Source organism: Gossypium raimondii, chromosome 11 (assembly GCF_025698545.1).
Source record: "Gossypium raimondii isolate GPD5lz chromosome 11, ASM2569854v1, whole genome shotgun sequence".
Lineage (NCBI taxonomy): Eukaryota > Viridiplantae > Streptophyta > Magnoliopsida > Malvales > Malvaceae > Gossypium > Gossypium raimondii.
Window position 1 is genome coordinate 51,534,371 of NC_068575.1, and position 60,948 is coordinate 51,595,318.

The following is a 60,948-nucleotide window of genomic DNA, read 5'->3' on the forward strand; positions in this document are numbered from 1 at the left end:
CAACAAAAAAAACCCTTCCAATACATAAAAGTCTCTATCTTGGATACATCATACATACAATGGAGTAAGGGTTGAATTAACAAAAAAACCCACTTGGTAAATAGAGCAGATATAATTGAGATGAAAATGAAGTTTACTTGGACAAATAAAATTAGTAAGAAATTTCAAAGATAAAGAGTACCCCAGTGGGATAGCTAAGAGGAATATTCAAAGCTGTCAGGGGAAAATGTGTCTCTATTTATTTATTAGTTTGTTATTTATTCTGTGAAATGCCTCCCATATGCTCAGAAAAGGCATAGCGGTGTTGTATTTTAAACTAAAAAATTGTGGATTGGGGCTAAATGGATTTAGGGAATGCTGAATCAATCATGGAGAGATAGGGCTTCTGATTCCTCCATGGGGTTTTGTAGTTGGACCACTTTTTAACTTTGAAGACAGCAAAATGCTGTGCCCATCCCACATGTACATTACTTTTTTTTATATACACATACATATATTTATATTGTAGCACATTTGGCCTTCAAACTTTGCTGTTTTCTATTTCTATTTCCGGAATTTTCCCTGATATCTTATACAGTTTCATTCTTCAAAACTTTGCATAATCAATTTCTTTTGTCTAAAGTATGACTTGAACATTTTCCTAATAAGGTTGGATGATATGGAAGGTTTCCTTTTTGTTTTCTTCTATCAAGTGAACACTAGGTAAGGTCTTGTTCATGTTAAAATGCTTTTGTGTTTAGTATATATTTTTGCTTCAAAATGAAGATTTCCTGCCGTTCGTAAAGCAATTAGAGAACATCGTCTCAATAAAATAATTATTTTAAAGAAGTAATTCCTCACTTGGATGCCAAGATGAGCAAGAGTCATCCATCCCCAACAACAGTCAAAGTCTCGCAATTATCAAATCAGATAGCCACGTTGTCTTCTTATAACAAGCACATGACTAATCATCATTGCCTTCAAAATCAGTATAGGTTCTGAAATTGCAGCAAAATTTTACTTCACAAACCAACATGCACATGCCTTTTAACGTCTACATTCGCCTTTCATCTCAACTGATGAATTTCTCAAATCCCCAATTCAAGTCGATTATTTATTTCCCACCAAACTAGTAATTAAAATGCGAGGTTATGTTTGGATTCAAAAGCAAAAACAATTTTAAAGAGCAACCTATTATCTAAATAAAGATTCTATTTAACTTGATTACTACAACGTAAAATAAAATAAACTACACTGTAGGTCATCTTAAAATAGCATCATTCTTATTTTGGGCACTTTAATTTTTTGTTGTTAATTTAGTCATTCTAATTAAGATAATTGTTCGAATTGATCACTGACATTAAAAATTTCGTTAATCTATTAACGATTGAGGTGACTTTTTTTAATTTTTGGTTAAAGTTAAGGACCCCTTTATAATTAATTATTTTTTTTGTCTATTTATAACATTGAGATTTCAATGTTGACATTATCAATATTTGAATCATCTTTAAGAAGAGAGAATCCGACGAGCCATGACCATGAGTCCACCTTTTAGCATAACATTGCCGGCCGTCCTACCATCACCAACTACCATCATGTTGTAAATAAATCAAAAAAAGAAGTCTTAATTGTAGTTGAAAGTAATTAGTAATTCATTAATTGATTAATAGAATTTTGAACCATCGTAACAAATTCTAACCACCGTCTTTATTAAAATGATTAAAATAAGTAATGGGTATAAATTAAAAAAAGAAGAGGCAAGAGACGGGGTTGGGTCGTGTCATGTGCCTAAAACAACACAAATAGATGCTTCACGTAACGGTCTTTTAGGTTATCTGGGGTTAAATAATTTTGTTTCCATTTCGCTTGGAAATTAGCGTAGCTCAGTTGCCCAGAAAAAAAGGTTCCCCCACTTTCACATGCTTTCCTCTCTCAAAACTGCAATCTGAATGAATTCATTGAATTGAGCTCATTGAAGCACAAAATTATTATTATTATTATTATTTAACGCTGATGTTGTTACCGCTCAATACTAACAACCTACTTGCTATGCTAACATAATCCCCATTCTTTTGAAAATTCTATTTTATCACATAAAGCTCCTTCATTTCAATTGTTTTAAAGAAATCAAAATCGACTCTGTACGTAAAGTTAATTATTTTATATAAAAAATTGGGGGGTAGGGTTTAGGTAAATTAGATGTACTAAAATAGTGTAGTCTCCGGTTTTGTGGAATAAATCGGAGAATTAAATTGTCTTAGGCACAGCAGCCTATGAATAATTAGTATTCAACTTCCTCATTCATTAACAATATTTTATTATTTGAGTACGATTTATGAACCCACCCAACCATACTTCTAAATTGCTCATCCACCTTTTCAGCTCCATTTTAATAAATCTCCTGCTTTTTTCTTTTTTCTTTTTACTTACATAATTAAGGAGAAATGCCAAGGCCGATTGTAAACAAATAACACCTCACTATCTTTTTCATTATCTCTCTTCATTGATTTACCAACTTACATATTACAGATATGTTATTTTTAAATCACGATTAGGGATGACAACAAAATTTGAATATGAAAAGCTTTTAGTTGATCCGATCTGATTTGTTAGGGTTGAAATTATTTTTAAAAAATTGGGTTTTTAAATCCCAACTAGGGATGGCAAGAAAAATTGAATATGAAGGGTTTTAACCCGATCCCCATCTGTTAAGATTAGATTTTTTCTTGAAAAATCATGTGATATCCCGAAAAATTACTACAGTAAGAAAGTAAGATATTATCCTCGATATTGTAAAATAATGAAATAAAATGAAAAAAAAAAAATTTTGAGTTATGTCAACATTGGGAAGTATATTATGACATATTAATTCAAGAAATGACTAAATCGCAAAAATGAGAAATTCTTTGTAGCCCAAGAGTAAATACTCAAAATTTGAGGGGTTAAAGTGTAAATATAAAAAATTTGAAGGACCAATAGTGCAAATATTTTAAGGGTAGAATGATCTAGAAACTAAGGAAAATGGATGAATTAGGACCAAATTAAATAAGTGAAAAAAGTATGAGGGGTTAAATCAAATTTTACCAAAATAAGTGTTGAGTCAATGGAGGAATTTTGAAGAATCACGAGGGGCAAAATGGTCATTTAGCAAGGAAGATAATTTTGAAGAGATGATGTTGGTGATATTTTAAATTAATTAAATAAATAAATATTAGTTTATTAATATTTTGATTTGATTTTTAAATATATTTTATTATTATTTTATTTAGTATCTAAGGAAAGAAAGATGAAGAATTCTCTTCATCTTTCCATGCTACTAACGTGAAAAGAGAAAAGAAAGAAAGAAAATTTTTTTTCTTTACAATTTGATCCTTTCACAAAAAATCCACCATTTTCACCAAGAATTTCAAGAAATTTTCATAATCACCAAGAAAGAAAAGTGATAAGGAGACTATGGAGAACAAGAAAATCATCTTGGATTCAAGAAAATGGAAGTTGGAGGAGAGAGAAAATAAAGTTAAATATTGAAATCAATGGGATAAAATCAATATTCTGTAGATACTCGTGAAAAAGGAAAAATAGCGGAATACCCCCTGAACTCCTGCAATTATTACAATCAAATTCAGGTAAGTTCGTATGGTTAAACTTTCATGTTTATTTATTAAAATGATGAATGGTACTATGTATTTATTCATATCTATTGTTGAAAATAAAATTATTGTTAAATTATGAAATTGAATTGAATGCTCAAAATTAGTGGAACGCGGGATTGAGTACAATTGTTCTATGGCAAAGGATGAATTGACAGTATATGCAATGGATGAATTGACAGCAAATGTACCCAAGTAAACCGAGGTTCAACATTTGTTGCGAACTATTGTGTTTACTTTTCGTTTAGCTCTCACGAGCTTCTGTTAACTCATATGAGTTTCCGTTCAACCCTTATAGGTTTCCGTTTAGCTCTCACGAGCTTCTGTTAACTCATATGAGTTTCCATTCAACCCTTATACGTTTCCGTTTAGCTCTCATGAGCTTCTGCTCAGCCTTCGGGCTTCTGAAAATAATGTACTCATATCCATAAGTCATTCTCCGAATGGTAAGTTATCGAGAGTTGTCTTGGATGATATATGTAAATGAAGAAACAGTAAAAGATGATATGTATCATGAAATGTGTATATATATATCAATATATTGATATGTTGATACATGAAAATAATGTAAGTTAATACGAGTAATAAATTCAAGTGTGACATGTTGAGATAATAATGTTATTGATGTTGAAATTATATTAAATATGTTCAAGTATGCCAACAAGTGTTGTTGGTTGACGCTTAGGCAAGTGCCAAATTTTTGGTTGAATGGTAATATATTTAATTACAAGATGCATTGAAATGGTAAGTGCTCAAATGAAAATATACCTGTGCTCATGAAAGAGTGGTAAGGTTTAAGTTATGCAATTTTTTTTATGAAATGAGTTATCATGTGATTAACTCGAAAGAGGTCTATGTTTAAATGTATTAGCTTGTAGCTATGGTTGAATGATATGCTTATAACTGGTATGTTATGCATATGGAATGAGTGTGAAAAGTAAAGAAACGTGAATGAGAATAAAGAAATTTTGGAAGAGTTAAAGTTGTTTAAAATCCTACTATGCTAGGAATTATATGTATAAGTGATACTGTGTAATGACCCAAAATTCACAAGCATCAAAAAAGTACATTATCGGGCCTCTGTCTTAGTAAATTGAGTTCGAAAATAATTATTAGAAATATTTATTAGACTAGTTGTGTGTTTAATTAGGTTTTAGATAGGTGAATTTAGCCTAATTAAGAGTAATTAGTAAAAGGATTAAATTACAATAAAAGTGAAAGTTTAATTATAGATTAAAATAAAATAAGAGGGACTAAATAGGTAAATAAGCCAATAGCTAAAGTTTAGGCGGCAATAGATGGAAAAATCTTAGATTTTTATGTTTTATATATATTATTTTATTATATAACATATTATATTATATTATATTATATTGTTTTATATTATATAAATTAAATAGATGACAAATGTATGGTAAAAGATTAAGACAAGTGTAATAGTAATAATTACATAGGTACACTTGTAATAAAAATAAATATATGCTTAAATAATAAGTAAATATTTTTTAAATATATTATTATTAATATTATTAGTTAAAATAAAAGAAATAAAGTAAAAGAAACAAAGAAGAAAAGAAACAGAGAAAGAGACGAAAAACAGGGGAAGAAAAAGGGAAAGAAAATAAAAAGGGGAAATTGAGATTTTAAAGCTTCAAGTTAATTGGTAAGCTAAATTTAGCCATTTTCTCTTCATTTTGATGTTTTAGAAGCTTTAAAACAAAGTTTTGTTGAAGTTAAGTGGAGGTTATGGAAGTTCATAGGTTTTTGAACATGATTCATTTTGAACAAGTTGTTAAATTAGGGGTTTAGTTGATAGAATTTCTAGTTAGAATAGATAAAAGAATGATTTGTAAACTAAGTTGTAAGTTTTACATAGTTGGGATTAAGTTATAAAAGCCTTAAATTAGGGTTTATGTTGAATAAATGATGGAATTGAGGGTTTATTTGATAGAGTTTCTAGTTAGAGTTGATAAAAGGATTAAATTGTGAACTAAACTATAAGTTTTGAATTGTAGGGATTAAATTGAGGAAAATTCGAAATTAGTGAAAATGCTAAAAATTAGTAGATAAATTTCAGTTTAGAAGAAATTTGAATAGAAATAGAGTGTGAATTAAGTTAGAAAAATAAGTAAGCTTAGTTAGAATTAAATTGGGAATAAGTAGGAATTGAATAAAGATTTAATTATTATTATTATTATTATTATTATTATTTTTAATGATTGTAATTAATAGTGAAAATAATTATTATTTTCGTAGCTAACAAGGAAAACGAGGCATCGGCATCTAAAGGAAAAGAAAAGATCGTTGAGGAGTAAACGAGTATTCCGGGTTTGTATTACTATAACTTAATCTATTTAATAAATGCTATATTGAAATTGTATTCATGAGACATTTAAAGGAAGGTAAGTATTAACATTTGAAATTAAGTAAGAATATGTGTGAATATTGAATTATATGTGAATTGAAATAATAGATGTTTTGTATTGATTGAATATTTGAAATTGTTGTGGAAATGAATTCGAAATTGGAAAAGTAAAATAATACCCTATTAACTTATCGGACTAGGTTGGATACAAATGGCATGCCATAGGATTTGTGATGTGATGAGGAGATTTGTAGTTCGGCCGAGAAGATGACTATGTTATTATATGCTTCGGTTTATCCGAAGAGGCATTAAATGCCTTATTGGTGTGTTAGGGAGGATATGATACATTGGTGTGTTATGGAGGATTTAAATAATTCCGGGTGTGTTTAGGTCGGATAATCTGGTGTGTTTGGGTGGAATTCGCGTATCCGTCAGAGTCCGAGCCTTGTTAATAGGGTAAATAATTGAAATGGAAATTTGAAAATGAGATTAGTTGATTTGACACTATTGAAAAATACGAGAAAGAATGTATGATATAAATTATGAATTGATTTAGTATGTAAATATTTAAATGTATAAATTTAAGATTTATGGAATGATATATGAATATTTATATTTAGTTTAAAGTGATTTTTAAAGACTATGGTCAATATTTGAAAATTTATTATTATTAAATAGTTTAATTTATAGTAATACCACTGAGTATAAAATACTCAGCGTACGGTTGTTTCTGTGCGCATGTTGAAAAGGGGTTAGAGTATCGGTTCAGCATCCAGGACAATCCCGACTCCGACATAAAGATTTTGGTGATGTTTTCTTCCTTTAAGAGAAAGTGGCATGTACATAGGATTTATATTAGTTATTTTGGCATGTTATATAGTTTTGTTGTAAAGTAAGATATTATGTGTTTTGATGATTATATTAGAAAAATGGTATAAGTTTTTTTTTATAGCATTGGTATCAAATTGAAATGGCTTAGTTAGTTTTATGTGTTAATTAGAAATGATAATAGGATTTTTATTAATTAAGTTGTTATGTCAATATGTCAAGTAGGATTAAGTATATAAATGCCTTGGTTGAAATACTGGGATTGGGTTGATTATGTTTGAAATTTTGCAGGGGGTTTAATGTAAAAATAAGTCGAAATGCTGCCGAAACTTTTGTAAAAAAAAAAGAGAAAAGATGAAAAAAAAAGAGAGAGAATGAATGAAATCAATTAGTAAGATTTATATGACTTATGAGTTATTTTAATAGGTTGGTCATTTGTTAAGAATTATGTGTAAATTGTTTGATATGTCTTGTAATGCCTCGTAACCCTGTTCCAACGATGGTTTGGGGTTAGGGGGTGTTACAATTATTGGTATCAGAGCTATCGGGTTTAGTCGATTCTCGAACTAAATCGGGCTCGAAATTGAGTTTAGATGTACATGCCACTATCGAGTCAAACTGAGTCGGGATTTTTGGATGCTGACCTATTTGTTTGTTTCTGTTTTATAGATTAAAGATGTCTGATGAAAGAGTAAATATAACTGATGAAGAAATGTATCCTGGAGATAGAGAATTAGATGAAACAGAGTCAATAGCACCTAGTGTAAACCCTGGAAGAAATCAACCTTTAAATGAAGAAAGAGATAGAGATAACTCACATTTGTTAAGAATTATTACCGATGCTCTACAAAGAGTAGCTGGGACTGTTCCTGCTACAACTCCTGTATCAACTCAAAGACGGGCCCCGATAAAAGAGTTAAGAAAATATGGTGCTTCAGAGTTTATGGGTCTAACAGGAGTTGATCCATCTGCAGCAGAGAATTGGATGGAATCAACTAAACGAGTGCTGCAACAATTAGAATGTACCCCCCGAGAATGTTTAATCTGTGCCGTTTCATTACTTCAGGGTGAGGCTTATCTGTGGTGGGAATCTGTAATCCGACACTTGCCAGCAGAACAGGTAACATGAGAATTATTTCAGAAGGAATTTCAGAAGAAGTATGTTGGAGAGCTATATATTGAAGATAAAAAGCAGGAATTTCTAATGTTGAAGCAAGGTAACTTATCAGTAGTGGATTATGAAAGAGAATTTTCTCGATTGAGCCGATATGCTACTGAGTTCATTCCAACAGAAGCTGATAGCTGCAAGAGATTTCTACGAGGATTGAGAGATGAAATCAAAGTACAGCTGGTGTCACAGCGAATTACAGAATTTGTGGATTTGATTGAGAGAGCTAAGATGGTAGAGCAGGTTTTGGGTTTGGATAAAAAGCCTGAGATAGCTAGATCGACTGGGAAACAAGCTGGCATTACTATTTCAAATCCTTTACCGAAAAGATCCCGAGAATTTAGAGACAGTTGGAAGTCAAGTTTCAGATCAGATAGAGGTGATAAAAATCGAGGTAAACAGACTGCTGTTTCTATCGGTAGTGTAAAAGGACATTCACGAAATATTGATATCCCCGACTGTGAACACTGTAGAAAGAAGCACTTGGGTGAATGTTGGAGGATAACTCGACGGTGTTTTCGATGCGGGTCCACGGATCATTTCATTCGAGATTGTCAAAAAAATGAAGGTGCTATACCGCAGATCTCGAGATCGAGATCTCATGCTAGAGGCGGAGGTCGTAGAGGTAGTTCGGTTTCAAGGGGAGGAAGTATTAGGAGGAGCAGTGATATTGCTACCCAGCAGTCTGAAGCTAAAGTACCCGCCAGAGCTTACGTGGTCAAAACTCGGGAAGAAGGTGATGCTCACGATGTTGTGACAAGTATATTTTTATTGCATTCTGAACCTGTTTATGCTTTAATTGACCCAGGGTCGTCACATTCATATATTAATTCAAAACTGGTTGAATTGGAAAAGTTAAAATCTGAAATGTCTAGAGTTTTAATAGAAGTGTCTAGCCCTTTGGGACAAACTGTGTCTGTAGATAGAGTATGCCGGAGATGCCCGTTGATGATACATGGTAAAACGTTTTCTGTTGACTTGTTGATTATGCCTTTTGGTGACTTTGATGTAATATTGGGTATGGATTGGTTATCCGAATATGGGGTAATTTTGGATTGTTACAAAAAGAGGTTCAGTATTCAGACAGAGGATGGAGACAGAATTGAGGTGAATGGCATCCGTACCAGTGGCACGGCACGTATTATTTCAGCGATGAAAGCTAATAAATTACTTCAGCAGGGTTGTTCGGCGTATTTGGCATATGTTATTAATTCTGATTCAGTTGGAAGTCAGTGTAGTCAGATCAGAACCGTATGTGAGTTTCCAGATGTATTCCCTGAAGAACTACCGGGTTTACCACCTGACAGAGAAGTTGAATTTGCTATAGAAGTGTATCCGGGTACAGCACCGATCTCTATACCTCCGTACTGAATGTCGCCCACTGAATTAAAAGAGTTGAAGGTGCAACTACAGGACTTACTAGATCGTGGATTTATTAGACCGAGCATTTCACCTTGGGGAGCTCCAGTGTTATTTGTTAAAAAGAAAGATGGATCAATGCGGCTTTGTATTGATTATCGGCAGTTGAACAAAGTGACGATCAAGAATCGATATCCGTTGCCCCGTATAGATGATTTATTTGATCAGCTAAAAGGAGCTTCAGTATTTTCGAAGATTGATTTGAGGTCCGGGTATTATCAGTTGAAAGTAAAAGAAAGTGATGTGCCGAAGACAGCTTTTCGTACTCGATATGGTCATTATGAATTTTTGGTGATGCCGTTTGGGTTGACTAATGCTCCAGCTGCTTTCATGGATTTGATGAACCGTATTTTTCAGTCGTATTTAGATCAGTTCGTGGTGGTTTTCATTGATGATAAATTGGTTTATTCGAAGACTGAAGTAGAACATGATCAGCATCTCAGAACTGTGTTACAAATTCTGCGTGAAAAACAGTTGTATGGAAAGCTCAGCAAATGTGAATTCTGGTTATCAGAGGTGGTATTTTTAGGACATGTAGTATCGGCAGATGGAATCAGAGTTGATCCGAAGAAGATTGAAGCAATTGTTCAATGGAAGGCACCAAAGAATGTATCTGAGGTACGTAGTTTTCTTGGTTTGGCTGGGTATTACAGAAGATTTGTAAATGGATTTTCAAAGATAGCTTTGTCGATGACCAAGTTACTACAGAAGAATGTTCCTTTTATCTGGGATGATCTGTGTCAGAGAAGTTTTTAGACATTGAAACAAATGTTGACAGAGGCACCAGTTCTAACATTACCAGAGTCGGGAAAAGATTTCATAGTGTACAGTGATGCTTCATTGAATGGTCTGGGTTGTGTACTAATACAGGATGGAATGGTAATAGCTTATGCATCTCGACAGTTGAAGCCACATGAACGCAATTATCCGACACACGATTTGGAGCTAGCAGCTGTAATTTTTGCATTGAAGATTTGGAGACATTACTTGTATGGTGAGAAATGTTATATTTACACTGATCATAAAAGTCTCAAATATCTTCTGTCACAAAAGGAGTTGAATCTGAGACAGAGACGATGGATAGAACTTCTGAAAGATTATGATTGTGTTATAGATTATCATCCAGGAAAGGCAAATATGGTAGCAGATGCATTGAGTAGAAAAGCAGCAGTTGAATTACGGGTAATGTTTGCTCGGCTTAGTATTAATGATGATGGAAGTTTGTTAGCCGAGTTAAGAGTCAAGCCAGTAATGTTTGAACAAATCAGAGCAGCACAGCTAGAAGATGGAAAATTGATGAAGAGAAGAGAAATGGTACAGCTTGGTACGGTGGAAAATTTTAGTATTGACGAGCATGATTGTTTGAGATTTCGGAATCGAATTTGTGTTCCAGCTACTTCTGAGATTAAAGAGTTGATTCTTCGAGAAGCACATAATAGTATTTTTGCTTTGCACCCAGGTGGAACGAAGATGTATCGTGACCTACGAGAACTGTATTGGTGGCCAGGGATGAAGAAAGATGTAGTCGAGTATGTAGTCATCTAGTGCTTCTAGGTTAAGAATTTGTAGTCATCTAGTGCTTCTAGGTTAAAAATTCCGACCCGTCCTACCCGTTGCTATCCCTACTCAAGACGTAAATTTTGTAGTCATCTAGTGCTTCTAGGTTAAGAATTTGTTAACTCGGACTTAGGATGCGATTTTTTTTTGGTACCAATTAGTTAATTATTACAGTTTTTCCCTGATTTTGATTTACTTGTTTAATTAGGGTGAATGCTTTGTTTTGTAGGCAGGCCGAAGTAATTGAAAAGCCCACTGAGAACGAACAAAATCAATACATTAGCATGGACCGGGATTGGAATATGGGAGGAGTGGAAATGGATAACAACGAACAAAATGTGAGATCTTTAGAATTTATAAATGGCTAAATTTTATCATAAGTCCCTATCTTTTTTATAATTTTGAAATTTAGTTTTACTTTTTAAATTCAGGTCCAACTATTAACACAACTACAATTATTTTTTAAAATACAGGTTCATCATGACAATTCGTACTTACATCACTACCAAATAGATATCGTTTTTATTTGAAAATATCACATCAACAATTTAAAAAAATTTTAACATAAATTTTAAAAGTTATGTCAAAGTGTTTGGACTTTGACATAAATTTTAAAAGGGTAAATCTTCAAATTAGGCCATAAGAGCTTAACCTTTAAAATTTATCAAATAAGGGCTTGACCTTACAAAAGTTCTCACATAAAGGCTTTTCACGCACTTCAGTCCAATTTATAGAAAAAAAACTAAGTAAATGTTGATGTTGTAATAGGCCATTTCAGCCCGGGCCAAAATAAATAAACCTAAAAAAATAATAAATACAATAAACAGTCCATTTTTACAAATAACCCAAATCCAAATGACCCAATACCATTCGGCCCAATAGCACTAGCCCAAATTAGCCAAACATAGAAACCCTAAGTGGTTAGCAGCAAACCGGCGCCGCATGCCCCACGTCGCAGCAACCGCCCACGTTCAATAGCCTCTGTGCACGCTGCGCACGTCTTCTCGCTAGTGGTACCTGCAACAAGCCACGAACAGCTGGGAGGGCAATAGGATAATAGGAAAATATGGTTTGTTTTTTTCTGGGGGGATCGCATATAAAAACGGATCCATTTTCAAGATTTTTTTTGGAGGGCAGATTGAAACAAAAAAGAGAGAAAGAAATCAAGTGTAAACCGAAGTACACTTGGAGTAGGGATGAATGCGGCTAGGGGTGAGCAAAACTCGATTCGACTCGAAAAAATCGAAAAAAATTTCAAATTTCGAGTTAAACAAATCGAGTTATTCGAATCAACTCAATTTTTTTTTCGAATTTCGAGTTCGAATCGAGTTGAGTTTTCGAATTCGAATAACTCGAATAATTCGAATAATTCGAATATCAAACTATAATATTTTACATTTTTACCCCAAACTCCCAAACATTTTTACTTTTCCCTCAAAACTTTTACTCCTTCCCACTTTCCCCCCAAAACTTTTACTCCCCTCCCCTCCTAACCCCCTAATCTACCCAAAATCCATTTCTCACCAAAATTTTACTCTCCCATTTATTTTTTCTCAAAATTTTACTCTCAAAAACCCTCAAAACCTTTTATTTTCCCCCAAAAATTTTACTCCCTCCCACTTTTCCCCTAAAACTTTTATTCCCTTCCCATCTCACCTCCCATCTATCCCAAACCCTCCCCCATCCAAATTTTTTTTTAATATTTTCCCTCTAAAATTTTACTCCCCCTATTTACTTTCCCTCAAACTTTTATTCCCAAAACTTTTTATTTTTCCCTTAAACTTTTACTTATCACCCTTTACTCTCAAATAAAAAATCAAAATTATCCAAAAAAAATCACTAAACATAAATAGTAGTAATTTTATTTATATCTACTGCTTATATTATTAAATTAAATTTCACATTTTGTATTATTTATATTATTGAATTGTTTAATCATATTGAATATTTATATTAAAATTGAATTATTAATTTTGCCATAAAATATTTGTGTTAAAATTTTATATTGGTATCAATTTCACATTTTATTTTTAAAATAACTTTTATTAAAAATCATATTTTTACATTTAATATATTTTTAATTCTAAAATACATAGTGACAAGAATCAAGACAATTGAAACAACTAAGCAAGCAAACAAGCTAACCAATATATAAAAATTAATAAATAAATTATAAAGTGATGAAAGTTAATAAAAAATTTGATTAAGGTGGACAAATTTTATTACGATGGATGACAATGGTTACAATGACCCAAAATTATTTTTTAAAATTTAACTCGAACAAATATATTCGATTCGATTCAAATTCCATCTCACTCGACCCGATTCGAGAAAACTTCAAATAAAGTTAGGATGATAAAATGAGATTCGAAAACTCAATTAACTCGAAAATTTTCGATTTGATTTGATTCGATTCGATCGAATGCTCACCCCTAAATGCAGCTGCTGTTGTTACAAATGGAGTAGGGATTTTATGGGTTTTAGGCATTCATGGGTTATTTACTTTTTTAATCCTTTCATGTTTTCCATCATTTCAAAACTATTGTTTTTTTTTGTTTTCAAATTTTTCCATGACATATTAAATCTGTTTTATTTTAATCCAATGCTGTACAGTGTTTTGGAAGGACGAGATTAATTTCCCTTTTGGCCCTTCATGTTATGCGCATTTTGCAAATTTGTTCTTTGTTTTAATTTGTTTTCGTTTTTTTTTTCAATTTTGTTTTGATTTTAACTTGATCCTTTGTATTTGTTTTACTAATTAAGTTTAATATTAGTTTGTTATTATAATAATTATTATTACTGTTATTATTACTAGTAGTATTAGTATTATTATTATGGTATTTGTATATTTACCCTTTTTTTGTATACAATATTTTATTCTATACGTTATTTGTTTCAAGTTTATTTTAAAATATAATATAATACTATTTTATATATGTATATATATAATTTATATTAAATTATGTTCAGTTTATATAAATATTATTGATTTCATATTATAATAATCATTAACTGTAAGTTTTCTTTTATATATATACATATTATAAAAATTATTTTCATTTATATAGTTTATATTAAGTTATTTTCATTATATATACATACATTTTTTTGTTTGTTTTGTGTTTTATAATTTTAAAATGTATATATACATTTTATAATACATATACACATGCGCATATATTTTCATATTTTATAGTTCTAAATACATGCATACATTCTTATAATATGTATATGCGTACACTTCTTTTTTTTATTTGTTTTAAATTATTATAAATATTTTTATATATATTTCATTTTTATATACATATTATACATATATATACGTATTTTAATATATGCATATACATATTTTCAAATTTTACTTATATATATCATACTTATATATATACATTTATTTTGTAAATACATATACATATATAATTCATATTAAAGTATTTGTTTCATGTTGTATATTAACATTCTATCACATTTTTAAGGAAAATATATTTGGTTTCTTCAAAGCATTAAAACCTTTTTTTTTTGTTTTTTGTTCAAAGACTTTTAATATAATGCAGTATTCGGTATTTAGGATCTTCGAGAGGATTGAGTCCTAACGTATTGGGTTTCAATTTTCCTAGTTGAACCTAAATAATCAAGAATATTCTTTTTTTTTTAAAACACATAAACAAAAAATCATTTTCGGGAATTCAACATGTTATGTCCTAACGCATTGGGTATGACATATTGCTTTATCGAGATGAAGATTTTCCTAAAAAAAAGACAATATTCAATGTTTGGGATTCTGAGAAATTGTACCCTAACGTATTGGGTCTCGATTTCTTCGTTTGACTTAAACAATTGAATATCCTTTTAAATTTTATCACTTGAGTTTTTTGGACAAGCTCATTCTTGAGGATATGAAATATCATGCCCTAACGCATTGGGTGTGACATTTTCTTTTCTCTGAATGAGAGGGTTTTAACATGCAATTTGATTTATACAAGTTTTTAAATACAAGAATCGTATTTTAAAATCTTTTTTAAATTTTTGACACTAAGACATTAAACAATCGATTCGGTACCAATTTTGGGCATTACGAGGGTGCTAACCCTTCCTCGTGCGTAATCGACTCCCGAACCTGTTTTTTCAAATTTTGCAGACCAAAATCGTTTTGAATGTGACCTGATCACATCTCAATAAAGGATCAGTGGCGACTCCAATTTTCGTTTTTCAAAGTCGGCAACTAAACTGTTTGTTTTATCAAAAAAATAGTTTCGACAGCTTGACAACTCCGCTGGGGACCTATTAGAGAGTCAAGCTGTAAAATTGATTGTTTTCTGTATTATTGTCAAAAATTGAAAATTTGATTTAAAAAATTACGATCCTCTTATTGCATTTCTTTGTGGTATGATTATTGTAAATTAAGTTTTATAACTTCACATCATATTGCATAAAGACTGTTTAGTCTTACCCTTCTAAGTGGGAGTGTGAAGCTAGTCCTTCGTGAGATTTTCACCTCTGTATAGGAGAGTGGATCGCTTTCGGGATACATCTGTACCTATACCTCCGTGAGATCTACATCTCCATATAGTCATAGGGAAATGTATTCCCTTGAACCGAACTTGGTCCATATGAGCCTATAATGGGTGAGGATCGAGGAATCTACTGGTTCAGGTACCTGTGCTCTAGAAGCCAAACAACATATATTGAACCTTAGGAACTCACCCTAGGTTGAATTACTCCTAACCTTAGTAGATACCTAATTAGGAGTTTTTACTATTTCTTGATTGTATTGTATTTAATTGATACTAACTTTTTTGTGTTTTACTCTGATTGCATGGCATTACAATTACATGGCATTTCATTATAAAAAGGCGTTGGTTCGTATTCAGTTGTTAGATAGAAAGCTTATTATGGAAAAAGGGTTTCTTGATAGAGTGGAGGATAATGTGACTGTCCGAACTTGGACTGAGATGACACAGCGCGAAAAAGGCCATAGTTTGGCTGAAGGATACGTATCAAAATTATGGGACTTCACCCGTGTTAGCGTAACCCAGAACAACTTGCAGGAGTCGAAAGAGATTTGGGATCAGTGAAATAATGAGGTTAGACAGTTATTCTATTTAAATTATGTGGATTTGCCTTATTTACTTGATATGAAGATAGAAAAGCGTCTGTTTCGAGCTCTTGCCCAGTTTTAGAACCCGGCCTACAGTTGCTTCACATTTGAGAATGTTGATTTGGTGCCTATAATAGAAGAATACATAGCTTTACTTCAGTGTTCGAAGATTCTAGTGGACAAAGTCTACTCGAAAGCTGTAAATGCACCAACTTTTTTGAAGAGGTTGATGAATATAACAGGGATGAGTGAGCAGTGGGTTACAGCTCGGATTAAGCAAAAGGGGGATAGCAAGTGCATTCCTTGGAAAAATTTAAAGGACCTTATTTTAGCGCACCCAGATGCGAGGAAGAAGGTAGATGTATTTGCTTTAAGTATATATGGTTTGGTTGTGTTCCTTAAGGCTTTGGGACATGTTGACGAGGCGGTCACTGACTTATTTAGTCGACTTGATAAGAGAGTTTACACCAGTCCCAGCACTTTTGGCAGAAACCTTCAGGTCACTGAGTGCATGCCAGAGAGCGGGAGAGGGTAGATTCATATTGGGTCTTCTCTGAAAGTTATTCACCATTGAAGGAGATATTGGCTACACCAAGGAGGGATGATATATCGAAAGAGAAATGGATGGTAATTTTTTAGAATTTACAAGAGGAGGATATCGAATGGAGAGCTCCGTGGTTGCTTCCAGATGAGATCCTATATCGGTGTGGGGATTTTGACTGGGTTCCTTTGCTTGGAATTTGGTGAGCTGTTGGTTATGCCCCATTGCTAGTGCTAAGGCAATACAGGGCAAGGCAGTTTTTACTCGCAACTCAAGGACTGACCGAGTGTGAATTCTCGTATAGGGGTGATGGTTACAAAAAGAGAGTTCGTGAGATGGTCAGTGTATAGAGTTATACTCGCCGAATGAAGAGATTTACTGTGGGTCTGATGATAACTCCCGAGTATAGTGAATGGTGGGTTAAGAGGATCAACGATAACATCCCTAGGCCAAGTCAGGAAAATACTCAGTTGATAGAGGAGCATTTGCGTGTTGTCCTTTCTGAGCTGGAAATCATAAAATAGGACTTTGAAAGAAGAAATGTAAAATTAGAGAAGAAAATAGAGCAAATGGAGGAAGAAAAGGTGAATTTGAGTCTGGATGTAGATGTTCAGAAGCTCGAGGCTGATAAACTAAGGAAGGGGAAGAATAAGGTCGAAGAAGAACTAGATAGCTTGAAGACGGATTACAAGAAGCTGCGTATGTCAATGATAACTGCCGGGCTTGAAAAAACTTCAGAGCAGTGGAGTGAAGAAATTCGAGAAGAAAGAAATAAGTCAGACTGGTGGGAAAGAAAATTTCAAGAGGTTCAAGCACGAAATGAAGCATTAGAAAAGAGCTTGTCAGAGAGCCAAAAGGAAAAAGGCGAACTAAAAGACAGAGTGGCTGAGTTGGAAGGGTCTCTTCGTCAATATAAAAGTCGAAATTCTGTAGTAGAGCTAAAGGCAAGTCTAAGCAAGATTGAAGAGATGAAGAGTAAAATAGAAGGTTTAGAAGCAGCATTGCGAAATTGTGAGGTTCGGATTGAGCATCTAGAGGCAAATGAGAGTAGTCAGAATGAGCAACTTCATTAATTTCAAAATTAAGTTAGAAACGTGGATCATGTTATGGGAGAAGCTGTGGTTCAGATTCGAGAGGTAGCAGATCACCTACAAACATTTGCAGTATAGGCCGACACGTTGAGCGTGAAGTATGAATTAGAGTCAGACCGGAGACAAGAGTTGGCCTCGTTACTTAAGAAGATTAAGGTCTTAAGTATTAGGGCAAAGCCTTATTTGTAGCCCATTCTATGTAAAGAGATTTATTTTCTAATAAAGTTTTCTAAAAGTAATTGAAATTAGAATTGACGCCTTTTTGCATTCATTTTCATACATCGCATCATATGTATTAAAAACTATTAAAGGGTTCTAATTAAACAAAATAGTTCCTCAGTTAACCTGGAAGCTCACCAGCCAACCCAACACCGTTACGGAACACGAGCGAAATCAAAAAGTATGGATCAAAGATTAGAAAAGCTTGAACAGTTCTAAAAAAAATGCAGGATCAACTTTAGCAGCAAATGCAGGATCAACTTCAGCAGCAAATGCAGGAGCAGCTCGGGAAGATCCAGCAGAGTATGATGGACAAAATGATGGAATCTCAAGGGAGCATGATGACATAGTTAACGCGACTTTTGACTGAAGGAAAGGATAAAGGAAAGAGCCCTATGGCTAATGTCGAAGAGGAAGGTGATGATGGACCCCTGTATCCTCCAGGCTTTACTCCCCCACATGCGCAGCCCCAAGCGGAAGTATACCCGCGCAAATATTCTGTTACAATTAGGCCTCAACAGGTTCAGACCGATCTTCGAGGTCAATAAATTACCACCGAATCAAGCTCTAGCCCTGGGAATAATCCTGTCAATTCTGTTATCCTCGATTTCGATGAGGCGGTTGAAAAGGAAAAAGTGAAAGAAGAATTGCTAAAGCAATTTGAGGAATGGTGGAAGTGGGTTGAAGAGAAGTTCAAGGCAAGGGAAAGCACTGAGAGATACGGTAGGATTGATGCTAAGGATTTGAGTTTGGTTCCAGATTTCGTACTCCCTTACAAGTTCAAGATGTCAGAGTTCGAGAAGTATAATGGGACCAGTTGCCCTGAAGCCCACATCACCATGTTTTGTACGCGAATGATTGGATATGTCAATAATGACCAACTTTTGATACACTGCTTCTGGGATAGCCTCATAGGGGCAGCATCTAAATGGTATAATCAATTGAGCCGTGCTAGGATTAGTTCTTGGAGGGATTTGAAACAGGCTTTTATGAAGCAGTACAATCATGTGGCAGAAATGGTACCTGATAGAATTACCTTGCAAAATATAGAGAAGAAGTTGAATGAAGGTTTCAGACAGTACGCTCAGAGATGGAGGGAGGTGGCAGTTCAGGTCCAACCACCGCTCCTTGAAAGAGAAATGACGATGCTCTTTAGAAATACGCTGAAGGCCCCATTTATCACACATATGTTGGGAAGCGTCCTAAAAATTATTTTTGACATAGTCGTGAGTGGTGAGATTATTGAAAGTGCTATAAGGAGCGGGAAGATTGATATTGGAGAGAATAACAAAAGGCAAGCCTCAAAGGAAAAAGAAAGTGAAGTGAACAATGTGAATACATACAACAAATTGATTACGATGAATCAGCCCAGAAAGGTAGTGGCTAATCAACAGGGTTCATCAAAACAGGAATCTGATACGAGGCCAAGTACTAAGAGGCCTCAGTTCACACTAATTCCAATGTCATATAAGGAGTTGTATTAGAATTTATTCAATGCACATGTTGTTGCCCCTTTTTACTTGACCCTTTACAGCCTCCGTATCCCAAATGGTATGACGCGAATGCACAATTCGTTTACCATGCAGGAATTACAGAGAATTCCATAGAACATTGTACAGCTTTTTAAAAGCTTGTTGAAAAGCTCATCAGTATGGGCGTTGTCAAGGTAGATGATGCATCTAGTACAGGAAATTTGTTACCCAATCACACTGATAGTGGGGTAAACATGATGAGTGAAAATATGGGGAGAAGGGTCAAGGAGAGCATTGCTAAGTTAAAAATTCCTTTGAGGTGGGTTTGGAAAGAAATGGTGGGAAGAGGGTTAATCGTCTCGGATTCAGAGAGAGGTGGTGAGACCCAAAGTTATTGTGAGTTCCATCAGGAGGTGGGACACAAAATTCAGAGATGTGAAGAATTCAGAGCTCTGGTCCAGAGCATGATGGATAATAGAGAAATTGAGTTTTTCGAAGAAGTGGAGGAAAAAGGAAGTATGTGCTCATCGGAGTCAATGACGAGGATTTCAAAGGTTAATCATCCTGTGATTATCATCTCGCGCTCTAAGGTTAACGAGGCTAGGGCACAGGTGACATCGAAGATTGTAATTTAGAAGCTGACAAAATATTCGTATAAGGATAGTAAAAAGGTCTCCTGGAATTATGAGTGCAATATAATAATCTCGGGGAAGGAAGCTTTGGTTAGTGTTGCAAAAGAAATCCAAGTGATAAGTTTTTATACGCGTAGTGAGAAGTACTGCGATTAGATAAATGCTCAAGCAAAGTTGGCGGAAGGAAATTTTTTACTGTAGAGCAAAAGAAAGAGAAGATAGTTGAATCTAGGCCATCGATTAATGAGCCAGTAAAAGAGGAAGAAGCCATTGAATTCTTGAAATTTTTGAAACATAATGAGTATAGTGTCGTAAAGCAGCTGCATAAGCAACCAGCTCGTATATCTGTGTTAGCTTTGTTCATGAATTCGGAGGTGCATAGAAATGTGATGATGAAGGTGTTGAACGAAATGTATGTGGCTAATGATATTTCTGTCAACAAATTGGATCGGTTGGTTAACAATATAAGCGCTGATAATTTTATCTACTTCAATGATGACGAAATACCATCTGGAGGTATGGGGTCTACTAAAGCGCTGCACATTACTACTCGGTGCAAAAGATACATGCTGCCAGGAGTTTTGATTGATAATGGATCCGCATTAAATGTAATGCCCTTATCTACTCTCAATAGGCTACCTGTGGATAGCTCACATATGAAAACGTGTCAAAATGTAGTAAGGACGTTCGATGGAACAGAAAGGAAAGTTATGGGAAGAATTGAGATACCATTGCTGATTGGCTTAAATACTTATGAAGTGGATTTCATTGTAATGGATATCAAGCCTTTCTATAACTATTTGTTGGGGAGACCTCGGATACACTCGGCAGGGGCTGTGCCTTCATCGCTGCATTAGAAGTTAAAGTTAGTGTCAGAGGGACGGTTGGTGACAATAAATGTCGAGGAGGGTATTATCGCGTCAATAACCAGTAATGCACCATACTTGGAGACTGATGATGAGGCGGTGGAATGTTCTTTCCGATCTCTAGAGTTCGTGAATGCAACATTTATTGCTGAGGGGAATAGAATCCCTGTGTTAAAGATATCTAAGACCACAAAAATGGGTCTCCAATTAATAGTGGGAAGAGGAGCTGTATCGGGAAAAAGATTGCGAAGACATCTGCAAGCAGGAGTTGAGGCACCAGTGATGAAAGATAAGTTTGATCGTTTTGGTCTAGGCTATAAACCAGACATAAAACAAAGGAGAAGGGAAATAGAAAAAAGACGTGAAAAGAGAAGGGCACGCCTAAGTGGAGATGAAGTTAAGTGGGAGCCTATGGTTTTTCCTCACATATCCCAGTCCTTTGTATCAGGGGGTTCATTTATCCTGAACAAAGAATGCTTAAAGAGGAAGGTCTTGAAGAAAAGTTGGGAGAGGTTCACATAAATTCCATAGACACAATTAAGAGAAAGACATTGCTAGAGATTCGCCCTTATAAACCTGGAAGTGAGCTGAACAATTGGACTACGGAAGAGATTCCTGTAGTTTTTAGAGCTTGTTCAGAGTAAATGTTCAGAACATCCTTGTTGTTTTTGACTTAAAAAATAGGAATTTCTTTATGGAATATGCACATGTTGAACTTTATGATTCTAATAAATACACTTTTCGTATTCATTTTTGAGCCAGTAGTCTTTTTATTCTTTTTCGAGTAATTATTCTTTTATTCTTTTTCCACATCATTCTTTTATTCATTCATAATCATATTTGTTCATAAATTCATACATTCTTTGTATACTCTTTGGCACCTACCATAGGTCCCCGGATATTAATGATATGAATGACGCTGTTTCAGACTCAGAATCCCCTTTTGAGCAAGACATGTGTTTAGAAGGATCACATGATTTTAAAGATGGCGTAGACTGTGGTGTATCTCCGGACTTATTGAGAATGATAGAACAAGAGGATAAGCAAATCCTACATCACAAGGTATCATTGGAGATTGTGAGCTTGGATGAGGGAAATTAGGTAAAGATCGGAACTGGCATTACCGCCAGGACAAGGCAAAACCTCATCGAATTACTCCATAAATTCAAAGATGTCTTTGCATGGTCATACCAGGATATGCCCGGGTTAAGCACTGATATTGTGGTACACTGTCTTCCAATAAAAGACGATTGCAAGCCAGTTCAGTAGAAGGTGAGAAGAATGAGGCTCGATATTGTGCTAAAGATGAATGAAGAAGTCAAAAAGCAATTTAATGCTGGGTTCTTACAAGAAGTCAAATATTCAGAATGGGTAGCCAACGTTGTTCCTGTCCTTAAAAAAGATGGGAAGGTGCGAATGGGTGTGGATTACAGGGATTTGAATTGGGCTAGTCCAAAAGATAATTTTCTGTTACCTCACATTGATACTTTGGTGGATAATATGGCAGGCTATTCACTATTTTCTTTCATGGACGGTTTTTCTGGATACAATCAAATAAAGATGCATCCAGAAGACATGAGAAAGACCACATTCATCACTTTGTGGGGAACGTTTTGTTATAAAGTAATGTCCTTTGGATTGAAGAATGTAGGGGCAACTTACCAAAGAGCCATGGTGACTTTGTTTCATGACATGATGCACAATAAGATTAAGGTTTATGTTGATGATATGATTGTAAAATCAAGAACGGAAGAGGAGCATGTTTAAGTTCTGAGGAAATTATTTTTGAGACTAAGAAATTTCCAGCTCAAGCTTAATCCAACAAAGTGCACATTTGGAGCCAGATCAGGGAAGTTGTTGGGCTTCATAGTCAGTGGAAGAGGAATTAAGGTTGCCCCAGACAAAGTCAGGGCAATACGAGATTTGCCTTCACCACACACTCAAAAAGAAGTACGAGGTTTTCTGGAAAGATTGAATTACATTGCTCTGTTTATTTCACAACTAACTGAGAAATGTGACCCCATATTCCATCTTTTGAAAAAGCATAATCCGGGTGTATGGGATGAAAAATGTTAGAAGGCTTTTGACAAATTAAAACGGTGCTTGGCCAATACTCCAATGCTATCACCGCCTAGTCCGGATAGGCCATTAATACTGTATTTAACAGTGTTTGACAATTCCATGGGGTACGTGTTAGGCCAGCATGATGAGATAGGGAGAAAAGAAAGGGCAATATACTATATCAGCAAGAAATTCACTGATTGTAAAGCGAGTTACTCATCTATCGAGAAGTTATGTTATGCCCTGGTTTGGACAACTCAGAGATTACGGGAATATATGTTGTATCATACGACTTGGTTAATTTCAAAGTTAGACCCCTTAAAGTATATGATGGAGTTGACTGCTTTGAATGGAAGGATGGCTAGATGGCAGATCTTGCTTTCTGAATTCGACATAATGTATGTGAGTCAGAAGGTCGTGAAAGGGAGCGCAATAGCTGACTTTTTAGCTAGCAGAGCCTTGGAGGATTATGAGTCTTTGAACTTTAATTTTTCAAATGAGGATTTGATGTATGTGGTAGCTACTGAAGAAAATCCCCAAATGGATTATGTGTGGAAGCTAAGTTTTGATGGAGCCTCAAATGCTATGGGTAACAGAATTGGGGCAATCCTAGTATTTCCAAGCGGAGATCATTATCCTTTTGCTAGCAAACTGGATTTTGATTGTACGAACAATATGACAGAATATGAAGCATGCATTATGGGCATTCGTGCAGCCATCGAATGTAAAATCAAAGTACTAAAAGTGTGTGGGGATTCTGCATTGGTGATATACCAACTCAAGGGAAAATGGGAGACAAAAGACCCTAAACTGATTAGTTATCGAAGGATGGTTCTTGAATTGATGGACGAGTTTGATGACATCACTTTCTGTTACCTTCCGCGAGATGAGAACCAGATGGCTGATGCGTTGGCCACCCTAGCCTCTATGATCAGAGTGAACAAGTTAGATGACATGAGGCCTATTCAGATGAGTATTTTTGAAACCCCGGCTCATTGCTATAGTATTGAGGAAGAGGAAAAAGATGATCATCCCTGGTACCTGAATATATCGCAATATGTAACAACTCGTTAGTATCCAGATCAGGCAACGGAGAATGATAAGAAAGCATTAAGAAGGGTGGCCATTGACTATGTCCTGGATGGGGAGATCCTATACAAAAAAATGAAAGGATCAGGTGCTGTTAAGATGTGTGGACGCAGTGGAAGCTAAAAAAAATTCTAGAGGAGGTCCATGAGGGTATCTGCAGGATGCATGCAAATGGTTTCACAATGGCCAGACAGATCATGAGATTTGGGTACTACTGGTCCAATATGGAAAAAGATTGCATCAATTATGCTAAGAAGTGCCATAAATGCCAAATTTATGCCGATAAAATGCATGCATCTCCTTCACCTCTTCATGTTATGACTTCTCTATAGCCTTTCTCCATGTGGGGTATGGACGTCATTGGGCCGATATCTCGAAAGGCTTCTAATGGGCATCGCTTCATCTTTGTAGTTATTGACTACTTTACCAAATGGGTGGAAGCTACTTCATATGCAAATGTCATGAAGTCAGCAGTTAACAGATTCTTGAAAAAGGAGATCATATGTCGATATGGAATGCCTGAGAGGATCATATCTGATAATGCCCTGAATTTGAACAATACTGTGATAGCGGAGGTCTACAGTCAATTTAAGATCATACATCATAACTCGTCACCATATCTCCTAGAAATGAATGGTGCAGTAGAAGCAGCCAATAAGAATATCAAGAAAATTGTGGGAAAGATGACTGAGATTTACAAAGACTAGCATGAGAAATTACCATTCACCCTCTTTGCTTATAGAACGTCTGTCAGAACTTCGACCGAGGCAACACTTTTCTCTCTGGTTTATGGGATGGAAGCAGTTTTACCTATTGAGGTGGAAATTCATTCTCTCCGGGTATTAGCTGAGTTGAAATTAGATGAGGCAGAATGAGTTCAATCTCGTTATGATCAGTTGAACTTAATAGAAGGAAAAAAGGCTAAAGGCTATTCAGCACGATTAGATGTATCAAAGGCAAATGATGCGAGCCTACAATAAAAAAAGTTCGTTCTAGAGAATCCCACAAGGGGGAGCTAGTGTTGAAAAAGATCCTTCCTATACAAAGAGATTTTAGAGGAAAATGGATGCCAAATTAGGAAGGTCCATATGTAGTAAAGAAAGCCTTTTCAGGGGGAGCTTTAATCTTGAGGGAGATGGATGGCAAGGATTTGTCCAACCCTGTAAACTCAGATTCGGTTAAGAAGTACTTTTCTTAAAAAAAGGGGGAGAGGCTAAAGCGAAAACCCACAAAGGGTGCTTTGAGACCAAAGGAGATTTGAGTTGAAAACCCTAAAAAAGGTGGCTCAAATGTAGATCAAGTGGGGCATCTGGTGATTTTACTATGATTGAATCAGTGAGAAAGGGGACGCGACATCTTGGGGCATCAACAGAGTTCTGTTGGTCTTCTAAGCACATGTCAAACTCAGAATGGTCTTCAAAAAGTCTGCACAGAGAAGTTCAAGCTGCGATATCTGGGGCGCCTAGCCTTCCCACTATTTATATTAAATTTACTGTCTTGGAATACTTTATCCTTTTTTCAAGATACGTGTTTCCAGTCAATTTTTCTTTTATTCTTATTATTCTTGATGATTTATTTATCTCGTATTTTATTCTCAATAAATTTCATCTTGTCCATTTTGATAGCCTTGTTCAAGCATTTTCCATTGAAACAACGATTAATGGGCTAATAATACTTTTACAAAGGAAGTTTTGCACATTACTCTGGAAATTTCTAAATAATATTGGGACCTAAAGCAGAGCCATTATTTAGAATACACCAAGTGCAAGGGTTGAAATGTCTAAAAAGAAAAATTCTAAAGTAAGATTACCCTTTCAGATTTTGTTGTCTAAACACTGACTGAACAAAACAACAAGATGGGGTGTTGGTGACAAAGCTTCATTGAACAAATAAGCAGTGATCACCTTGCGATAAGAAGAGGTTTCCTCAGAGAAGGAAATATTTCATTTGTGCTTAGGCATCTGGTATGACACCCTGAGAATGGTATAAAGGACCAAAGTGCTTCATATTGCGATAAGAGAAGATTGAGAAAAGTCATGTTTTTCTACCCTTGGGTTGCAGTGAATAGATAATACAAATTTTGTGTCCTAGTGGATTAAACTCTGAAGTTTACAGTAGGGGCAGTCTGATTAAGTGTTTCATTGAAGATGCCAGCCAAGCAAGAAGGTGTTGTAGTATGTCAGTGATAAAATCTTAATAAACTTTGAGTAATGATAACCTAAGCGGGATCATTCTTAGAAAAAATAATATTCTACATTCATTCAAATGTCATTTATACACGTCTAGTTAGGAGCATCTAATTCATTCTGATCATGACATCTTAATCACTAGGCATAATTAGGTTCATAGATTGAATTATACATGTAACACCCCTTACCCGAGACCGTTGCCGGAGTCGAGCACGAGGCATTACTTAACTTATCTTACTAATTCGAAGCATAAAAATTTACTTTTGCAAATTATTTTCACTATTTATAGCAAATCTGTCCAATTGCGAAGCAGTCACTAAATTAATTATAACTTGAGCTACCGAACTCAAAATTTAACTCCGTAAATTTTCCTTGAAACTAGACTCATATATCTTTCTACCATAAAATTTTTAGAATTTTTGGTTCTGCCAATTAGTACAGTTTATTAGTTAAAGTCTCCCCTGTTTCACCATTAAACTATTCTGACCTCTTGTTACTAAAAATAACTTTTCTCATTATAGGATTTTCATATGCTATTCCCACTTGTTCCTACAGAAAATAGACTCATTAAGGAATCTAAGCATGTAAATTTAAACTCATAACCATTTTTTACAATTTTAATTATTTTCTAAACTCAGAACAGGGGACTCCAAAAACAGTTCTGACCCTATTTTACTAAAATTTACATATCTTAAAATATAAATTTCCTTTTGCTACACTGTTATTTGTCCATGAAAATAGACTCAACAATATTTAATTCCATATATCATTCATCCTCTAATTCATTTTATACCATCCTAGGTGATTTTTCAAAGTCACGTCACAGTGCTGTCTAAATTCTGTTTCTTTGCAAAATTTTACCCTTTTATGATTTCCATGCATAGTTTATCACCTAAACTTTTATAACAACAAACACTTTCATACTTAACCATTTTAGCAACCATTCATCATCAAATACTTACACATCATTCTTTAGCAAGATCATAAATACAAACATTTAGAATAACTAAATCCCTATACATGCCATAACTCAAACGTGTTTCGACATAAAATACCGAGCAGTTGTGGTTGATACTGTGGACGATCTCCGACTTCTTTAGGATCCTTGAAGTAGCCTTGTAATACTATAAGAAAAAGAGAAATAAAAGACGTAAGCATAAAGCTTAGTAAGTTTACTAGCAAATAAATAACAATATTTAACTTAAATAATTAAACTCAATGTCTATATCTCTAGTTTACTCTTTAGTTAATCTCACACTAGTTCTCTTACTTGTTTACTTAGAATACTTGTGTGCATAACTTACTCAACTCTTGCTGCATCGTTGAACATCAATTGATAGTATAAGAAGTTCTTAAGTCTTACAACTTACCTGAGCTTGCCATTTATGCTTTAAACTGAACTTTCATGAACATGATTCGTTTACAAGCCCGTTGAGCTACATTGGAATAATAAGGATACTCGGGTCTCTTCTGATAATAACATGCCAAAGCCATGTCCAAGACATGGTCTTACATGGGATGTTCTCATGTTGGTTCCCATGCCATGTCCCAGACATGGTTTTATAGGGGACCTCTCATCTCGGTACCAGCAGCATGTCCTGACATGGTCTTACATGGGACCTCTCGTCTAAGTGCCCATGCCATGTCCCGCACATGGTCTTCTGGGGACCTCTCATGATCTTAAGGATGCCAATGCCATGTCCCGACATGGTCTTACATGGGATCTCTTTACCCAAATGTCATGACATTCAGTATCCAGACCATCCTTATGTATCAACTGGACTTTTAAATTTTAATTCTCTATCATTTCATGCTTGGATCATCATCAAATAAATTCATAAAATAAATTCATAATTGCTGGAAATTAACAGCATTAATAATAAATATTGAAATATTGCATTTATTTACCGTAAACTTACCTCGGTACCAATTATAGCCAAATTCACCAACTTAGTCTTCAACTTTATTCTTCCCTTTGCCTAACCTCAAGTTTCGTACTTCTTGATCTAAAATAGTAAATTTAACTTATTTAATAATCACATTCATCAAAACAGCCCACGACTCTAACTTTTTCAAAATTACAATTTTGCCCCTAAACTTTTACATAATTATATTTTTGCCCCAAGGCTCGGAAATTAAACTTCATCTCTTATTCTTATGTTTTATAACATTCTGAACATTTTCCCCTTCTATGGCAACATCAAATTCCCACTCTAACATGTACTTATGAACATTAGGTATTTTTACCGATTATGTCGTTTTACTCGTTTTCACTTAAAATCGCTTAGCAAAAGTTGTTTAACATAATTTCTAGCTTCATATTCTATCATAAAACATCAAAATAAACACTTTTCACCTATGGGTATTTTTCCAAATATAAACCCTAGGTTAAATTATTGCTAGAATAAGCTAAATTAAGCTACTGGGATCTCAAAAACGTAAAGAACATTAAAAACGGGACTTGGGATCACTTACTATGGAGTTTGGAAGCTTCAAAACCCTAAATATGGCTTCCCCCCTTTCTGATTTCGTTCATATGAAGAAGATGAGCATAATTTGCCATCTTTTTCCCTTTTAATTCATTTTAATTACTAGATTACCAAATTGCCCTTAACTTAAAAATTTTCTATTTCACTTATCTCATGTCCATTTTTGTCTACCAAGTTACCAATGGTATAATTACCATATAAGGACCTCCAATTTAAATTTTCATAACAATTGGACACCTCTAACATGTAGAACTCAACTTTTACACTTTTTACAATTTAGTCCTTTTGACTAAATTGAGTGCCCAAACGTCGAAATTTTCGAACGAAATTTTCACGAAATCATTTTGTGAAATTGTAGACCATAAAAATATAAGAAAAATAAAATTTTTCTCATCGAATTTGTGGTCTCGAAACCACTGTTTCGATAACCTCAAATTTGGGCCATTACAACTCTCCCCCCTTTTTAGGATTTTCGTCCTCGAAAATCTTACCAGTAAAGAGATTCGGGTATTGCTTCCTCATTGTCTCTTCCGGTTCTCATGTTGCTTCCTCAATCCCGTGCTTTTGCCATAGCACTTTCACCAGATTTACCTTTTTGTTTCTAAGCTCATTTGTTTCTCGTGCTAATACTTTAACCGGTTCTTCATTATAAGTCATATCCGGTTGAATTTCTACTTCTGTTGGAGTAATAACATGCGAAGGATCTGATCGATACCATCGTAGCATAGATACATGAAATACATTATGAATTTTGTCGAGTTCCGTGGTAAAGCCAACCTAAGCAATCGTCCAATTCTTTCTATAATCTCATATGGTCCGATAAATCTTGGACTCAATTTACCCTTTCGATCGAATCGGAGAACTTTCTTCCAAGGAGACACTTTTAAGAATACTTTATCACTCACCGAAATTCAATCTCCTTCGCTTAAGATCGGTATGACTTCGACGATCGGAAGTCGCTTTAGACTATCTCGAATCACCTTACGTTTTCTTCTTCCGGATCAAATCAACCCCGTGTATCTTCTTTTCACTAAGCTCTGTCCAATATAATGGTGTTCTACATTTTCTACCATACAAAGCTTCATACGGAGCCATTTTAATACTGGACTGATAACTGTTATTATAAGCAAATTCAATCAAAGGTAGATACATTTCCCAATTACCTTGAAACTCTAATACACAACATCGGAGCATATCTTCCAATACCTGAATTACACGCTAAGATTGGCCATCTGTCTGAGGATGAAATGCAGTACTGAAATACAACTAAGTACCCAAAGCTTCTTGCAATTTGTTTCAGAAACGAGACGTAAATCGGGGATCTCTGTCTGATATAATGGAGACAGGCACTCCATGTAGTCTAACAATCTCAGATATATACAATTCAGCCAATTTATCTAAAGAATAATCCATACATATTGGGATAAAGTGTGCGGACTTTGTCAATCGGTCGACAATTAGCCAAATGGCATCTTTCTTCCTCGGCGATAACGGTAACCCAGATACAAAATCCATAGTGATTCTTTCCCATTTCCATTCCGGTATAGTGATTGGCTGAAGCAACCCCGAAGGTACCTGATGTTCACTTTAACTCACGACATACTAAACATCTTGATACAAACTCAGAGATATCACGTTTCATACCTGGCCACCAAGACATCTTTTTCAAGTCATTATACATTTTATTACTCCCTGGATGTACAGACATAGTAATCGCTATGGGCCTCGTGTAGAATCTTCAGATAAGCTCGAATTCTTGGTACACATACTCTACCTCGAATAATAAACAACCATCATCCCATCAAATTTCGAATCATTACGGACTCATAATGTGCCCGCTTAGCTCAGTAACTTTTCATCATTTTTCCGAGCCTCACATATTTGTTGATTTAAACATCGATTTAGCCTTCATTTCAGCTATGATTGAACCATCATCAATCAAGGACAATCGGGTATTCATAGCTCAGAAAGCAAATAGAGATTTCGGCTCAAAGCATCACCTACCACATTAGCCTTACCGGATGGTAATCAATAACCAAATCATAATCCTTTATCGGTTCAAGCCACTGCGTTGTCTCGATTCAAATCTTTCGTGTCATCAAATATTTCAAGCTTTTGTGATCGGATAAATATGACACTTTTCACTATACAAATAATGCCGCCATATTTTCAATGCAAATACAATAGCAGCTAATTCGAGATCATGTACCGGGTAGTTTCTTTCATGTGGCTTAAGTTGTCTTGAAGCATAGGCTATTACTTTATCTTCTTGCATCAAGACACAACCCAAACCATTTAATGATGCATCACTATAAATAATAAATTCCTTACCCGATTCAGGCTGTACTAACACAGGTGCTTTCGTCAACAACTCCTTTAATCGATCAAAACTTTGCTGGCATTTATCTGTCCATTCGAATTTAACATCTTTCTGTAATAAACGGGTCATTGGAGAAGCTATCATAGAAAACCCCTGTACAAATCTCCGATAATAACCAGCTAAACCCAAGAAACTTCTAACTTCAGATACATTCTTCGGTGGACTCCAATTGACAATAGCTGAAATTTTACTCGGATCTACCCCGATGCCTTCATGGATACAATATGTCCGAGAAAACCTACCTCTCAAGCCAAAATTCACATTTATGAATTTAGCATAAAGTTTCTTTTCACGCAGAATTTGCAACACTATTCTCAAATGTTCTGCATGCTCAGTTTCATCCCGAGAATAGACTAAAATGTCATCAATGAAAACTACTACAAACCTATCTAGATACGGTCTGAATATCCGGTTCATCAAATCCATGAATACTGCAGGTGCATTAGTCAACCCAAACGGCATAACCAGAAACTCATAATGCCCATACCTGGTTCTGAAAGCTGTCTTTGGCACATCTGGCTCTTTTACCCGTATCTGGTAATAACCCGATCGGAGATCAATCTTTGAAAATACTGTGGCACCTTTCAGTTGATCAAATAAGTCATCAATTCGAGGCAACGGTACTTATTCTTTATAGTTACCTTATTAAGTCAGCCGATAGTCAATACACAATCTCAAAGACCCGTCTTTCTTTTTCACAAATGAATCGGAGCACCCAAGGTGAATGACTTGACGAACAAAACCTCTCACAACAAGTTCTCAGAATCGTGCCTTTAACTCTTTTAATTCTATAGAAGCCATACGATACGGAGCTATGGAAATTGGGGTAGTTCCTTAATCGATCTATAGAAAATTCCACTTCTCTTTCGGTGGCAACCGGTAATTCCTCCGAAACACATCGAAAAATTCACATACAATCGGCAATCGCAGATCTTTGACTCGAGATACTTTAGTATCCAACACATACGCCAAATAAACATCATACCCTTTTTCGACACACCTCGAGTGACATCATCGAAATTACATCGATAATTCATCCGTTCGATCGATTTAACCAAGTAATTCTCCATTCGCACTTCAAGACAACATATTTCATCTACAATTTACTCTGCGTCATCTTGAGTTAACCAATCCATGCCCAATATCACATCAAACTCATCAAAAGGCAATAACATCAAGTCAACCGGAAACAAATACCTTTTATCATCAAGGATAATTTTACAAACTTTATCCACCATCACAAACCGCCCAGGGGTTCGAGACTTTAACCACAAATTCATGAGGTTCAATGACAAATTTTTAACAAATACTAATTTCGTGCATATATATGAATGTGTAGAGCCAGGATCAATTAATGCAATAACATTAGTGTCATAAAGAGAAAATGTACCCGTAATTATATTAGGAGAGGACGCTCTTCACGAAAGCACGAATATCATATGTTCTCGCGGTGCTCTAACATCCGATCTCATTCTGAATCTCTGGATGCACTCCTATTACTCGCTCCCACTCCGGGTTTCTCTGCGGTCTACCTCTGGTAGGAGCATTTCGATCTCACACTCGTTATCTCTTCTCTTTAGTTGTTTCAGAGACAATCCCGAATAAAGTGATCGGACGCCCACATCCTAAAACAAACATTTTCACCTACTCTACACTCTCCGTGGTGGCGTCTCCCACATTGAGGACATTCCGCCTAGGAGGTCGAAATCTTGTCAAGATTTGCAACCTGTAGTGGTTTGAGCTCTAGAACCTCAAATCTTCGCTTCTGCTTGACCAGGATATCTAGTGGAAAATATGATCCGCTAGAGAGCTCCCTAGGCCTCTTAGATGTAGACTGAAATGATTTACTCATCTGCCTCTTCTTTGTATCCTGTGCTTCAGCTCCAGCTCCAGCTTTGCCTTTCTCTTTTTCTTTTAACAAGTCTTCTACTTTACAGGCTCTTTCTACCAGAACAACAAACTCTCTAATTTCCAATACACCCACTGATAGTTGGATGTCATCATTAAGCCCATCTTCAAATCTCTTGCACATGTTGGCTTCGGTGGATACAAATTCCCGTGCATACTTACTAAGTCTGACAAATTCGCGTTCATATTCAGTCACGGACATTTTACCTTGTTTTAGCTCAAGAAACTCCTTCCTTTTCTGATCTATAAATCTCTGGCTGATATACTTCTTTCGGAACTCCTCCTGAAAGAAATCCCATGTAACCCTCTCACTTGGTACTACTGACACGAGGGTCTTCCACCAATGGTAAGCTGAATCTCGAAGAAGTGAAACAACACACTTCATACATTCTTCCGGTGTACAAGATAATTCTTCAAAAACCCTGATTGTATTCTCAAGCCAGAATTCCCTTGCTTCCTAATCTTATCAACAGGAGGTCTCTCCCTGATAACTATACCTGCAGCTGGAGAAGCTACATAGGGAACCTGTGATTCTTGAGGGGGTGGAGGTCTTATAGCCGGATTCGTATGAACGAACTCGGAAACCAATCAGTCATGGCTTGGAAGAAGGCTTCTCTAGCTCCTCCTCTCTGTTTAACTGATGCAGGTCTTTCACTAACATTAACATCTAGTGGTGCCGTCCCTTCTGCGGAAGCAGGCGCATTACTTTCTACTTCATCTGTACTAGCTCGTTCAGGATCCATAACTATAAAAGAAAACATTTTAAAATCGTCAGGAGTCGTCACACTATCAAAATATATAAGTATGGCATGTATAGGTAGACTCTTATTCATACTGCATATTTCCGAGAATCGACTAAACCTGCTCTGATACCAACAAAATGTAACACCCCTTACCCGAGACCGTTGCCGGAGTCGAGCACGAGGCATTACTTAACTTATCTTACTAATTCGAAGCATAAAAATTTACTTTTGCAAATTATTTTCACTATTTACAGCAAATCTGTCCAATTGCGCAGCAGTCACTAAATTAATTATAACTTGAGCTACCGAACTCAAAATTTAACTCCGTCAATTTTCCTTGAAACTAGACTCATATATCTTCCTACCATAAAATTTTTAGAATTTTTGGTTCTGCCAATTAGTACAGTTTCTTAGTTAAAGTCTCCCCTGTTTCACCATTAAACTATTCTGACCTCTTGTTACTAAAAATAACTTTTCTCATTATAGGATTTTCATATGCTATTCCCACTTGTTCCTACAGAAAATAGAATCATTAAGGAATCTAAGCATGTAAATTTAAACTCATAACCATTTTTTACAATTTTAATTATTTTCTAAACTCAGAACAGGGACTCCAAAAATAGTTCTGAAACTATTTTACTAAAATTTACATATCTTAAAATATAAATTTCATTTTGCTACACTGTTATTTTTCCATGAAAATAGACTCAACAAGCTTTAATTCCATATATCATTCATCCTCTAATTCATTTTATACCATCCTAGGTGATTTTTCAAAGTCACGTCACAGTGCTGTCTAAATTCTGTTTCTTTGCAAAATTTTACCCTTTTATGATTTCCATGCATAGTTTATCACCTAAACTTTTATAACAACAAACACTTCCATACTTAACCATTTTAGCAACCATTCATCATCAAATACTTACACATCATTCTTTAGCAAGATCATAAATACAAACATTTAGAATAACTAAATCCCTATACATGCCATAACTCAAACGTGTTTCGACATAAAATACCAAGCAGTTGTGGTTGATACTGTGGACGATCTCCGACTTCTTTAGGATCCTTGAAGTAGCCTTGTAATACTATAAGAGAAAGAGAAATAAAAGACGTAAGCATAAAGCTTAGTAAGTTTACTAGCAAATAAATAACAATATTTAACTTAAATAATTAAACTCAATGTCTATATCTCTAGTTTACTCTTTAGTTAATCTCACACTAGTTCTCTTACTTGTTTACTTAGAATACTTGTGTGCATAACTTACTCAACTCTTGCTGCATCGTTGAACATCAATTGATAGTATAAGAAGTTCTTAAGTCTTACAACTTACCTGAGCTTGCCATTTATGGTTTAAACTGAACTTTCATGAACATGATTCGTTTACAAGCCCGTTGAGCTACATTGGAATAATAAGGATACTCGGGTCTCTTTTGATAATAACATGCCAAAGCCATGTCCCAGATATGGTCTTACATGGGATGTTCTCATGTTGGTTCCCATGCCATGTCCCAGACATGGTCTTATAGGGGACCTCTCATCTCAGTACAACGCCATGTCCTGACATGGTCTTACATGGGACCTCTCGTCTCGGTGCCCATGCCATGTCCCGACATGGTCTTACAGGGGGCCTCTCATGATCTTAAGGATGCCAATGCCATGGCCCAGACATGGTCTTACATGGGATCTCTTTACCCAAATGTCATGACATTCGTATCCAAAGACCATCCTTATGTATCAACGGGACTTTTAAATTTTAATTCTCTATCATTTCATGCTTGGATCATCATCAAATAAATTCATAAAATAAATTCATAATTGCTGGAAATTAACAGCATTAATAATAAATATTGAAATATTGCATTTATTTACCGTAAACTTACCTCGGTACCAATTATAGCCAAATTCACCAACTTAGTCTTCAACTTTATTCTTCCCTTTGCCTAACCTCAAGTTTCGTACTTCTTGATCTAAAATAGTAAATTTAACTTATTTAATAATCACATTCATCAAAACAGCCCACGACTCTAACTTTTTCAAAATTACAATTTTGCCCCTAAACTTTTACATAATTATATTTTTGCCCCAAGGCTCGGAAATTAAACTTCATCTCTTATTCTTATGTTTTATAACATTCTGAACATTTTTCCCTTCTATGGCAACATCAAATTCCCACTCTAACATGTACTTATGAACATTAGGTATTTTTACCGATTATGTCGTTTTACTCGTTTTCACTTAAAATCGCTTAGCAAAAGTTGTTTAACATAATTTCTAGCTTCATATTCTATCATAAAACATCAAAACAAACACTTTTCACCTATGGGTATTTTTCCAAATATAAACCCTAGGTTAAGTTATTGCTAGAATAAGCTAAATTAAGCTACTGGGATCTCAAAAACGTAAAGAACATTAAAAACGGGACTTGGGATCACTTACTATGGAGCTTGGAAGCTTGAAAACCCTAATTATGGCTTCCCCCCTTGATGATTTCGTTCATATGGAGAAGATGAGCATAATTTGCCATCTTTTTCCCTTTTAATTCATTTTAATTACTAGATTACCAAATTGCCCCTAACTTAAAAATTTTCTATTTCACTTATCTCATGTCCATTTTTGTCTACCAAGTTACCAATGGTATAATTACCATATAAGGACCTCCAATTTAAAGTTTCATAACAATTGGACACCTCTAACATGTAGAACTCAACTTTTGCACTTTTTACAATTTAGTCCTTTTGACTAAATTGAGTGCCCAAACGTCGAAATTTTCGAACGAAATTTTCACAAAATCATTTTGTGAAATTGTAGACCATAAAAATATAAGAAAAATAAAATTTTTCTCATCGAATTGTGGTCCCGAAACCACTGTTCCGATAACCTCAAATTTGGGCCATTACAATACAGGTCATGTTCCCCAGAGAACAAACCGGTGAAACTTCAGCCTTATCTCTCTGAGCAGAGTGGAGTAGGTTGAAAATAGCAGATCTTGTCTTCCTGTATTGGCGTGAAGTAGATCAAGATACCAAACTTTGTCTACACCGGCAAAGAAGTGAGTAGGTTAAAAATGGCAGATCTTGCCTTCCTGTACTAGCAGCGAAGCAGATCGAAGACACCGGTCTTATCGCATTGACATTGTAATGGAATAGATTGAAGCCACAATGACGAATCTTACTTCCCTGACGTTGCAGTGGAGCAGATTGAAGCCACGACGGCGAATCTTATCTCCCTGGCGTTAAGACTTACCCGTGTTCTAGGCCGTGTAAGCATACTGACTTGCACAATTTAAAAGATACAAGGGTCACACGCTCGTGTCTCTATCCGTGTGGACAAAAATAGGCCATTTTCCAAGCCACATTTCTCACCCAATTTGTCATTAACCTAACTCAACATTTTTGCACATCAATAAGTCATAACAAGGCATTCAAATAAAGCTAAAATCAAGTCTTAAACATGTATTATCATAACATACAACCAATATGCCCATAGGTAATTCAAATGACAATTTGAAAACATGTCAATCAAATTCCAAAATTTCTTAGATAACCAAATATATATATGCATAATTTTGCTAAATATACCAAATCAACCAATTCTCAATATACCTATAATTTTCCATCATTCAACAATTCCAAACACATTCCAAACATGATAAGGCTACTTCTATACACACCAAAATATACCAAACACAAGTCATTCAAATGACTAGTTTCAACAAAACATTTATATACCAACATTGACCAAAATAACATATACATGTCATTATAACCGGAATTAATTTACTGAAAATACCAAAAGAGTCGATGGATAGTGTGATTCAACTCCGACTAGTTTCCAACCCAAATGAGCTTCCGAATTACTATAAAATATGGAAAAATAACACGAAGTAAGCTTTTAAGCTTAGTAAGTTCGTACAACATAGAATTTAACTTACCATTTAATCACATTTAAGGTAAGCATATAAGACATATTCAAACCAATTTGGCCGAAAGCCTAAACACATAACCTCAACATGTTAGCCATTTAAACACATATAATAGCTCATAATCATGGATGAACATAGTCATTAAGCAAGTTCTACATACATGTATCAACCAAATCATGTTTCAATATATCAAGTAATATCATTTCCATGTATATACCGGTGATAGTTTGTACCAAACTCATTTTGTCTCATAGCAGAACATTGCTCGTTGAACTGTTTAAAATATCGTTGGATACATGGGTAGTACACACGAAGTGTACAAAACTGTAATCCGTCAATTCATATACATGTATGTTCATATGACCATGTAAACGGGAAGTTCTTCCGAGCTATATAACGGGAAGCTCATGTAAGCTAAATAACAGAAAGCTCATGCGAGCTGTATATTGGGAAGCTCATAAGAGCTGAAATTGGGAAGCTCATGCAAGCTAAATATCGGGAAGCTCATGAGAGCTATGGTGTCCGCAACACATGCGGGACTACAACCAAAACGGTAACCCTAAGGACATGTCATTTGTATCCTCCGAATTTCTAAGGTTCAAACGAGACTCAGAAATTATCGGATATGTGATTGATAATTATACATGACAATTGTACAAATCACACACAATAATATTCAATTTTAAAACATATAAATATACAATTTAGTTACACGAACTTACCTCGACAAGTGTATGTAGATATAAAGGCTACTAATCCGTTACTTTACCTTTGCCTCGATCTAACTCCGTACTAGGTCTATCCAGATCTATACGAATGAATTTGACTTAATTTAATATAATTCATATTCAATTCTGTCCAACACACATTTTTGGCAAAATTACTATTTTACCCTTATACTTTTAATTTATTACAATTTAGTCTCTAGGCTCGGAAAATGAAATTCATAATTCTTATTCAAGCCTAGCTGATTTTTATACATATTAATAGCAGCTAAAAATTTAGAATTTTACCATAAATTTATCATCTTTTCAATTTAGTCCCTAATTGATAATTTCATCAAAATTCTCTTTACAAAAGTTGTTTATCTAACAAAAATTTTCATTTTCTATTATAAAACTTCAAAGTTCAAGCATACTCATCCATGGCAAAATCCTAATACTTTAACGATTTTGCAAATTAATCCTTGAGATAGTTAGATTAAGCTATTACGATCTTGGAAATATAAAATTATTAAAAACGGAACAAAAATACATACCTAAATGAGTAAAAATAAGCTTGCTAACTTCAAGCTTCCATGGCTAGGGTTTCCATTTTTTTCTTTTATTTGGTAAAAATGATGATATTAGATTATTTTATTTATTTATTTATCATCATTTATCATTTTTTCTAAAATTAACCTTAATAATTTATTAAATTTCCAATGATTAATAATCATTCTTATCCACTAACTACTCTAAATGGTTTATTTATTATATTAAGACATCCAATTTAAAATTTCATAGCTATTTAATACCTTTAGCTATTAGAATGTAATTTTGCACTTTATGCAATTTAGTCGTTTTTATCAGATTAGACATGTAAACGGTAAAATTTCTTAATGAATTTTTTTTACGATATTTCTATCATACGATAGACCATAAAATAATATTAAAATGAATGTTCTTCTGACCTCGTATTTGTGGTCACAAAATTACTGTTCCAATTTTACTGAAAACGTGTTGTTACATTTACCATAACATGAAAAGTAACCAGTAACCAAAGAGTCCATAGTGTAAAGATCTTTATAAAAATCCACAACATGATTCTTTGACACCTCATCATCGAAACACCAATCATCTTCAATAATAAGACCCTCAATTCTATTTTTTCTCCGCCTAGTCAATGTTTGACTATGAAAATAGCTCGTGTTTCTGTCACAATTCATAAGCCACATAGATCGAGATTTCTGAAACCACAATAACTCCTCGTGCTTTAGAACTTCCTCAATTTCCTGACGAAGTGTCAATTCCCGATATCGGAGCCCAGAAGAACTTCTCCACTCCAAAATTCTTTGTAGTTGACTTAACTCGGAAATCAATTTTCATTTACGCACAAAAATATTTCCAAAAACCCGTTTATTCCACTCCTAAACTACTTCCTAAAAATGCTACAAATTTATACTAATATCCCCTTCATTACTCCAACTTTCTTGAAATGTTAATTAATAATTTCACAATGTACCAAATATTGTAATGTTACAATCTTGATAATCACATCCTATTACCATGATAATGTGCCAATCCCACCAATAAAGTGGATGACATGGGAGTTTGAAGGTTGTAATGAAGCCCAAGGTCCGACAAAGCAAAGATTTAGTCCAAAACGATGAAACTATACAAAGAAACGCAAAGGGGCCATTCGGCATCCATTAAAGATGGAGGAGAAGACTCGTACTTGCAAAAATATTGGTTTTGGAAAAAGAAATTATATGAAGGATCCCTATGATTACAATTAGGCAAGACCCCCGAAAGTTTGGTCGATAACGTGATCAATACCTAAATTTTGAAATTTTGCATTTTAAGTTAGTAACAAAATACAAAGGCTGAAGGTAATCCTAATTAATGATTAGTATTTTAATAGTAATTTTTATTCATCGCTGTACTTAAAACAAATAATCGAAAGAGAGCGAAAATAAAGCCATTTTTTGCGTAAAGATGCGTTAGTGACTGCGTCCTGTTCGTTTCCATCTCTTCTCTTTTACTCTCAGGCCAGTCTCCTTCAATTAATTAAATGTTTTGGATTGAACAAAGTTCTATATTGGTTGTAAATTTTAATTTGGGTCAGTCTGTTTTTATTTTAGCATGTACTTTATAAGATTTTAAATTCTGGGTAAGTATTATTTCCTTTTCTTTTTCTCTTTTTGAACTGATGCCTTTTTCTAATAAAGAAATTCTTTTTAAAATTAAATAAAGAAAACAATTACATTTTCTGGGTATCTTTGGGAATTGCTAAAACATGAGTTGATTTATGTACCCAACTGTCAATGAAAAACCTGGTTTCCATGAGTTCATCTGAGTTTGGTGTAGAATATGATGAATGGTATCGCTGTTTGTTGAATCAATTTTATTTTTAAGTTCCCAGAATAACCTATTATCAAGGTTGGGATACTTGTTTCTAATGAATTGATTTAGATTTTTTTCCTTTTTGTGGAGAAATGAATTGATTTAGATTTGATTATACCTCTGTTGGCTAGTTTTCTTATATAAGTAATTCTTCAGGATTATTGGTTTCATGTCTTATAGCTGAATTAAGCCGTGAAGTTCCAGAATTTTACACCTTTCCAACACTTTTAATGAGTCACCCCCTTGATCTGGTACGTCTAGCTGCAACTCTCACACCATAGATTTTCAAGCATCTATCTTGATCTTTGTAATAAAACCTTCAGATATTATAGTTCTCACATTTATGATATTAATTCTATTTTCTTTTTACTATTTTTATCCAGGATTAAGCCTGGACAGTATGAAGTTCAAACAAGGGAACTTGGTGGAGGTGTTAAGAAGAGAACATGATCCATACGGCTCCTGGTTTACTGGTAATATAATTTCAGCAGATGGTGACAACTATATTGTTAGGTACAAACTGCTCGTGGACCACGAAGAAAAACGAGTCGCAGAGAAGGTGCGAGGGATGGATGTTAGACCCCTGCCTCCAAGTGTAAATGGTAAGCGTTGGGCAGTTGGGGATATAGCTGAGGTGTTTGATACTCAGTGTTGGAGGGTTGCAAAGGTCGCAAAAGTGTTAAACAACAGCAGCCGATTTGTCATTAAGTTCTTTGGGTCCATACAACTTAAGGAATTTCATGCATCAAGTTTAAGGATTAGGCAGGCTTGGCATGACAACAAGTGGATAGTAATAGGGAAGGTAGATGACTTACATCATCATGCTTTTTCCTATATTCTTGTCTAAATGTGTATACTTGATTCTTGCTTGGGGTTTATCTTTACTCTTATTTCTTATAATAATCATAGTAGTTCTTAAGATTTGGTATTATGAGAGGGTTTAAAGAACAAACTTCATACGATAAGTCCTAACTAATGTATTGAACCAACCAGAATATCTAAACCAGACTACATACATTGCAGGTTGCTGAGAATTTTACACCAAAAACTCCATACCGAGCTGGTGGCTTGCGTTTTAGGACATCATTGCATTTTAACACAACCATGCAATCTAAAGCAAGATATAAAGAGGGAGAACATAACAACGGTGAGGCTCATAATATCACCAAGTGGCTGTCTATGAGAGCAAAGAGTAAAGGCTCTGCCCATCAATATGAAGAATACAATATGGACCCCCTCTTTGGCAGAACCTTCAAGAAAAGGAAACCATCTCTATATTCTAGAGGCTGTGATGGAAAGAGAACTCTTCCTTCGTATAAGCAGGTAGATATTTCTTGCTCACATGTAGCGGTTGATGAAAACTTCATTAAGCAATCAACTAACAGGAATAGCAGAATGGAAGGCAAAATTCCTCGCTGTTTATATGATTCTTCTACGCCTGTTTGGTCTACTGAAGATAATGATCAATGCTCCGTTGCTAGCTGTAGTTTTAACGGTGACTGTGTCATCCCATTCTCTCATAAATTGATGGACAACACACCGAATAATTCCGATGCTGAGTCAGCTTTCCCTTCTTTGTGTGGCAAAAGAGACTTGCCCTTGCCTCCTGTGAACAAAGTATACTATATCCATGAACTAGAGCTTCGTGCTTACAAGTCAACAATGGAGGCATTGTTTGCTTCAGGTCCTTTATCTTGGGAGCAGGAAACCCTGTTAACAAATCTCCGCCTCAGCCTTAAGATTTCAGATGAGGAACACCTACTCCAGCTGAGACACCTTTTGTCTGCTCAAGTTCTTTGATCTTGCATGTGTCTGTATCTTGCCTATGGAACTGCGCAACCATTGACAGTTTAGAGATGTGAGAGCTATTGCATCTAAATCTCTTGCAGGCAGAGCTTAACCTTCATGGGCCAATAACGGGAACTCATGCCTTTAAAAAATTGATTTGACTGAATAACTTGAATGTCACTTTGCTTTCGTAATATCGGTCGTATGTGGAAATAACTTTCTCCAATTCTTAGTTCCTGTTAATTCATCGCCATGTCTCATTCTCTGATGCTTTCTTAACTTTGAAATGACTGCATGACATGAGCTGAAATTGTGCACGTTAATACTTTGGATTTTCATTTCATGAATCAGAGTTACTGTCCTGAAACAAGTTCATAGAATCAGGTAATATATGGAACAACTTCGGGAAGAGGCAAAACAAAGAGAAGAATGATCTGTTTGGAAGCTCATATCTGCAGGAGATGCATCTGATATACAAATTTCTGAATCAGAAAAGTAAATTATACAATTTAATCTGAGTCATCCATAACTTTTTGGTATTGCACACTGTTGAAAGAGTCAATTGAAACATTTGTTAACATAAACAAATCAGCTGTAACATTTTAACATGTCTTGGGAACAAAAGTTAGATTGCCTCAAATCAGAGAATCTGGCATCTGCAACCTTTGGCGTCTTGGGGCCCTTCAAACCATCTATCCCAAGATGGGTTTATAGGACCATTTGTTCTGTGATCAGAATAAACCCACGAATTAGAGGGAAATGCAACTTTATCTAAAACAAAAGATACAAGAACAAAACAAGTTGTAATTACAATGGGAGTAGTGGATCAGGTCTTGTCTCCATGATAAGCAGCAACCTGAGAAGGAAACAAGAGATAGATATTAATTCCAATCAAACTGGTTAGCATACAACTTTTTGTGTGATAAAATGATAACCGTTTAGATCCCAATATCCCATCCCTCCCCCTCCTACTTGTGCAACTTCCTTGGAAAGAAAATTATTATACTTACTCCTCAGACAATGTTGATACATTGTCAGTTCTCTCAAGCTCTTCCATCTCTTCCTGGAAAAAATGAAAAATACATGAAAGAATAAGACATACTAAACTGTAATGTGGTACCTTTTCAGCACACAGCAAAATTTTGAGTCACTAAAGTTTGACATTGCTCAAAGTAAGACATGTCAATTAGAAATCATCATCTGCCTAAGAAAGCAGTAAAGATGCGCAAAAATGGGCACGACAAAAGCTAAATTTATGAGCCTATGATCAGCAACTTCATACTAATTAGGCTAGTCTATGGGGTGCTAATGTACTCTATATAGGTTTTATTACGTGGTGCAAGTGCATAACATTGCTAAAAGCATGACCAATCAAAGTGACGGTTAGCAAGAACAGCAAGTCAAAGTCAAAGTCAAATAATAATTCCAAAAGCTCTTAGTCATGACACGGATTCATCCAGCCCTTTTTACACTGAATATCACCTTAATTCTTCAAATACGGGAAGCAATCAAGACCGACAAAGTTCAGAATTCAGATTATGGTGTTTTAAGAACTAAAGATTATTTCATTAGGTAAAATGGGACAAAAAGAAAGAAAGTTTAGCACATCCCATATAGAGCGGCCATAACATGACTGATCTGGAACTTCATCCCGCCTCCAATTGGGACTTCCTAAACATCAGTATAACCTGATGAAGAGCATATCTGCAACATCCCTGGCAGATTTTTGCAAGTCCAAGAATTACTATTTTGCAAAAATAAATTACAGTACTCCAGCACAACATCTAAAATTTTTATCAAAAGCCTATTAAATTGGACCTCACGTAAGTGGTAAGAAAACTATTAACCACTCATGATACTAATTGCTAGGTAGGATACCTGAATTCCACAATGACAGTAGTGAGAGTTTTGTATGGAGCCGAGGTCTTTCACCCTGGAAGCTAGTTTTTAGGGCGTGGTTCTAAATTGCAAAGCCAACCCATAGGGGCGCTTGGATTCCAGTGGATAGTTGACTTGAATACCACATTGAATTTATAGTATTTTATAGGAAGTTTATTTGGACTTTCGACTCTCCTATCGAAAGCTAGCTTTTGGATGTGGTTGTCTCGTGTTCCCAGCCCAATGCTAAGATCTACCATGAATAGTTTTCCTCCTCAACTCAAGCATAAAGATCTTGGTTTCCAACTAAAACTATTACCCAAATAATACCACTGAACAAAATTTCATTTGGATATGAGAATTATGGAAAAAAAAAGTTTACAAGAGGCAGCAAAATATAACTGAAGCAAAATCCAGAAATAAGAGGAAAAAGGGAAAAAAGAGGGAGAAGGAAAGCAAAAATAGAAACATGAAAAAGAAAAAGAAAAGGATAACCTCGAGGAACTTGGATTCTTGTTCGACACGCTTAAGTTCAGCAAGAATCCGATGCTTGCCTCTGGTATCAGCTGCAGAACCGGACAGTTGCTGTTCATCCGCCGACGACGCCGTTTCCGACTCCATTACTACTCTCGCCTGCCCTGCCTGGCTTCAAAGATCGAAAAGCTCAATGCGGCTTGCTCATTCTAAAACGACAGCGGATCATTCCAGTTCTTTTCAGAATTTCGAATTTTTTTCACAGCACACAGTCAAAAGGCAACCAACTCTTTTAAAAACTTGCAGATCTGAAGTTATTACAAAGCTTTGATCTTTTATTTATTTTCCTTTCTATTTACTCACTCCGAAACGACTTTTTTTCTTCCTCACTGTTTTCTTCGAAAGCTGTTCTGCTTTTGCTGGTTTCCTAAAAAATGAACACACACAAAAATAAAATAATAATATTTGTAAACAATGGACAACCTTTTCTTCCTTTCCTTTCCTTATTCCTAATCAACCCATTTTGATAATCTTTTGGCATTTAATATCAAATGTCCCGAACTTGAAGTAAACTAATAATTGAAATTATTTTATGAGAAAAAGTGGAGAAATTGTAGCAGGCGGCCAGCGGAGAAAAATTCCCTTTTCGTTGTTGATAGGGAAAATCGGTCCACCCCTGTTTGGCAAATTCTCCTATCACTGCTGTCTATTTCTATTATACCATCATCTGCATTTAGACACTTTAGTCATTCCTTTCGGCTCTTTTTTGTCTCAATCCACTGCATTTCTTTTTTTCCTCTTTTCCCCCAGCCATCTCCATTGGGAATTTTTTGAGCACTGATACTAATGCAGAAGCTTTCACAATCACAAGAGTGCTATGCAAAATAACAAATTTCATTTTAAAGGACAAGCTTCTCTAACTGTTATTTTCTTTTCACAATATTCAAATTGAATGACTTTGGGTTAATTGGTATAAATTGGTTTGGTGTCATAGACATTATAAGACAATGTCAAAGATGTATTTATTAAGAGTGTCTCCAATAGGAAAAATAAATTCACAAAAAAAGAAAAGCTGAACGGAAAATGCAAAGTTGAAATAGCACCAAAACATATGATTGTATTCAACAAGAAATACAAGAGTGAAAGCTTGGTAGGGTTCTTATTTCTATCGATGGGCACCTTAATTTCTCACTTTTTGCTTTCCTGGTTCAACCGACTTATGTGGAATCTAATCATTAGAAATGAAAAACGACAATCAAACAGACAATACAGTAAGAAAGTGGGAACAAACATTCAGAGGAAGTTATGGGACCAATTCCCCACAATGTGTGACTGTGAAGCACACATGATCAAATCAAGCCATTTGATTCATTTGAACCTCACCACCTTTTGATGGTGGTGGGAATTCTTCATAAATCGAATTCAGCTTAGATTCATATTTCTCCCCATCACCCCACAGTGCATAAGCTTCCTCTCCATGGATTGCGTCATCCCCGGTTTGCAATTCGTCCTCAGCTAATCTCAGTGGAATGATCAGCCTGATCAACAGACATATCACGCTAGTGGTGAATATGTTGAGGAGCACTACGAATACGATTCCTAGCAATTGAATACCGAGTTGCTTGAACCCGGCTTCGGTGTGACCTGTATGGAGTCCGTAGAAAAAACCAATGTAGTGTTGCCAGTTATCTACCAAGTAGAAAAGTCGGTTGAGCTTAGGCACCGCAAACAGGCCAGTCAGGATGCCTCCTAGGCTACCTGCTACGGCATGCGTGTGGAACACCGCCATGGTGTCATCGACTTGCTTGAGGAGCCCTATCTTCTTGTGGAGGACCATCATGGTGTACCATGGGATGCTACCAGACATCATCCCCATCAATATTGCTGCCCAACCTTGCACCACTCCTAACCAAAGCACGATGACAAAAATCTTTGGTTACTATCTATATATAAATGCATTGTCATGTCATGCATCTATAGGTAATATCGTGCACGTTATTATCATAGCTCATGGTCTTTTACCTGCTGCAGGGGTGATGCAAACTAAGCCAGTGATCATTCCCTGTGTGGCTCCAATCACTGATGGCTTTCCAAAGAAAATAATGTCAAGCATGAGCCATGTCAATAAGCTTGTGGCAGTGCAGACGTGGGTGTTTAGGACGGCTAACGATGCATCGGTGCTGACTGTGTAGGGATCACCACCGTTGAAACCAGTCCATCCCATCCAAAGTAGTCCTGCCCCTGCCAGCATCAGCAGGATATTGTTTGGTGGGAACCTCTCCTTGTCCTTGGTGGTTCTTGGTCCAACCTTCACCATTTTATACAACAATTGACTCAATTAAAAACCATTTTTTCTTATAAAAAATAGAATAACATTGATTGTGTAATATAATATTCTGGTCATTACCCAGTAAGCTGCAGTGAAACCAGCTACACCAGAAGACAAATGAATAACATATCCTCCAGAGTAATCGATAATGCCTTTCTTAGATAGCCACCCTTCAGGGCACCAGATACTGTAGGCAGTTATAGTGTAGGAAAATGTCAACCAAAGTGGCACAAACAACATCCATGCAAGGAAATTCATCCTTCCAAGCAATGCCCCAGCCACCAGAATCAAAGTGATAGCTGCAAACACAAACTGGAAGTAGATCATGGTTGCATTTGGCAAATATCCAAGAAAAGCCTGCTCGATGAGGTACTGAGCGTCCAAGGAAACATTGGGCATTCCTAGGAAATGAATGAACTTGTCCCCAAATGACATCCGGTAACCCCACCCAACCCAACATACAAGAACCGCTGCAAAGGCGTAAAGTGCCATGAAGGCTGAGTTCACAGCCCATTTCTTTTTCACTATGCTACCGTATAGGATTACGAGACCCGGCACACTTTGGAGACCCACCAGGGTAGCTGCAGTTAGCTGCCAAGAATTATCACCTTTGTTCAGCCAGGGTGGACTAGCCTCATCAGGGTTCAAGTTAGACGGCAGAGACATTTTGTGTTGGACCTGGTGTGTTTGTGTGTGAGGCTTAACAATTAAGACGTCGGAGTCCGGTATGTATGACAATAAATGATGTAGGCTCGGATGTGCTTATATAGAGCCAAGTACATTGGCAAAAAAGGTTTCAAAAATTGTTGTAACATGTCTGGATCATGTCGTCTTTGTAAATTTTTCTGTCTAAGCCGGCGCAGGTATAAAAATATATCAATGACCTTGTTGTATTTCATGTCTTTTGGTGGGTAGACTGGTGTTGTCTTAAGGGCTAAATGTGCCATTTCGAGAGTGATTTAAGGGAACAAGAAATATAAACGTCAGAATAAGAAGTTAAGATCTGAGGTGTTTTTTTCTTGTTTTATCATCGTATGGCGGGGAATCCAAAAGCTGTTAGTGTCAGGGAATGAATTCCAAATCAAAATTTACTGGAACCTTTTTCCCTTTTGATATTGTCGAAGCTTTTTATTTTTTATCGAAGATATTGTCCAAGAGTTTATTATATGATAAAATAATAATTCATTTACACCTTACACCTTACACCTTCTTTCCCTTTTATCTGAATTTCAGGATGCACCGTATGTTCATTTTATATAAATTTTCAAGTGATGACATAGTACAATATTAGAATCTCACATACAGTGATTCAATAATTGGACAAGTGATTTGATTAAGTGGTTGAATTGATCAAACCATTGATTCCTGATTCAATCAATTTGATCGATTCAATTACTAAACTAACAACAATTAAATAATTAATTAAAAATTCATAATTTTAAAAAAAAATAAAAATTTTATGATTTTTATCCCAATTTTTTAAACTTTTATTAGTTTTGAGCAGTTTTCAATTCAATCAATTTAACCAACAAATTTAATTATGTTTCAAGAACACTAACCACATATAGAACCTATATTTAGAAACAAAAATAAATCTAGTGCATTCATTTTTCTTGGACTAATGATTGTTGGACTACGTCCAGGCTCAAATTAATAAATTTAATGGGAGAAGGCAATAGGCCTATGGCCCTAGAGTTTTTCTCTTCAAAGACCCAAACTCTTCATTTTACTTTTCTAATTTTTAATTACAATTTGAGATTCATTCTACTTAAAAGTTTTATGTCTCAGGTTAGATCAAGTCGAGATTAAATTTAATCAAAATTTTAGATCTGATTGATAAGCTTAAATTTGACGTGAAAATGAGTTTAAACTTTGTTTAAACCCAACCTATTTTATATGTGCTGAACTCGGATCCGACCCTTATTATTATATATTTTTAATATATAAAATAAATTTAAAAAATATATTATATAACCAATCAACTTAGCAATATTTGGATGATCAACATGAACTACAATTCTGAGCTCAGATAAGAAATCGATGGTTATCTCTTCCGACGGACCATGGTTCAGCCGCTTAATCGCAACGAGGTTTCCAGTTTTCAATTTCCCTTCTGCATACCCTCCTTCACCTATCCGAAAAATGACACCAACATGTTTTTAGCAAAGAGCATTGATGTTTTCTTATATAAAATAAATGAATGATTTGATTACCACAAGTTGCAGTCGTGTCGGAGAAAGCGTTTCGATGTTGCCGTCTCCGTGTATTGCGAAACCGAAAAGGTTCCCATCTCTTCTTTCGGAGGCTTTCTTGGTTAGTTTGATGTCAATTGGTGTTTCACCACTACAAGTGGAAAATTTTAACAAACAGATAGTGTGAACAAATTGACTGAAAAGCAATTAAAGAACAACATGGCAAGAAACAGCAATGGTTACAAATGCATCATATATATATATGAAAAGAGGCCTGGAAAGATCAAACATGAGTATAAATACATAAACCCAAAGCTGCAAAACATAAACAAACGAGGGACTCAAAGGCTAAATGTCCAAAAAGGATGCATTCAAAAGTACCATAACGAGCAGAATCTTTGGTACCTGAGAAGCCATAAAAAAAGAAGAAGAAAATTATTCAAATCATCAAATGCTAATTATTTTATGAAAATAAACCTTAAAATTAAACTCAAAGCATCCACACAATATACATATATACACATATAACATCAAAGCATAAAAACATATGAATATTCTAAAATTCTTTGAGAATCCAATGCTGCAAAAACACAAACAAAATGAAAATGAAAAAGAGAAGCAATATGCAAGAATATACCATAAATGAGCAGAAGGTTCTTGGGTACCTCCCATGGTTTTTTTTTTTTTAAACCAGGGAGACCAGAGAAGCAAAAAAAAAAAGCTAAAGAAATATGGAGATACTTTAAAAACAATAGCCAAAGAAATTAGAAAGGGGAATTAGGAATAGGGAGGAGTCTGGGAATAAGGTTAAAAAAAACTCTAGGCCGGCCAAGGAAAAAATTTTGCTTCGGTTTATATTTTTAAGTATAAACTTAGTTTTTGAATTTATATTTTTGTCCAAATTCTTTTGATCTTTAGCAGTTTGACATATGGACAGATATATTTTTTTACTTTTGTCAAATTTTTTTTAAAAAAGGAAATTGCTAACTGAGATATTAGACAAGAAGTTGATTTGTTCAATTGTTATTTACATAAAATTCTTGGAAATGAAGTTAAACTTAAAATGAAAAAGAAAGGAATGAAAGATTATAAAAGAGGAAGGTTACCATAAATCATCTCTTTCGAAGAATTTTCATGTATATGTCATTCTCATTTCTCATTAGAAAGGAAGAAAAGTAGTTGGAGAAATGAATTGGATTAGGAACATGAGGAGAGTAAAGAGTCCACGAACCACGATTGACAAATAAGCGTATTGTATAGCCAACATCAGCTGATTTACTGCTCTTACTTCACTACATTTGAACCATTAATTCCTAATCACAAACATCAGCCCAATAATTGATTCAAGCTAGAGTAACAAACAATTTCTAACTACAGTGAATAAATAAATAAACCTGCAGACTGAAACCGCCGGAGAGCAGAGTCCTGTCCAAAAGCTGTGGTGTCCGTTTCCTTTAAGTCTCAACCAAAGTTGCAGAAAGCCAGACGCTAAAATACTAAACCTAGCTAGCCCAAAACGGTACCGTTTTTTGCTCCAATCTCGTTTACCTTAAGGTGTTTATCTTGGTAATTGATATTTTGCTCAAATCTTTCAACAAGTAAATATTGCAGCTTTTAAAATTGTGGGTTTTTTTTTTTTTGCTTGCTTGCTTAATCCATGGCTTCTTCCATGCTTAATGGAGCAGAAAGCTTCACTCTCATTAGGGGGGTAACCCCAAGAAGGGTTGATTTTTTTGGGTCAGGTAATGGCTCCAAAGTGCGGCTTATCAGCATCAAGGCCAGCTTCACAACCAAGATTCATACAACACAAAAAAGAGGCTTTTTGGTTCTACAGGTTCCTCTCAATTATATATGACCATGTGATAAACCCTGGTCACTGGACTGAAGACATGAGGGATGATGCACTTGAGCCAGCCGATCTCAACAACAGGAACATGATTGTTGTAGATGTTGGTGGTGGAACTGGTTTCACTACTTTGGGTATCGTTAAGCATGTGGATGCTAAGAATGTTACAATACTCGACCAATCTCCGCACCAGCTTGCCAAGGCTAAGCAAAAGGAGTCTTTGAAGGAGTGCAGGATAATTGAAGGTGATGCAGAAGATCTCCCCTTCCGTACTGATTATGCCGACAGATATGTGTCTGCTGGCAGGTACATTTTTCCAACTCTTTTGGTGTTACTGGAATTTGTTTGCTTGAAATGCACTGACTATATGTTTTCACAATAAGATGTAAAATTTTGGGGGTTTGTGGTTGGATGGTGCTCTTTGTAATTGTTATGCACGATGGCTTAATTGGCCTTGTCATTATAGATTGGTTTTATTGTTCTTGTCTCAACGATATGGTTTTGTAGAAGATATTGTCAATTGGGGCATCTCGGAGTATATAATCTATAATCATAAAATATGGTAATTTGCTAGCTGGTTTGCATGGATGATTTATTTTGAATTTAAGGGAGGGGAGATGGTAACTTGGTGAAGTTTTATTGGGATCATGCTGTTATGTTTTTCAGCATAGAGTACTGGCCAGACCCACAACGGGGCATCAAGGAAGCATACAGGGTGTTGAAACTAGGAGGAAAAGCTTGTCTGATTGGTCCTGTGTACCCGACATTCTGGTTGTCACGCTTCTTTGCGGATGTTTGGATGCTTTTCCCTAAGGAGGAAGAGTACATTGACTGGTTTGAAAAGGCTGGATTTAAGGATGTCCAACTCAAAAGGATTGGCCCTAAGTGGTATCGTGGAGTTCGCAGACATGGTTTGATCATGGGGTGCTCTGTAACTGGTGTCAAACCTGCATCTGGGGACTCTCCTTTGCAGGTAATCACTTTTTGATGTGGTCAATGGCTCGCTGCATCATTTAGTTGAACTTTTTCTCTATTGTTGACCATGCATGTATTGTATATCTTGTACATCCCGTATTATGAGCAAAGGATTTGATATCTGAGGTAAGGGTATTGTACATAGTTCCCCTATGTTAGCCTCCAGTTTAAGGACTCATAATCATAAGCTATAATTACTCTGTTGGAACTGCCTCAATCTCCTTGTCTCCAATATTGTTGAAATTCTGGTTCTGCTTTTGCTGTTTGCTCAGCATCAACTCTCAATCACCGGTTTATAAATATTAAATTTTCTTCCCCTTGGTAACTAGTAACTAAACATAAGTCACTCCCCTTCCCTCTTTCTTTCATAATATGAAGTCATTGTATCGAGTACATTCTACATGGGTACTTTGTGTGTGTGGTGCAAAACAATATCCTTCGATATTGCAGGTTACTTAATCCTTTTTTCTATGAGGCCTCCGCTTGTTGGTTAAGGCGGAAGTCTTGGGTCTTTGAATATCTAAGTTCGAGTTCACCATACGCAATTGCGATATTTGGGTTTCCAGTCCTACCATGTGTGAATTTTGTCCGGTTTGGTCTGAATCTTTCCAGTTCTTCATCCACGTACTAGTTTGATTCTACATTGTAATTGGGTGGACTTTTATTTGTACTTGTATTGTATTTGTAATAGTGAAACTTTCAGAAAATAGCATTTCATGTAGACGTGAGGCCTATTTTATCGTGTTACTAAACTCTCTTGGCTTTCATTTATCATTCTTTTTCAGCTTGGCCCGAAGGCAGAGGATGTATCGAAACCAATAAACCCATTAACATTCCTGTTGCGCTTTATACTGGGTACCATGGCAGCTACGTATTATGTATTGGTCCCTATCTATATGTGGTTGAAGGATCAAATTGTGCCGGAAGGTCAACCAATCTAAACAGCGGCCGTACCTGCTGCTGCCCCTTCCAAGTTGCCTATATTTCTTTAGTCATGTGTTTTATCATCTTCTAGCTATGTGTTTTATCATCTAATATTATCCTGTTCTTAATTCAGATCTTCAAGCCTGTTTTCGTGTAACATATTAGCTTTCTGTTTTCTTTGTTCAAAGCTGAATTATCATAGATAAACAAGAGATTAGAAAATAAAAAAGTCCAGAGATCAGCCTAGGGATCAATTCAGCAGATCAGCCTCTATGAACAAGTTTACCATATTAGCTTTCTGAAACATACTAGAGGCAGAGGGGGTAATTGGCAAATGTTTGTGGTAGCATTTTCATTACCCGTTTCGTTTCTTACTTTTTAAGTGAAGCTTGTTGCCCTTGTTTAATTTGCATCTCCCAAAGCCGTCTGGTTTTTTACTACATGGCAGCGAAATATGAGCCTCTGATTCGCAATTTCAGTACATCCGTTAAAATTGTCAATAAGCAATGCGGTAATCAGTTTTCATAAAATTAAAAAAAAATTCATAAATACAAATAAATAATAACAATTAGTTCAAACAATTTTGTAATGGATCTTTTACCCTGTCTAGTCAGTCTTGTTTACTAGTTCAACAAATTTTCTCTTACGTTTTTGGGTTTTATGGTATGAGTTAAATAGATTGGATATTTGATTTTCGGTTCAATCGGTTGGTTCGATTTGAATATGATAATCATAATTAATATCGATATAGAAATTGTAAAGTAAGGAATTCTTCTTGATGATATAAAACCAATTAAAATCCTTTTCTAGTATTATTAAATAATGAATAGTTTTTGTTTTTGGTATGACCGAAGTATTTTTCATTCGAGATTTATGATTATCATCTCACAATAAAAGCGCAATGTGTTGATCACTACACTCTAATCAATAGTTTTTGATTTTGTCCATCATTTAAAATTCGTTTAATTTTTCTATATCTACAAAATAAAAGCAAATAGTCTTAAATCAAATTCCTTTAAGTTATAAAGCCAAAACTATAGGTTTTCTTCTTTGAAACGCGTAAGATGTTCAGAACCCCAAAAAAAAGACGCGTAAGAAGTAGACATATGAGAGGGGGAAAAAGTGATTAAATGAATGTTTGCTGAATATGGTTGCCAATATTTGCTCCAATTACCATTATTTTTGGTGAAGGAAAGAAATTGCATCCGTGTGAAACCTGAATCCTATGCTAGAAAAATCTTCATGTTACAATAACCACTCTGACCAGAATTAGTTGAATGTAGCATTTTTTATTCCTTCCTTTTTAAAATAAAGGAGGAGAAGGGAGAGTCAAAATTTATATGATTATATAATTTTTAAACACGATTATGATTATGATATGAGAAGAAATAGAGAGATATAAGATCTACTTCATCAAAGATTATGATGTGAACCCAAAAAAAAGGGTAGTAATTAAAGATAAAAAGTCATGGTGTAGCTGAATTTGGGTTGGAATGCCAAGTCCAAGACACAGAATTTGATGGAAATTCTAAACCTTTTTCCTGGGAGTTGATTCAAGGCTTCAATTACTTTTCTGAAAAAATTAATGCTTTGAATGGAATTCAAACTCAAGCGTGTTTGAATATTTCCAATTCCTTTTGGCTGAAGTATACCAACTCCCCTATTTATATTCTATTCTTCCATTCAAGGAGGCAACTAACTTATTCCTCTACCTTTCATTTCTTTCCTATTTCATCGCTAAATCCAGAATGGCAGATACATTGACAGAAGATCAAATTTCTGAGTTTCGTGAAGCCTTTTGCTTGATCGATAAAGATTCAGATGGTACGCACATACTGTCGTTTTCTGTCTTAATCAGTATTAGTGAAGATTAAGTTTACCCTTCACACCTATATTTTGAACATTAATGCAGGGTTCATTACCATGGGAGAGTTGGCAGCAGTGATCCGGACATTAGATGTAAACCCTACAAAGGATGTTCAAGGCATGTTCAGTGAGGCTAATGTTGAAGGAAATGGGAAGACCATCGATTTCAAAGATTTCTTAAATATTATGGCAAGTAAAATGAAGGTAAATTTTAAACAATTTTTATTTGCAAGTGATGCTCTTTTTTTCTTTTTAAGCTTAACAAAGTGGAGAATGAAGCATGGACATAAATGTGACAGGAAAACTTGATGGATGAACTACAAGAAGCTTTCAAAGTATTTGACAGAGATGAAGATGGATTCATATCAGCAAACGAGGTAAAAACATTGCTTACCCATCACTTATCTAATTTGACAAGTGGAGGGAATTCATATTGAATTAAATGCCATGCAGTTGAGACAAGTGATGATGAATCTGGGAGAAAGACTAACAATGGAAGAAGCAGAGCAGATGATAAGAGAAGCCGACGTGGATGGAGATGGAGTAGTCAGCTATGAGGAGTTTGCAAGGATGATGATGATGGCCTTCTAAATACCTCTAACTCATTTTCCAGTTATTCTTTTAACCTTTTTTTTTTTTTTTTGGAGAATGGAATTACATCTCCTATATCCTCACCTTGTACCATACTGCAAATAACTCTCCTTTTTTTTATCTTTCGATATTCCATAGTCTCGTTAAATTTAAATTTAAGTTAAATTAAACCTTTAAATGAAGTCAAGTTTTTTAATTTTGTTTTCTTTGTCCACGTTAGTCCAATTCTAAAAGTCAAGTTTTTTTCTCTTTCCTTTTACAACACGTTTATTTATTGAATGGTAAATTATTATTTTGTTTGGTTGAATGTAATACCTATTTAGTAAGATGGTTATTATTTTCCTATTCCTTATCTTCCGAAATAGCAATTCTTTAATATCATCCTAGTCCATGCAACATTAAATAACAAAACCAAATTAATTTTTAAGTTAATCCTTTAAAATTTGGACTCAAAAATATAAAAATAAAATATTTGAATTGCTTTAATATAATTTAATATAAAATAAGTATATTAAGTAATTATTAAGCATGTTGTTAAATTATATTTAATAAAAATCCTATTAAAATTTAACAATAATAACAATTATCATCTACCTAACAAAAATTATGCTAAGGATACTCTTATCATTTCAGTTTTTTCCTTACACTATTACAACATCTATTTATTCAATTAAATACAAGAATACTATTACAGTTCTATTCCATTCTATTCAACTAAACAATTGAATTTCTAATTAACTCTATTACATTACAGTGCTATCTATTCTACTGAGCCAAACGTGTCGTTAATGTTTAAACATTGGGATTATTATTTTTTTGGCAAAAAAAAAGGTTAAGGGTGCAAAAAGCCCTCAAACTTTTTCAAAAAAATAAGTAAGCCCCTGGTTTTTTTTTTACACTCAATTTGGTACTTGAACTTTCAAAATGCATAAAAAAAAAACCTTCAAACTTTTTCAAAAAAAGTAATTAAGCCCTTGATTTTTCTTTTTGCATTCAATTGGATACTTGAACTGTTAAATTCATCAAAAAGGCTCTTTGACCGTTAACTTTAACAGTCAACTGCCCCTTTTTTTCAATTAAAGTTATCCTGTGTCATAACCACAGCGTCACATGTGGCAAAAATTATAAATAAATAAAAATTATAAAATTTTAATAAAAAAGTATTTAAAATTTATGAAAAATTAGAAAAAAAATTTATAAAAATTGTAAAAAAATTATAAAATTTTATCAAAATCATAAATAATTATAAAATACATCAAAAAGACCCTTTAACTATTGACTTTAACCGTTGATTGTTAAAGCTAACAACCCCAGATTTTTTTCTGTTAAAGCTATCATGTGATGCAACACAACATGATATATGATTTAAAAATAATAAAAATAAAAATCAATAAAAGTTATAGAAAATTATAAAATGTTTCTTTTAGTATGATAGTTTTATAATTTTTTACAAATTTTATATTTTTTACATTTTTATAATTTTCTTACGACTTTATAAAAATTTATATTTTTTCTATATTTGTATATATTTTATTTTATTTTACAATTTTATAATTTTTCCTAATTTTTATATTTTTAAATTTTAAAAAATTTAAAATTTAATCATTTTACAACTTTTATTTATTTTTATTTTTATCTTTTTTTCCATGTCACGTTGTGGTTGTGGCACAAGTGGGTTTAATTAAAAAAGTTAAGGCGATTCAAGTATTCAATTGGATGCAAAAAATAGGGACTTAATTGCTATTTTTGAAAAATTTTAGGTATTTTATTATATTGTGAAAATTCAAAATACCCAAGTAAGTGTAAAAAATAGGGTTTAAAATTTTTTTAATTTGAGAGCTTTTACTAAGCCAAAAAAAATTGAAGTTAATAGAAGTAGTGATATAATAACCATTTTCATTACAATTTAAAAAAGTATATAACATGTATAAAATAATATATAACACGACAAATAAATTGTTTTATAAAGTTTAAGGTATAAAACTCACAATATTTAAAAATTCCGAATATTAAATTTCCATTTTGGCCAGAGGAATATTAATTACTTACTAAAATAAATTAATTAACATATAAGTATATTAGATTTATATCCGTATAAGACCTACTTGATTAAAGTTTTTTTCTTTTCGGTATTTTTAAGTGTTCGATTATCGATTTATATTCAGGATTCATGATTGTTTCTCTTAAAATATCGTTTACAAAGTTCGAATGATGTTTTCTTTTGCCATACTACTGCTTCTAATACTTGTTAATTAAGGATTATTTTGTTCTTAAATCTAGAATAAATTACAAAATCAATTATTTATGTATGATTTAAATTATATTTTGATTATTAAATTTTAAAAATTACGATATAATCACTAATGTTATCTATTTATTTTGATATAGTAACTGAATTGTTGCCCGATATTAACGGTAACATTTGAATTCCACAATCTTTTCATATAGGTTATTTAATTTAATTAAAATAATCTTCTCTATTCAACTATTTAACATTTTTTAACCACTTAAATTTCTTTTAACCCTTAAAACCTATTTTGTTGAAGGAATCTAATTTTTCATTAATTAAACATATTTACCATAATTACTCTACTACATTGAAATTTAAATCAATCATTGAATTCTTCTCTTCTTTTTCTTTTTTTTTTCATTTTTTTCTCGAGAAAAGAAGAGGAAAAAAATTCCCAAACATGTTTTCCAACCAAACCGTCCGTCTTCGAGTTTCAATACACCTTCCTCCTTGAAACATTAATGTCCCAATCTTCACCTCCAACTCCAACTTACCTTCCTTCTCTCTCTCAATTAAACCCCCAAAGCCCAAGATCAAGACCCCCAAATTCACACCTTTAGCTTCCATTTCTCCTTCCATATAGCTTCTTCGACTAATTTGTCATTCCTTATAATTTTTGTAACATAAAAGATCAAATTCTTTAAGGGTCTGTTTGATTGGCAGTAAAATATTTTCCGTAAAATGATTTCGGAAAATGTTTTACTTTTCTCAAAATGACTTCTTGGAAAATATTTTACGGTGTTTGATTGAATCAGATAAAATATTTTCTCATTGTTTGATGATTTCAAAAATATTTTCCGGAAAAGTTGTTTTTACATATATTAATATATATTAATAAATTTTATATTTTAAATTGTTTTTACATATATTGCAATGATTTATTTATAATAATACTCAATAATAAGCTACAATATTGATCGTTATAAATTGAAAAATATTATCCACAATGAGTACTAGTAAGAATATTGAATAATTATAAATTGCTTGAAACCATAATGAGTACTAGAAATAATATTATCCAAATACATAATTAGTAGTACACCACATAGTAACAACATTGTCCAAGTGCATAATATTGCACCACATAAAAGTATCAATATATTCAACCCTGAGAAAATTTTTGAAGCCAAATTTTTCTATGCTTCTTACTTTTAACTAAAAACATTTTGGCCTCTGATTCATGACTCCCTAGATAATCACACACGAACACAAGAATTCATCATCAAATCCTTCTTCCTCCATCGACATCACTTGTTCGTAAAAGTCAGTCTTTGTCTTGTCGGCATAAATTGTTTCAAAGCATTAGCAATTTCGCCAAGTTGCTCACCCACAATTTTAATTTGTTCATCAACGAGACTTTCTTGACCACTTTTTCTTTTACGTTTGGATGTGCCAGATGAAGATACATTTGTTCTTACCTCTTCAGCCTCTTCATTGTCGCAGTCTACAGGCATTGAATCTTCATTACCATCATCCAAATCTATGTCAGCAAATGTTCTGGCAAAACTCCCTGTTGCCATATCTTTGCCAACAACCACAGCCATTTCATCATAATGATCAATGCTTTTATTCAAAAATGGTTCATACTTCTTGTGTGCCTGTTGGATATTATACACAATTAGAATAACAAGTAAAAAACAATTGAATTATACTTAACATATATATACATATATTACCATCACTGTTGCATCGTATGTCGCTCTATCACATGTGATCATTTTCATGTTATCATCTCATCCAAAACCACTTTCACCTCGAATTTTGCATATAATCTGCCACTGGTTTTTTACTGTCCTCAAATGATTTTCCACGTGCTTCGTATCGCATTGGACTTGGAATCTAGAAGAAATGGCGTCGGCAACTCGATTAATAGAAACTGATTTGAAAGTATTAGAAGGCTTATTTCCTTTTCGAGCCTCCTCTGCTAGAATTTCAAGGAAAACATGTTCCATCGGTTTTGTCCACCTGAATTGCTTGGAGGTCCCTTCTGTGTTGCCCTTACCCATTCTACATTAAATAATTGTCATTGTCAATAATTTCAATATCCAACAAGCTTAAAACATAATAATCAATTCAATATCCAACAATGTTAAAACATAATCAATATCTAACAAATTCAAGACATATATCAAAATCCAACAATCTAAAATTTGACAATGTTATTATCCAACCAACATTTACAAAAAAAAAAACATCGATCTAAAACATACATAACATAGAAATAATAACCCTAAGCCCTAAATCTACCTAATATTTCTAGCCATATAATCAGTCCACATAGTTTCGCAATCTCATCTCTCTTAGCGACCATTCTCTTGCTTCTTGTCTTTCTTCTCGCTCGTGAGAGTTTGTATTATCGAATCAAACTCGGACTCCTCGTATAATCCTTGATTAAGTAAATCACTAGGATCAACTCCCATTATATGATTATGAATGATACAACAAGCCAAAACTATATCTACTTGAGTTTGAAAATTCCAAAATGGTTCAAAGATCTAATACACGAAACCGTTTCTTCAAAATCCCAAAAACACGTTCAACAGTGATCCGTAATGATGAATGTCGAAGATTAAAGAGTTCCTTTGCATTTTCAGGCCCTTCAGCACCAAACTCTTTTAAATGATATCAGACACCACGATATGGGGTAATACATCCAATTCGGATGCCATATCCAAGATCGACAAGATAATATTTACCTACAATTTTACAATACGTAATTAATCTTGATAAACTATGAGCTTATCGAACTATTTGTGATAAATATTACCTTCTGGAATTCTTAATCCTCTTGGGCGTGAAAGTGCATCACTTAAAATACGAGAATCATGTGCACTACCTTCCCAACCAGCTAGAACATAGGCAAATTTCAAATCAAATGTAATGGCAGCCAATACATTTTGTGTCGTCCCCCCTTTTCGGCTACGAAATCTTCCTTGCATGCTAAGTGGAACGGATGCACGAATATGAGTTCCATCTAATGCTCCAATACAATCTTTAAAATAAGGATAAAACCTTGGATTG

General features: G+C 34.6%; 7 protein-coding genes and 1 long non-coding RNA gene across 16 annotated transcripts; 4 read left to right on the forward strand and 4 right to left on the reverse strand.

Annotated features, from left to right (window-relative positions):
- The first annotated feature begins 23,276 nt into the window (after nucleotides 1-23,276).
- Nucleotides 23,277-24,020, forward strand: LOC105800959 (uncharacterized). The gene has a single exon (XM_012632309.1). The coding sequence runs from the start codon at nucleotides 23,277-23,279 to the stop codon at nucleotides 24,018-24,020; it is 744 nt and encodes a 247-aa protein (XP_012487763.1).
- Nucleotides 24,021-40,317: 16,297 nt separating this feature from the next.
- On the forward strand, nucleotides 40,318-42,809 carry LOC105803146 (uncharacterized). 7 transcript variants are annotated; one of them, XM_012635165.2, is made up of 4 exons: nucleotides 40,318-40,541; nucleotides 40,931-41,025; nucleotides 41,158-41,576; nucleotides 41,798-42,809. In XM_012635165.2, exons 3-4 carry the CDS (start codon nucleotides 41,175-41,177, stop codon nucleotides 42,572-42,574), a joined length of 1,179 nt encoding a protein of 392 aa, XP_012490619.1. In that variant the 5' UTR covers nucleotides 40,318-40,541; nucleotides 40,931-41,025; nucleotides 41,158-41,174; the 3' UTR covers nucleotides 42,575-42,809. The 7 variants fall into 7 exon arrangements, with proteins under 7 accessions (XP_012490619.1, XP_012490622.1, XP_012490620.1 ...); XM_012635168.2 differs by having other exon boundaries at nucleotides 40,955-41,025; XM_012635166.2 differs by having other exon boundaries at nucleotides 40,325-40,419; nucleotides 40,955-41,025.
- A 188-nt stretch (nucleotides 42,810-42,997) lies between these two features.
- LOC105803147 (guanine nucleotide-binding protein subunit gamma 2) lies at nucleotides 42,998-45,078 on the reverse strand. The gene is made up of 4 exons (XM_012635171.2): nucleotides 44,936-45,078; nucleotides 43,573-43,625; nucleotides 43,374-43,418; nucleotides 42,998-43,287 (listed from the first exon to the last, which is right to left on the reverse strand). The coding sequence occupies exons 1-4, from the start codon at nucleotides 45,059-45,061 to the stop codon at nucleotides 43,203-43,205; spliced, it is 309 nt and encodes a 102-aa protein (XP_012490625.2). The 5' UTR covers nucleotides 45,062-45,078; the 3' UTR covers nucleotides 42,998-43,202.
- LOC128031948 (ammonium transporter 2 member 5-like) lies at nucleotides 43,374-47,918 on the reverse strand. 3 transcript variants are annotated; one of them, XM_052623884.1, is made up of 6 exons: nucleotides 47,322-47,918; nucleotides 46,937-47,222; nucleotides 44,936-46,819; nucleotides 44,441-44,772; nucleotides 43,573-44,277; nucleotides 43,374-43,418 (listed from the first exon to the last, which is right to left on the reverse strand). In XM_052623884.1, exons 1-3 carry the CDS (start codon nucleotides 47,907-47,909, stop codon nucleotides 46,269-46,271), a joined length of 1,425 nt encoding a protein of 474 aa, XP_052479844.1. In that variant the 5' UTR covers nucleotides 47,910-47,918; the 3' UTR covers nucleotides 43,374-43,418; nucleotides 43,573-44,277; nucleotides 44,441-44,772; nucleotides 44,936-46,268. The 3 variants fall into 3 exon arrangements, with proteins under 3 accessions (XP_052479844.1, XP_052479843.1, XP_052479842.1); XM_052623883.1 differs by having other exon boundaries at nucleotides 43,573-43,625; nucleotides 47,322-47,909; XM_052623882.1 differs by lacking the exon at nucleotides 44,441-44,772 and having other exon boundaries at nucleotides 47,322-47,909.
- A 1,258-nt stretch (nucleotides 47,919-49,176) lies between these two features.
- LOC128034892 (uncharacterized) lies at nucleotides 49,177-50,780 on the reverse strand. Its single transcript, XR_008191048.1, has 4 exons — nucleotides 50,667-50,780; nucleotides 49,817-49,840; nucleotides 49,457-49,586; nucleotides 49,177-49,374 (listed from the first exon to the last, which is right to left on the reverse strand). It is a non-coding gene; the product is annotated as an uncharacterized LOC128034892 (long non-coding RNA).
- LOC105803144 (2-methyl-6-phytyl-1,4-hydroquinone methyltransferase, chloroplastic) lies at nucleotides 50,752-53,441 on the forward strand. Its single transcript, XM_052624017.1, is given in 4 exon segments — nucleotides 50,752-51,178; nucleotides 51,180-51,587; nucleotides 51,948-52,254; nucleotides 53,042-53,441. Coding segments are annotated over 4 exon segments (957 nt in total). The 5' UTR covers nucleotides 50,752-51,092; the 3' UTR covers nucleotides 53,198-53,441.
- A 1,364-nt stretch (nucleotides 53,442-54,805) lies between these two features.
- LOC105803145 (calmodulin) lies at nucleotides 54,806-55,831 on the forward strand. The gene is made up of 4 exons (XM_012635161.2): nucleotides 54,806-55,004; nucleotides 55,093-55,250; nucleotides 55,346-55,423; nucleotides 55,500-55,831. The coding sequence occupies exons 1-4, from the start codon at nucleotides 54,929-54,931 to the stop codon at nucleotides 55,635-55,637; spliced, it is 450 nt and encodes a 149-aa protein (XP_012490615.1). The 5' UTR covers nucleotides 54,806-54,928; the 3' UTR covers nucleotides 55,638-55,831.
- A 3,343-nt stretch (nucleotides 55,832-59,174) lies between these two features.
- Nucleotides 59,175-60,031, reverse strand: LOC105803141 (uncharacterized). The gene is made up of 2 exons (XM_012635159.2): nucleotides 59,604-60,031; nucleotides 59,175-59,525 (listed from the first exon to the last, which is right to left on the reverse strand). Exons 1-2 carry the CDS (start codon nucleotides 59,649-59,651, stop codon nucleotides 59,175-59,177), a joined length of 399 nt encoding a protein of 132 aa, XP_012490613.2. The 5' UTR covers nucleotides 59,652-60,031.
- Nucleotides 60,032-60,948: the final 917 nt, after the last annotated feature.

Coding starts and splice junctions, on each gene's coding strand:
- LOC105803146 (XM_012635165.2), top strand. CDS start 41,175: ATGAAGTTCAAACAAGGGAACTTGGTGGAGGTGTTAAGAAGAGAACAT. Junction 41,577..41,797: donor AGTGGATAGTAATAGGGAAG/GTAGATGACTTA, acceptor CATACATTGCAG/GTTGCTGAGAATTTTACACC.
- LOC128031948 (XM_052623884.1), bottom strand. CDS start 47,909: ATGTCTCTGCCGTCTAACTTGAACCCTGATGAGGCTAGTCCACCCTGG. Junction 47,223..47,321: donor GTTTCACTGCAGCTTACTGG/GTAATGACCAGA, acceptor AAAATGGTGAAG/GTTGGACCAAGAACCACCAA. Junction 46,820..46,936: donor TTGCATCACCCCTGCAGCAG/GTAAAAGACCAT, acceptor TGCTTTGGTTAG/GAGTGGTGCAAGGTTGGGCA.
- LOC105803147 (XM_012635171.2), bottom strand. CDS start 45,061: ATGGAGTCGGAAACGGCGTCGTCGGCGGATGAACAGCAACTGTCCGGT. Junction 43,626..44,935: donor AAGAATCCAAGTTCCTCGAG/GTTATCCTTTTC, acceptor CATTTTTTCCAG/GAAGAGATGGAAGAGCTTGA. Junction 43,288..43,373: donor CCTGATCCACTACTCCCATT/GTAATTACAACT, acceptor TTCTGATCACAG/AACAAATGGTCCTATAAACC.
- LOC105803141 (XM_012635159.2), bottom strand. CDS start 59,651: ATGAAAATGATCACATGTGATAGAGCGACATACGATGCAACAGTGATG. Junction 59,526..59,603: donor CATACGATGCAACAGTGATG/GTAATATATGTA, acceptor AATATCCAACAG/GCACACAAGAAGTATGAACC.
- LOC105803145 (XM_012635161.2), top strand. CDS start 54,929: ATGGCAGATACATTGACAGAAGATCAAATTTCTGAGTTTCGTGAAGCC. Junction 55,251..55,345: donor TTATGGCAAGTAAAATGAAG/GTAAATTTTAAA, acceptor TAAATGTGACAG/GAAAACTTGATGGATGAACT. Junction 55,424..55,499: donor GATTCATATCAGCAAACGAG/GTAAAAACATTG, acceptor AATGCCATGCAG/TTGAGACAAGTGATGATGAA.
- LOC105800959 (XM_012632309.1), top strand. CDS start 23,277: ATGGAGTTGACTGCTTTGAATGGAAGGATGGCTAGATGGCAGATCTTG.